General features: G+C 51.3%; 3 protein-coding genes across 3 annotated transcripts; 2 read left to right on the top strand and 1 right to left on the bottom strand.

Annotated features, from left to right (window-relative positions):
• The first annotated feature begins 12,533 nt into the window (after positions 1-12,533).
• On the top strand, positions 12,534-14,133 carry LOC122372804 (NADH-cytochrome b5 reductase-like protein alnC). The gene is made up of 2 exons (XM_043350396.1): positions 12,534-12,562; positions 12,942-14,133. Exons 1-2 carry the CDS (start codon positions 12,534-12,536, stop codon positions 13,456-13,458), a joined length of 546 nt encoding a protein of 181 aa, XP_043206331.1. The 3' UTR covers positions 13,459-14,133.
• Positions 14,134-16,033: 1,900 nt separating this feature from the next.
• Positions 16,034-42,681, top strand: LOC122372803 (collagen alpha-1(I) chain-like). Its single transcript, XM_043350395.1, has 8 exons — positions 16,034-16,298; positions 34,454-34,589; positions 35,106-35,248; positions 35,536-35,656; positions 35,902-36,042; positions 37,523-39,279; positions 39,562-39,889; positions 42,663-42,681. The coding sequence occupies exons 1-8, from the start codon at positions 16,238-16,240 to the stop codon at positions 42,679-42,681; spliced, it is 2,706 nt and encodes a 901-aa protein (XP_043206330.1). The 5' UTR covers positions 16,034-16,237.
• A 13,012-nt stretch (positions 42,682-55,693) lies between these two features.
• LOC122372802 (serine-aspartate repeat-containing protein F-like) lies at positions 55,694-57,526 on the bottom strand. Its single transcript, XM_043350394.1, has 2 exons — positions 57,458-57,526; positions 55,694-57,134 (listed from the first exon to the last, which is right to left on the bottom strand). Exons 1-2 carry the CDS (start codon positions 57,467-57,469, stop codon positions 55,767-55,769), a joined length of 1,380 nt encoding a protein of 459 aa, XP_043206329.1. The 5' UTR covers positions 57,470-57,526; the 3' UTR covers positions 55,694-55,766.
• Positions 57,527-59,849: the final 2,323 nt, after the last annotated feature.

Here is a 59,849-nt window from a genome sequence, read left to right as displayed (position 1 = left end):
AGGGGGGTAAAACGGGCAAATTGCAGATACATTTTAGACTGTTTCACGGCCAGTTTCGTGACCAATCTTAACGCAACTTTTGCCGATCGATAGAGAATGAACCAGGAATTCACATGGATCCTAAAAATATGCATTTTCAAAATCATAGGCGGATACAGATCATTGAGATTGGGGGTACACAAAAAGTATAGTAAATAAGGTTTTTGTTGGTACTGTTTCTAAAAAGCGTGGCAATGGTCTTGTTATGTTACAATTTTCTTATGAGAGAACGACTAAAATTGTATTGGTCATGCATAGGCGGTGTCAGGGCACCTATGTTGGGAGGTAAAAATAACCCCCCTTTTTGGACGCCTGGATCCGCCTATTATAGCAAAAACATGTCAAAAGAGGATGCACAATAACTTTGTATATGTTATCACATGATACCTTTCATTCACTGTTCGTAAAACTGGTGCAGCATCGTGATCTCGCCCAAATGACTCGCTTCACGAATAGGACCCCCCAATTCCCAGTGCTCTGGAGCCGCCCCTGGTAAAGTTATGAACTTGAAATTTTCAGGGAATGTGCCCAATTTAGTTTTAGGAAAAGTCAGAAAATTTCAGCATCGTAGCTTCAGCGGTTTCGGCGATATTCCTAAAAAACCTGAGGGGTGGATAAAAACAACCCCCCCCCCTGCCACTAATAGGGTTAACCCGCGCCCCAGTGGCGGTCTCAGCCAACTTCGCCCTAGTGGGGGGGGGCATATGTTACCACCCACCTCTAACTCAAAAACTAAGAGGGCTAGAAAGACGCGGTAAAAAGCAGTCGATAGCTCTCAATGCGTACGTTTGAAAGTATTTCGGTCATTTTTCACCTTAGAGCAATATTGGGGTCACCAGAGGTCATCAAAGGTCAAAATTTGCCAATTGTCATAATATTTTTCAGAAAACATGCCGCTATCTCAGGAACTATGGTAGCTAGAAAAACGCATGGAAGAGCAAACGATAGCTTTTGAACTCTTCTTTTGAAAAGGCCAAAAACTGTTTTTACGAAAAGTGTTTTTCGACAATAACTTTCGACTACAAAACGCCACGACATTTCTATGGCCAGAATCGTGTTCCCCTCGCCGAGACGCGTCGAATGAACTATAATTTGACCTTGAAAGGTCAACTTGAAAATTTGACCTCAGGTCAAGGTCATGACCTTACCGGAAAAGGTCAGGTTGCATATCAGTCGATGCGTCTCAACAAGACAAACACAATGAGACCATCCCCAGCGCTCTAGCTCTTTCCAATCGCGAGTTATTGGCAAAAAACTGTTTGTAGCCTCAAGTGACCTCGGATGACCTGTCTAGAGGCTATCAGCAAAAATGACACCTTGGTCATCACGAGTGGACTAAATCATTGTGATTCTGAAATATTTGGACTGTTCCGATGCGTACACACGGATCTAGAGGCATTTTCATTTTTCTCCATTGACTTGTAATGGAAAGGTCACGCCACTGACCTGACCTTAGGTCACAGATATAAAAAATCCGAGATATACAAATTGTAGGCGCCCATAACAGCATGCAATCCACCAAGTTTAAAACCTTTCAGACAAACACTGCAGGCTGGACATGATTGCAAACTTTTTTAGGCTTGGTCAGTTAACTTGACCTGGTGACCTGACCTGACATGACCTGGGGTAAAAAATTTCACACATTGTCCAAAATTGATGTACCAAAAGCTACCCCAAGCGGCGCGCCGCGGTTTTTTATTCACACGCAAAACGCGACAGGGTGGTATCATATGCCCCCCCCCCCCCCCACTGGGGCGAAGGTTAAGCGGTAGGTTTTGCACTTTTACATTTCCGGCTATATCTCAGAAACTAATCAATCTACGATGAAGCCATTTTACACGGTCATGGCCGGCTTGTGAACCAGCAAGTCGATCGCATCTTCAACACTTAAAAGCTTAAGACGACGAAGATATAGCCTGAAGTACACTAAATTTTCTAGGTGGCACCTAGAAATCAAAATGCAAAATCTACCGCTAAAACCCGCGAGACCAAAATCTTTTAGACAGTGAGGCAGACAATCGTGCATTGACGTCGCTACGGCGGGTGGGGGCAAGCGGGTCAGCTTGCCCTCCCCCAACCTCCGACTGGACATCCCTTGAGATCGATGCAGATCCGATGATGTTTTAGGGTCGGCAAAAATGGCGGGAGGGGGGGGGGTAGTTTTTTAGAATAGCTGTGAAGGCAAAATGAGGTTGGAGTGGAGAGTCTCAGCCAGGCCGGAGTCAGAGGCGCCAAAATATTCAGGGCTTCGGTCTTCGACTCCAGACTCGGCATGCCAATACTTTGATTCGATTCATTTCCTAGTTGGTTTTAGCTGAAGGTTACACTCGATTTTACCGGTCTAGTAAGCTGATACGAAAGAAGTTTAGTGTCAAGACCTAGCTGGAAAATTTCGGGGTTGGGTCGGGGTCTTTTCGAATTGTGGCCAAATATCAGTGACATGTTCAAGTCCCGTTAACCCGCGCCCCACAAGGGGGGCTATTTATAGCCCCCCTCCCGTTTTTCTGCAATAACTTCCAAACCGCTTAACGGATCGACACCAAACTTTCAGTACCTTCGGCTGCATCAATTTGACACCTTGTGTCAAAATTTGAACTTCGTAGATACCATAGATCGGCCGGAAATGACGTCAGAGTGACGTCATGTTCGCCCGATTTCGACGCAAAACATTGAACCACGGCAATCGCTCCCAAGAGCTCAGTTTTTAAGCTAGATCCAATTTCTTTGCATGAAAGGACTCAGAATTGACTGCGCTATCAAACTGATATCTCGGATTTTCAAAATTTTGAAAATTTCATAAAATTAATTCAAAATTTTTGTTTTTATATTTTTTTCAAAACGTTTTTGACTTTTCGAAAAAACCCGAATACATGTGATAGAACGCATAATTATGACTAACTCTAGCAAGTTTTAGCTGAATATCTTCAAAAATGGCCAAGTTATACGCATTATTGCAAAAAATTCACAATTATTAATTTTTCAAATCAATTTTTCAGCACGTATTTGACATCGTACACCAATATAAATGGCACCATCGTGTTCCTGAGCTCAAACTGCATCCAATTGACACCTTTTTTGTTGAAAAATTTTAACTTCAAAATTTGACCTTTTTGACCTGAAAGTGACCTGACCTAAGCTAAATTCGACTCAAAATGACCTCGAATGATACAGACGACATCAAATTCGAAATCTATGGCCTAAATGGACCATAAAACATGTGTCACGTGACCGACGCATGATATAATATTTTCGTGACCTGTGATGACCTGACCCGGACCTGAAAATCAAAGTACAAGTTTGGTACCCTCAAGGTATCTAGAGCATCTGTTCACGAGTGCGGAAACCAAAAATGAGCCTGATCTGACTTGTAAGACGGCGGCCAGAGCCCAAAATGTGAACAAGCCAAAATGCTAATAGTTTTTACTTTGACCTGACCTGTGACGTCATCGGTGACCTTGAGGTCAATGAAATTAGGTTCCGCTCGACAGTTTTTCCGGGGCTATCAGACGCCGTTTGAATTTTGACGATCGGCCCAGTAGTTTTGGAGTTAGGAGCGGGGGCTATGAATAGCCCCCCCCCCCCCCCAGTAGGGCGTGTTATACACAGACCCCAGTGGGGCGCCGGTTAAAGTGTCCTGGGCTGTCAAGGGCCGCGCGTAGGCTCCTAAAAAGTCCCATTGATATAACTTAAGAAGCCTCTGAAGCTAGCTTCCGACCTGCGAGAGATCCTCCAAGCCGACCTCTGGGGCCATCAGGCCGGCAATATAATGAAATTCCGGTCTCCTGCTGCTGATTCTGAACGCTCAGGCGCAGATCTTTGGGGGCCACTTGGGCGGTCCTTCTGAAGGCCTCCGCCGGTCTCAACGACCCAACACTGGCCTCTGAGGGTCCCATCGGTGTCCAATACCTGAAACAGACTCTTTCCGCAGTCAGGAAATCGCATGCAAGAGCCTATTCAAATGCATGGAAGCACGCCCGCATCAATCGCGAGCACCTCCCTGGAATTGATGCGGGAAAGATTACAATGCATTTGAATAGGTTCTCGCATGCAATTTACTGAATGCGGAAAGTCTCTTTCAGCTTTAAGGGCCCATGGCCGTCTCTGAGGGCCCAAGATGACTTTGAAGATCATCCATACGGCAGGTCTGTGAAGGCATACACGGATTTTTAACCCTCGCCCGTAAACGGCGATCTGCCACCTTCGCCCATGCAGGGGGGGGTTGGTGCGACCCCCCCTTGGCGTTTGAAAACGGAGCGTCGTAGAGCTTAGCGGAAAAGACCAACGGATTGCTCTCGCCGAGATCTCGCGATTGGTGGTATATTTTTTGGTCCTAGGTCAACATTTGACCTACTTTTGACCGGTCAAAGGTCAAATTTTCGGAAAAATAGACTTTTTTCAACTTTCCGCGGCAATTGCGGCAAAACGGTGGGAGATATCGACTTGAAACCTTCACTATCGTGTTCCTTGATCAATTCTCTATCGTTTGGTATGTATTTCGTTTCCCTAGCTCTAAAAATGGCGCGTTGGGAGCGCCGGAAGTCGGCAAGGTCACAGTCGGCGGCAGAAATTCGAAAAATCAAAATTTAAATTTTTGAAATCTGATGGTATTTTTGGATTTGGAAGGTCCATTTGCTCCCTATAGAAGCTAATATTGCTGCATATTCCCATTGAGGTGACAAGAATTAGCAAAATAGTGGTTCGGGCGCTTTTCAAAAATAGTACCGGACGCTGTTCCTCTTGTGACGTCATAGCTCCGTGACCTGACCTGACCCGGTCAAGTTTCTTATACCATATGATAGCCAATACTTGCCCCAACATGCATGGGAAGTTTCATCACGATCCATCAACCGATGTCCGTACCACCGGCAGGAAACCTCGGGCGTTGGCACTCAGTTTGTGAAAATCCGGCCGGAGGCTGTTCCCTTTGTGACGTCATAACTCCGTGACCTGACATGACCCGGTCAAATTTTTTTTTATCAAAAGATGCGCAAGGTTTGCCCCATAAGGTACCCAAAATTTGGCGGCGCTGCGCGCCGCCGTTTTTGCACTATTTCCGAAAAACCTCAGGGGGGGGGTTGCACCAACCCCCCCCCCACATGGGCGAGGGTTTTAACACGAATCTTCGGAGATTTCTGAAAACCTTTGCTAACTTCTAATAGCGCAGCCGAGCTCTTGAGGCAACAGAGGTTCTTGCTGACCCAAAACCGGCAGATTCGATGGCTCTGACCGGAGTCGGAGTTGATTTTGGAAATCAGGGTCGGAGTTAAAACGAAGACCCCTGAAAATACATCACAGACACTGTGCATGAAATAATATATATTTTTAGAGAGGCGAACCGATTGCCTGTATCATTTTGAACTTCTTCTAGTTGAGAATCGGAAGAAGTTGCGCAGGTCTGAGGAGAGAGGAATCTTACAGACCCACTCTGCCCTCCGCATTAAAAGGCTCTGCCCTGCTTAACCCGACATAATATGTAATGGGTTTAGTATTGATTTTACCGAAGTCGTCCTCACTCTTCTCTAAAGAACATACTTTTTACATTTAATGGCTATAGAAAAACCTTTGTCACCGTTGCCTTCCTCGCGCCAATGGCGCGTCGAATGACATATAACGTGTGATTAATGATAAAGGCATGAGTTATTACCAAATTGGATTTTTGCCCCCAACCGAACATTTTTAGCGACGCCTATGCAGCCGTGGGCAAGAAATGGCCAAGGAATAAACCATTTATTGAACAGCGAGAAAAGGTAACACTTCCGCGCTCATTGCTCTAAAAAGAAAAACAAAGCGATAACATACTTGTATATTTGGGCGGCATGTGACATTTTACACCATTATTATTTTGTCTCGAGGCATGCAAACTTGACTGGCTACCGATTGATCAATTAAAAGTCAATGGGCTTGAGGCTAAACAGTTAAAGTACATATTAAACCTATTCACGTGATTGCAATAAGAGTATGAAATTAAAACGTCTGGCAGCTTAACAAAACAAAAAACATTATGTTAAATTATCAATATAAACATGATCAATTTATTCTAATAACACAGTTTTTCTTTTCCCTTCTATGGGAACCTTTTCCGACAAATTTCAAACAAAACTAACTTTACTATTTATGATGACTGACGGTATGTTGTTTTTCACTAGTTAAAACCGTGTGCATTTCAAAGGGCAGCATTAAATGCATGAGACGGAGGCCTATGCAATCACCTGTCCATCTACCTTTCTTTTTTATTACCGATTAAGTGTAACAAAATATCAGACAAACTTTTTCATTCATGATCGTTTCGCATTTGGAAACCATCCCAGCCTGCAGTGAGCCTGAACCAGTGAACCGTCCGAGGCCGGGTCACACCTCCTGCGTCAGCCGGGCGGCCGGATGTCGCCCCCCACTCGCGGTAAGTCATGTCGGGTGGTATGTAGTTTACAGCTTGTCTGCTTTGGTGGGAGTAAGCTGTTGCGGCCTAAAAAAGCCATTGCAGAGCTATGGAATAATAAGTTAGGTTGGAACCACTTGACTGTGCGGACCACCGACGGTGCATCGCAGCGGCAGAGACAGTTCCGGCCGCAGTTCGTATAGCCTTCCTGAATACTGAATCGAAGCGTCTGCCATATTGGAAAGAAACAAGCTCGTTCTCGCAATATCTACGACGAATGATTCCTCTAAATGGGCCGTTTTGGGCACTAGCGAGTAGCGGGCGCGGGTTCCACCGCCGAAGAGGCCCCACGACAGGCCCTGGCCCCTGCAGTAGGCCCTACAAACCCTACAGCCGTGGGAGGCCTCACAGCAGGTCCCATAATAGGCCTTACAGGCGAGGGAGGTCCTACAGCAGGCCCTACAGCAGGACCCGCTGCCCTGGGTGGCCCTCCAGCAGGTGGGCCCACTGCCGCGGCAGGTCCCACACTAGCACCGCCACAGAGGACGACGGTGGCGCCCTCACAGCGGACGCGAGTCGACACTGCGACACGAGTCGACACCGCGGCCCCGGGAGACGAGGAGCTGGTGCTTACACGCGTCCTGCTCCTGAGGGAGGAGCCGACCCGGCGCCGTCAGGAGCTGAGTCAGTGTCGTCAGGAGCTGGGTGTGTTGTCAGGAGCTGAGTCAGTGTCGTCAGGAGCTGAGTCAGTGCCGTCAGGAGCTGAGTCAGTGTCGTCAGGATCTGAGTCAGTGTCGTCAGGAGCTGAGTCAGTGTCGTCAGGAACTGAGTCAGTGGTGTCAGGAGCTGAGTCAGTGCCGTCAGGAGCTGAGTCAGTGTTGTCAGGAGCCGGCCCGGCGCCGTCAGGAGCAAGTCAGTGTCGTCAGGAGCTGAGTCAGTGTTGTCAGGAGCTGAGTCAGTGTCGTCAGGAGCTGAGTCAGTGTTGTCAGGAGCTGAGTCAGTGTCGTCAGGAGCTGAGTCAGTGGTGTCAGGAGCTGAGTCAGTGTCGTCAGGAGCTGAGTCAGTGTCGTCAGGAACTGAGTCAGTGGTGTCAGGAGCTGAGTCAGTGCGCCGTCAGGAGGTGAACAAGTGTCGTCAGGAGCCGAGCCGGCCGCTAGTAGGTAGTAGTAGTAGCTGCTGAGCCTGGGTGTCAAGAGCTGAGCCCCCTCTCTCTCTCTCTCTCTCTCTCTCTCTCTCTCTCTCTCTCTCTCTCTCTCTCTCTCGCCGAGAGGACACTACTAGTGTCTCGGCCGCCAGGGGCGCTGGTGTAGCGCCACGGCCACCCCCGGACCCGGACTGAAATCGCTTCGAGTCTGACGAAGAGTAAACGGGTAGAGCCAGGAAGACTGGAATCAGCCGCGGCCTATCTCTGAAGGACTGGGCGGGCCGGCAGGGGCGCCGGTGGCCGCTTGGACGGTTGCCTAGTCGAAGCCCTGGGCGAGAGCCAAAGCCTGAGAGTCCTGCCGCTGTGAGAGAGCGTGTTCTGTGTGAGACGTCATGACGGCTGCAGTTAGGGCTTACGCCTTACTTATGTGGTATCAAAGTTCACATGCATGAAGCTGCCGCTAAAGAAATCACTATAACACGCACCTGAAATTATGCTGCACCGCACATCTCCAAGCCTATGTTATACCGCTGCCGCTAGATGTCACGACTGTTTGCGCCTGAAGTTATGCTGTACCGCACATCTCCAAGCCTATGTTATACCGCTGCCGCTAGATGTCAGCACTGTTTGCGCCTGAAGACGGGTTAGTTCACAGGTGAGCTGCAGCAGCTGATGGGCGGTGGCTTTAGCAAGATCACTTACTGATTTCTGAGTTCTTATGAATTGCGATCCGTCAACAAAAATCAAAGAAAGCTAGTTATTCCGTCCAGCTGATGTCCAACACCCGCCATCCCACGACGCGGTGCGGCCTTCCGGTTTCGCGGTTTCGCGTGCCGCCGTCGCCGCGTCCCGTCCGTATTCCTCTGTATCCAGGTGGTCAGAGCGACATGGCGTGCCTCAGTGGGACAGCCGGCACACCCCGGCAGCAGCCGGAGGGAGCCGTGTGTATCCGACAGTCCGCCGCAGACTGCAGCCGCCGACCGGCCCGGCAGTCCACGTCCTGATCATATAACGGAGTCAAGACCGTGCAGGAAAGTCGCCTTCCAACACCGGGGTGCCTATCTCTGACCGTTATAAGCAGCTCATAGACATACTTAGGCCTTAGCTCTGCACGTCAAATTGCAAAAGTGGACATTCTTGCTTGCATTTTGCATATGCCATAGCCAAATACCCAGCAGTCGGTCTATCAGACACTTGCCCTTCAGTCAAAGTCCATACAATTTGGCAAAGGTCGTTGACTAAAATTACCCCCCCCCCCCCCACACACCCCCAGCAGAAAATTGATGACACCAACATTCAACAAGTGTCACAGCGTCATGACATGCTGGGCAAATGAAGCCTATCGCACCTTTTGTGGCACTTAGCATAGCCGGCCGTCTATCTGTGTTATACAAACCGTTCTTGGGATAAAGGTACTGCGCCGGCGGCTAAAAGATAGCCAACACGAGTCCAGACACAAAGTCAAAGACAGGCAGGCTTTACATCAGCCTTGCGCCGGCACTGCCTCGCATGACTTATACCTACGGCTTTTGTCTGGAGCTTTAGGTTATGAATTCAGAGACATAACCTGCCTGACTTGTTCTTCCGATTGCAATCTCTCCGTATCCGCATTTAGCCGGCAGCAACAAACAGAAGCGACCGTCACGGCGCACGTCACGGTGGGTATATCGCTGTGTCATGTGTGACGTCAAGGGCGTCACGGTAGCGGTAGAAAACCGGGTGAAAACGGTCTGGAGCGGATCGTCTGCCTGAAGTTATGCTGTACCGCACGTCTCCAAGCCTATGTTATACCGCTGCCGCTAGATGTCAGGACTGTTTGCGCCTGAAGTTATGCCACGGATCACATAGGTGGGATCATTATTACGGATCATTAGGTGATCCGTGGTTATGCTGTACCGCACATCTCCAAGTCTATGTTATATCGCTGCCGCTAGATGCCACCACTGTTGCGCCTGAAGTTATGCTGTACCGCACATCTCCAAGCCTATGTTATACCGCTGCCGCTAGATGTCACGACTGTTTGCGCCTGAAGTTATGCTGTACCGCACATCTTCAAGCCTATGTTATACCGCTGCCGCTAGATGTCATGACTGTTTGCGCCTGAAGTTATGCTGTACCGCAAATCTCCTGTTACACCATTGCCGTTCGATGTCACTACGTCTTGCGCCTGAAGTTATACTGTACCGCAGATTTCTGAACCATGTTGTAGGTACTGTTACCGCTAGGCGTTACTACAGTTTTATAGCATGGAGGTATATTTTACCGCATGCCATGAAAACGATGTAAACAAGCTAACCATATGTTGAAAAGAAATAATTGTCTTAAATTGCCTTATACCAAGCGCTTTTCCATAGCTCTTGCATCCCACTTTGCAAAATGTTTTGAGACAAAATTAATTCCTATAAAGACAATGAAATTTGATTTGCAATGGTGTATGAATATCGACCATGCAGTGGCGTATCCAGGATCTTGAAAAGGGGGAGGCCAAACCTGCTCAAGGGGGCCCCACCCTTACCTTAGGGGCCCAGTGGTAGCATACTTAACCCACGCACAGGTGCGGTTCTTTGCCACTGAAGAAACGAAGCGAGCGAGCCGCTCAGAGTCACCGGTGTTGGTCCCTCAGACGTGTCTATGAAAGGCCGTCAGATGCGCTGGTGCGGGGTCCACACAGGCGCCGTTGTGGGGGCCTTAGGGCTTAGAGACGTTGGTAGGGGCTGTCATAGGCATGTATGGGACCCTGAAAGTTACTAGTGGCCCTTCATAGGCCGGCAAGGGAACCTCAGAGATGCCGGTAAGAGGCCCTCAGAGTCGCTGGTAAGTGGCCGTTAGATGCGCTGGTATAGGGCCCTCGGAGGCGCCGGTGAGCGGGCCTTCAGAGCCGCCGATGTAGGCCGTTAAGAGGCGCTGGTGTGGGACCCTTAGAGGTGGCGGTGGCCGGTGAGGGCCCTCCCAGTCGCCATTGTAAGGGCCCTCAGAAATACTGGTGTGGGCCGTGGGGGAATAACAAACAGGTGTGGGGCCCTTACAGCTGATCCCTCATTGGTCGGTAAGGGCCCTCAGTCAGAGGCCGGCAAGGTCCTTCAGAACCTGGGTTGGGGCCCTTCTGGAGATAAGTGTGGCTACATAAGAGCCCATGACGTGTTCTCAAAAGCCCCGTGGTGTCCTTTCACTCCTTTCCAGTTGAAGCGTGGCCAGCGCGGACCCTCTGATGTCAATTGGCACCGTAGGGCCCCTCGGGCCCGAGGGGACCCTAAACCACATAACGGACACGTGTCCCTCGCCCCCTGGCTATGCCATTGAATCCAAGTGATCAGGGGCCGTTAAGGCAATCAGGGGCCTCTCAGGTGACTGCAGAGGCTTTTCAATTGATCAGGGGCCCACCAGGTTACCGTGACCAGGAGACCCTCTGATAATCAAAGGCCGGTTATACCAGGGACTCCACGGACAACTAAGGGCCTTCATGTGACAGCAGAATCCCTTCAGATAACCAGGTACTCCCCGGGTAAACATGGGCCCTTCAGGTGACCTTCTTCAGATGACTGGCCAGGGGCCATCCAGGGGATCAGGGGCCCCTTGGGTAACTAGGGGACACTCAGATAACCAGAGGTCCCTCAGGTAACCGGAGGCCCCTCGGGTAACCAGGGGCCCCTCAGGTAACCAGGGGCCATCGTAACCAGGGGTCCTTTACCAGGAGTCCTTCAGATAACCAGGGGTCCCTCAGGTAACCAGGGGCCCCTCAGGTAAACAGGGGTCCCGTGACCAGGGGCCCTCAGGTAACCAGGGCCCTTCAGATAACCAGGGACCCCTCAGGTGACCAGGGGCTCCTTGGGTAGCCAGGGGTCCCTTAGACAACCAGGAACCTCTCGGGCAACCAGGGGCCCCTCAGATAATCAGGGGGCCCTCAGGTAACTAGGGGCTCGTCAGATAACCAGGGCTCCTCAGGTAACCAGGGGGCCCCTCAGGTACCCAGGGCTCTCAGGTAGTTAGGGGCCCTCTGTGTTTGTGACTGTGATAGATATCGCTCTTTGATATTGTTTTTTTCGAGTAAAAGACATTCTGTAGTACTGGTGCAGGGAGACCCATAACGCCTTCGTCACGCTGGTTCCCCTGAGTTACCCTTGGACCTCAGGGGCTCCCGTGGCCCCCTTGGGTACGTCACTGCACTCAAGTGACCCAAAGGGCCCACTTGCATGTCTGATCCCAAAGGGGGAGGCCATGGCCTCTTGGCCTCCCCCCTGGATACGCCATTGCGACCATGTGGCGTTTTTAGCGGGCAGGTACATGATTTTTGCTCCTGAATACGTCACAAAAGTGCTCAGAGCTATCGAAAACATTTGTCAAGGAGAACGTCACCCCCCTTCCCCTGCCAGCGCGGTTCGAGTCGAATTGTTACATTTAGCTGACTCACGTGTTGCCGTATTGGGCTGACGCCGCTGTTCGGAGTGACGGAGTTGGTCTGACAGCTGCTCCCGTTATTCAGCAGATGGGTGTGTGCACGGCCCGAGCTGCTCGTCTGACGGCACCCGGTAGCCGTCGGCCCGCTGAGCGCAATGACAGCTCGCCGGGCCCCGCCGCCGCCCACTCTGACGCTGCTAGTCGTGGCCGGTCTGACCGCGCTGACCGTGACGTCATCGGGGTGCTCGGGAGTGGCTGAGGCGCCTGTCGGAGCCTCAGGTCAGTGGGGAGACACTCTGGTGTCTCAGGTCAGTGGGGAGACACTCCGGAGTCTCAGGTCAGTGGGGAGACACTCCGGAGTCTCAGGTCAGTGGGGAGACACTCCGGTGTCTCAGGTCAGTGGGGAAATCACTCCGGAGTCTCAGGTCAGTGGGGAAGACACTCCGGAGGAATCATTCATTTTATGACATTCAATTATCACCACTGACCGTGTAAAAAGTAAAAAGTATGTCAAGATCATTGAACAATGAACAGCAACACAGCCGATCACCATAACATCGTTGTTAGATTCTCTAAGCGATGACTGGCCGTGCTACTTTCTGTCGCAGGTGAGGCGTTCGCTGACGATCCGGAGTCCGTTTTCCAGTGGCTCGGCTGGCGGCTGGTGCCGGCGGGGTCCGGCCGCCCTCTGCGCCGCCCAGCCCTGGGGGGAGTCCGCCGCCGCCGCCGGGCCCGGAACGGCTCCGGGCCCGGCGGCGGCAGCGCACACCGCGCTGCTGCCCCACTGTTTCACGGCGCTGCCGCTGGTGGCCTGTGACGGCCGTGTCCGACTCGGCGGCCGTCTATCGGTTCAAGCTGCCGGCCGGCGCCGCGCTGAGACACCCGCTCGGCTCCCACCTGCTGCTGAGGGCCGCCGACGCCGACGGACGCGCCGTCACGCGCGCCTACGGACCCGTCTCGGACCCGCGGGCCGTCGGCTACTTCGAGGTGTACATCCGTCTGTACCCGTCCGGCGCCATGTCGAGCGTGTGTGCGCCGCTGGCGGGTGGGCCAGACGGCGCTCTGGAGCGGTCCTTTCGGCGGCTACCGGCCGCGGCCGACCGACCGGCGACTGGTGCTGCTCGCCGCCGGCACCGGTGTGGCGCCGCTGGTCGGCCTGATGGCGGAGGCGGTGGCGCGGCCGGCCGCGCCGCGGCTGACGCTGCTGCTGTCCGTCCGCCGGCTGCAGGAGGTGTTCCCGCGCCGCCGGCTGGCCCGCTGGGCGCGCTCCGGCCGCATCACCTACGAGCTGTTCGTGACCGGGCCGGAGGAGGACGGCGAGCGGCCGTGGCCCGGCGAGACGGTCACCCGCCGGCGGATCCAGCGGCGTGACGTGCTGGCCGCCGCCCGGCAGCCCGGCACCGGCACCAGATACCTGGTCTGCGGCCCTCAGGGCCTGGTGGAGGCCGTCCGCAGCTACCTCCGGCAGGCCGGAGTCAGCCACCGCGACATCGTCATATTTTGATTTTTGATATGCTTCTTTTGTTGCACTTTTGTGCTGGAGTTAAACACTTTTTATTTCGGGTTTATGTACTTACTTGAACCTTTAGTAGAACAGCTGAGCGACCTTTGCTGCAATAATACCTTGCACATTAGGGAATGTGTAAAGACTGTTTCTTGGCGTCATGAGAGTGTCATGTCAGACAATATTCTAGCAGTCTAGCATGTTTTGTTTCAGTCAATATCGGTGCAGCATCTTTTGACTATAAAACAGCCTCGGTATTTGACTTTTATCAGCATTTTCGTAATGTCCTTTTTGTTTATGATGCCGCTGTTGCATAGGGCAACAATTTAGGTAACATAGTTATCGGCTTGTGCCGGTGCCCGTGACCCGTAATTTATTCTGAAGTAGATATTCCGATGTCACTAATATCAGTCTTTCAGTACCTAACTTTCCCATATGGGTACTTACAATGATGGGTAGATGGGTACTTACAACACATGCTGAGTAAAACAGATATCATATTTTTGAGACTGTGGTAGGTCGACTGTTAGCCCTGTTTTCGCCCTCATTTACCGCTTCGCTCGTGCGTACTCGTTCTCGATCAATCAGTTCGTCACACGGAGGACCAAATAAAGATATAGTTCATCTACGCATCAAAGTCTGTTTTGATTTCTAGATTGATGCGCAAACGGTTAAAATGAGCAAAATACAGCTGACACAAATGCAGCGCACTTTGTCGCTCTCGTCAGGCTGCGTCGGTCACGTCGTCACCGGCGAGGTCTCGCACCGGATGGGTCGCGTCCAAGACTTCCCCCGTCCCGTCTCAGCCCCTATGACACACAACACGTGGACATGAGAACCAGGACAGGGGCCAGTTGACACTTGTGGGCCGGCCGTCTTCGCTCGCTAATATCGACCGTAAATTTGCAAAAAAAAAAGACGTTGCATTCTGCCGTTTAAACATGTGCCAGGTTGTGGTTCATTTGGATCATATCGATCCGAAAAGTGGCAAGTTTTCACGCCCCCTCTAACTCACCTTCTTGGCCACGTAACGACACGCAGAAAGGAGAGCTCGAAAGAGCATTGAAAAATACGAAGAAAGTATCCTGTATTTTACCTTTCTGGTCAGTTCCAAGCATGGGGTTCCCGAATGTCACCATTGGCCAAATTTTCTTGATTTTGACATTCTTTAACCATCGCATTTGTGCGGCGTTTGCCAGCTTCTAATGTGTAGGGGGGGGGGTCGGTTGGACCCCCCCTTGCCGTTTGGTCCCTGATCGAGGCTTCGCGGAAAAAACGAGCGTGTTGCCCGTGACGAGAGCAAGCCGATGTCACCCAATTTTAAGGTCCTAGGTCATTGGTTGACCTTGCAGGTCAGGTCAATGACCCAAAGTCGGGAAAATCGGGACCTGTTAGAGAGTCGTAAAGTGTGGCTGCTAAGGGGTTTTTCAGGGTGCTGTTCACGAATATCGTGTTAGTCTTGATCACAGATGAAATCTATAAGCATTTAGACCAGGTCGGGTCAGGTCAGGTCAGGTCAACCAGTAAGGGTTTTGCCGGGTATTCGTAGTAGGTATCAACCGTCTCTGACAGCTTCGTAACATGTTATGAAGTCACCAAAACTACTTCGTAAATGTTCAAATGGTTGCTAAATTCGAATTCAGCTCCAAAAACTAGCCTAGAAACATGTAAAACTCGAAAATGTGAGTCGAGGTCACCAAAGGTCATCAAAGGTCAATGACCTGACCTGACCTTCAAGTGACCTTGACACCTACCCTTATGCATGGGAGCAACAGCAAATCACATGTTTGAACGTTTGAAACCATGAAAAGCTTGCAAACGCGCGGCTAATGCAAGCCGACATACGCGGAATCGCGATTCCGGCCAAACATGGTTTCGGAACAGAGGTCACAGGTCAAAGGTCATTTGGGTCAGGGTCATAAAATTTTCAGGGTAGGTGTAAAATTGATCAATACGAAGGTACTGAAAGTTTCGTTGCGATTGGCCGCTTTTTACGCGAGGTATTCGCGAAAAACCATGGGGGGTCCATCCGACCCCCCTACACATGCGAGGGTTAACAAATCGGCTCATGGCCTGTGAGAAAAAAAAGAGCGAGAACATTCAATAGTACGTTTAAGCTCTTTCGCTTAGGTCTGAGACCAAATGTGTGCTCAGATGCAATCTGAGTTCAACTGCCAAGCCTCGAGAGTTTAGCTGAGTGTGGCAGAGATCACGGGTGTTTCGGAAGACCTTAGGCCTGTTGGACCGTGCGCGTGCCATCAAAGTCTTTCAGGCTTTCAGCACCTGCCGTCTCTCCACATGTGATGTCTGGTAAAGTCGAACATCAAGGCCACGATATGTAATCCATCGCCACGGCCCGCTGAGCCGCCATGACCCCTGTATGCGGACGACGACAGACCGGTGCATCCAAACAAAGCCATTCGCGGACGCCGCGCTGGCCGGGGCTGCCGGACACGACCTACCCCTTCCGGCGCTGGCCGGCCGGCGCAGAGGGGCACGGCTGGTGGCCGCCGCCGGCCGGCGCGCGCCCTTGTTGCACGCGGCGCGCCGGGCGCGGCGGGGTCAGCCGGGCGTAGCCGCGGGCTGCGGCCGGTCGGATGACGTCCGCCGCCGCCGGTGACGCCGGCACAGTCACCCGCGGCGCTCCGCTGAACGACGACCCGAGGTGAGCGGGGTTGGAGCGGCGCGCTGCCCAGCGGACACCCAGCGGACACGGTGCGGACATCCTGCGGACACTGGACGCTCGGCCTGTCCGCCGGTGGGAGAGGACAGTTCGGAGATGGCGCCGCTTAGAACAGCCGTCGGCGCCCTGTGGACGTCACTGCTGCTCCTGGTCATTGGTGAGTGCCTGCCAACAACGTCGCCCATGGGGTCACATGCCTGTTCTGTTGTCGTTAAAGGGCGCGGCGTGGAGCCCTTTCGAAAGTGATGTTCTGATAATTTGTGTTCATTATCGTTCAGGAGTCGACTCATCTCACGGAAATTTCTTGCCCCTGCAACTACCGACTTTAACATCAAACCATATCTCGCGAGAGAAATGAATGCCTATATGTAGCTTACACTTACAGGACCCTAAACAGGACTGTAAAAAGGTCAATTGAAATATTTTACACAAATATATGTATGTGCAATGTACATAGCTATTGGTATCTTGAATGACCATGTATGAAGTTTTAAGATCGGTCAATAATAGGTACCCAGCCTGCTCTTACATACATTCTCCGCCCGTATTTTAGGGGTGGACCGGTAGTGAATAACTAGGTGATTTCCGTGACACGTTCAGCGCCTGGTGAATAGCGTCTCGTCTCGCTGCGCGCTCCAGATTGCGTATGTTGCCAGTTCCACTTCCGGCACCCTTCGGCCGCGACCAAATACCGTAAGATGGGTTTTAGCGGCTGTGCCAGCGGGTGTTCGGGAAACTACATATAGGTACCGCGTCGGATGGCCGGGTGACTGGCTCTGTATGCGGCTCCGTTAGTGAGACGACACGCTGCGGAAACCATGCGGCGGAGCCGTGGCGTGAGGGGAGACCATCCGACCTCGCGGGCCGCACGGTCTCCGGACCGCACGGTCTCCAGACCGTATGGTCCCCAGACCGTATGCACGCTGCGCACAGATCGTATCAAACGCAGATCGTACGAGCCCAGTCTGTATGCATGGACCGAGTCTGTATGGAGTAATGGACGGTCTGCATGGGCCGAGACTATGTATGGACTGGACTGTATGGATCAGACTCTATCGACCAGATTGTATGGGTCGAGTTTATATGCAGCAAGCCTGTATGAACCGAGTCTGTATGGAGACAGACTGCATGGATTCAGACTGTATTGGACTCGAACCGTATGGACTCTGGCCGTGTGAGCCCAGACGGTTTGAACCAGACTTTATGGACTCTAACTGTAAAAACCAAACGAGCCATCGAGCCATCTCTTGTCGTTACATTTTGCAAAATAACATTTGTTTTGACGTGTATGTGGCATGCATTTGGCGTACAGCATTTCAATGAAAGCCATAAATTCACGATTGAAAGCTCATTTGAAAATTTGGGCCGCCTTCAGCGAAGTCATCATGCAGTGATTACCGGCGTCGTCGTCTATTTAACCTGTCCTGATAATCAGGTGACCTACAGTGAGCCCACGTGGCGCATATCGGCCCACCAGGGCGACACTGGGGCAGTCGAGTCGACACTGGTCGGGGCGGCGGTGGGGCGGTGATGGGACGGTGATGGGACGGCGGTGAGCTGTCCCAGCTGGTCGGGGCGGTGGATGGGACGGTGGTGGGACGACTCGGATGGGACAGTGATGGGACGGCGGTGAGCTGTCCCAGCTGGTCGGGTCGGCGATGGGACGGTGGTGGGGCGACTCGGGGGGATAGTGATGGGACGGCGGTGGGACGGTGGTGAGCTGTCCCAGCTGGCCTGGAGGGGCGGCACGTCACTGTGACAGCCGTCACGGCCGTGTCATTGTAGCCCGCCGCGGCCTGCCCCTAACAGCGGGCGGGTCGGGACTGGCGCGGCCTGCAGTCGAGTTAAAGGGACTATCCCACTTTTAACATGGGGTTTGAGTTGAGATAGCCAAGTTTGCGGCGAGGTTCAGAAACCACTATCTATCTAGGTTGCAACCCCCGCGGCCTCTTGGTGTTGAAGAAATTCGTTCCCTTCATTTGAAAATGGGCCTTGTACAGTCACCAGCAGTTGCTACCCATCACCCCCGGACGGCGGGGGAGCAAGCTACCTCCGCCCCTGCGAGACTAGCGCCGCCATGCGCCAAGAAGTGGAAATACCACGTGACTGAGGCCACGTGAGGGCAGGGTCACGTGATGGAGGGGCGGAGCATAGTAGCTTTTGCGCCCGACACTAACTGAAATGCGGCGCTGTGATTGGGCGCCTTAGCATGAATGAAGCCCCGCCGCCAGAATCAGCCGTTCGCCTTATATGGAAAGTGAGCCTGTGCGTCTCACTGCTCTGTGTTGGTTTGAGAGCCACGGCACCATACGAATTGTGAGCCCCTTTGAACGGGTCACCGCCCGAGGCACTGAGGCGACGGCTGTGCCGAGCAGTCTAGCCTGGCTGGAGAGGTGGGCCAGGGCCCAGGAAAATTGCGATCGAGCAGCCACTGGGACTTGGATTGGTATTTGGTATTATTATCTAATCGCGACAAACGATGTCAGCAGCCTCTACTCGTGTCATAGACAGACAACGTGGGCAGTGCCCAATCAAAAGCTAATAAACGATTCAGTCAAGAAGTAGGCGAGGTAACCAGACCCAATAAAAAAATTAATTCGATTTTGGTTGACAAATGACATACAAGCCCGCTGTGATGGACCAAAAAAGGAGCTGAACAGTTCATGCAGCTTCTAAAAAGCTCAACGGTTTGAAAATTGTAAAGTTTAATGTTAAAATTCAGCCTGAATGTTTGAACTCTGGTCCGGCGCTGGCAGGAAGCTTATATCGCCACTTGCAATTCCACTGCGTTGTAATATAACCAAGAGTTCTGTGAGAGCAGCAACTGAAAGCCTCGCCCTCGAGCCTCGTTGGGGGGGGGGGGGGACATGTATCACATCACACGACCCTAGCATAGTTGGGTTCATATTTTGACCCCTAGTGACCTGACCTCTGTGACCTGACCTGGCATCAGTGACCACTTTAGGCAACATATGTATTAGGCAACCAACGCTCCATCGATGTTTTTCGATAGCATGCCTTTTATTTGATGTGTTAACTGACTGTAACGCATTCCTTAGACTAAATCGGTGAAAAACGCTACCTTTGACCTGACTTGTGACGTCATGGGTTGCACCTAGGTCAACGAAACCTGGTAACAAGGTAGTTCCCTGGTGGGGCTATCGAACGCTCTTTGAATTTTCAAAATCGATCGGTAACTTTCCGAGATCTCAGGTGGAGGGCGAAACGGCTGCACCACCCCATCAGGTGGTAGAGTCCGCCAATAGCCCAAGGAGGCGCGGATTATTTATTCACTCATACTGTGTCATTTATTTTGAGAACACCTTTCTCAAGCCATGACATGGTCCTCTTGTAATAGATCGAGATGAGGAGAGTGTTTTCACGCCTCCTTATGCACGGCTCTAGTGTCATTGAGCTATCAGCTGTCGGCGGTTTTCGGACAATGAAGGAAGGCTTTGGGTCGTTTTTAGGTTAGATCTTGGGTCAGATCTAACCTAAAGCCGGTCCCGTAGCTCAGTTGGTTAGAGCGTTGGACTCCGCGTGGTGAGAGCACGCGTTCCCGGTTATGACAGTCCGGGTTCGAAGCGCGACGGGCGCTCGACATTTATGGGCCTCCTGACAGGTATGGTTGCGGTTGGTGGCAGGCCGTAGCCAGGCGAAGTCAGCGAGGGGACCGGCCGTGCGCGGCTTTGTGCGCACGTTAAACTTTGGACTCTAAATTCTGCCATAGAAACGGAATTGCGCGATCGGAGGGTAGAGGGCAGGGTCATCGCAAAAAGGTTCGCTTAGCGGTGGCTCTGTCCTTGTGAATCCTTCCCATCAAAAGGTTCGGACTAAATTTATAAAAAAAGATCATTTTGCACCCATCTCAATTCGAATCCTTCAATAAATTTTGGTTAAGTGTGTTATTACAATTTCACGTCTTATTTTTTCACATCCGAGGCGCACTTTTCGTGAAAGAACCATGCTGCTCATCAGCTGATCTGTAATGATGATATGAGCACATTAGATGTCTTTTCATATGCCTTTTTATACATTGGATCTAGAGCTTAGAATATGCTTTGAACACGAATCTAGCGTATGCATTTAAAATTGCAGTATAAACAATCGCTCATGATCTTTCCTGACATTAGATGACCTAGGATGTAAAATAGGTCTCTCCCTCTCTCTCTATCTGTCTACCTCTCGCTCTCTATCTCTTCCTCTCTCTCTCTCTCTCTCTCTCTCTCTCTCTCTCTCTCTCTCTCTCTCTCTCTCTCTCTCTCTCTCTCTCTCTCTCTCTCCCTCCCTCCCTCTCTCTCTCTCTCTCTCCCTCCCTCTCTATCTCTCCCTCTGTCCCTCTCTCTCTCCCTCTCCATCTCTATATCTCTCCCTCTCTCTCTATCTTTCTCCCTCTCTCTCTCTCTATCTCTCTCCCTCTCTCTCTCTCTCCCTCTCTCTATTTCTCCCTCTCTCCCTCTCTCTCCCTCTCTATCTCTATCTCTCTCCCTCTCTCTCTCTATCTCTCTCCCTCTCTCTCTCTCTATCTCTCTCTCCCTCTCTCTCCCCCCTCTCTCTCTCCCTCTCTCCCTCCCTCTCTCTCCCTCTTTCTCTCTCCCTCTCTCTCCCTCTCTCTCCTTTCCTCACAATATTCTCGACTGCCACAGCGTTGTAGAACTTGTTTCCAGACAGGTCCAGGCGCTCCCCACTCCGCAGGCCGAAGCCCACACGGCTCAACCGCCCAAATACCCTCCAGCGGATGACCTCTGACCTCGGCGACCTGACCCCAGCCGACCGATCGCGTCCCTCTCCACGCCTCCGCCCCGCTTCCCCCACTACAGCTGCGTAGTAATTGTAGCGTGTGCAAAAGTCACGTGACATTATTTACTTCTGCGGTTTGTTCGGCTGACAAGAGATGGCACTAGTGGTCTGTGGATCAGAGGCGGGGCTAGGTTCTACGACTTCTTGGGGCACACTTTAGGGCAGAAAAGAGGTTTTTTGGCTCCTCATCCCAAAATGCTTCGAATATACAAAAACAAGTTAGATATTCGAAAATCAGAGGACCAAACCGATCGTTTGACGCATCTTGCTCGACTGAGAATTGATCGGTCTTCAAACTGCTGAACAAAAACGAGGTGATTAGTAGCAAGTGCTGGTGACTGTACACTCACCTACTAAGTGATGTTCGCCCCCCGACGGCCCAGCGTTTGACTGGAGCGGTAGACTGCGCCGCCTCACACCCAGGTTCAGCGGTACAGTATACCCCTCTGGCCTCACGCTCGGCACAGACGCGTTGGGCTGGGTCAGGGACGCGCCGCGCTGCGCTGGCCGCCTTACCACTCATTACGGAGCGAGCGAAGTCTTACGTAGAATAACGGACATTTCTGAGTATGAGCGGCCGGCCGGCCGTGGTCACGCTTTTGCGATGCTTATATCTCAGCAACCACTTGACCGATTTACATGCGGTAATTTTTGTAGGGTAGTTTCATTCCTTCTACCAAGTATTGGACTATTTCCGATGCATGTGGGTGACCCCTTATGCACGTGGCACGTGCAAAACGAAGAGGTGTCAGTTTTGTAACAATTGCAATATCTCGGTAACTACTGGGCCGATTGCGCTGAAACTTGGCATGTAGGTAGGCACCCACAAGGCAATGCCTTTGCATGTGCCACAGTTGGGGTGCTGCTGCACGTGCGCACGTGCAGGGGTCGATTCCAGATCTCGAGAACGGCTGGACCGATTGCGCTCAAATTTGGTACGCGGTTAGGGACCGGTTAGCAGGGTGCCGTGCAAAAGTCAGTTGGGGCCCATTTTGCATGTCCGCACGTGCAGGGTGCCGCTTCCAGATCTCGAGAACGGCTGGGCCGATTGTGCTCAAATTTGGCACATCGCTAGAGACCGGTTAGTAGGGTGCTGTGCACAAGTCAGTTGGAGATACCCTTCGCGATTTCGCACGTGCAAGGCCCACCCTCTCGCTCGCTCCGTTAGTCGCCCCAAAAGGCGTTATGCTGGTTTTATTTTTATAGGTGGAATGCGTTAGCGGTTGAACCAGCACGGCTCGTCGGAAAGTCATTTCATCCACCAAAGAAACGAAATATACCGTTCGAAAGCTGACGGTGAGCTGATTCCAAAACAGTATTTTATATAGAAATCGTTCGATGGCCTTTTTAAGAAATTGCGTTTTTGTAAAATCGTAAAAATTTTTTATTTTATTCAACGAGCTGTCCAGGACAATCTTTAAATCATAGTCATGTTTTTTTCGATTACCAGTGAAAGCTGAATGCCAAAAGAACAATATGTAGCGAAAAAGTATTCTGAAATATTAAGATGTGTCTCTCACAGCCGGCAACAAGGCGCAATCACACAACTCAGTGTCACGACGGATCAAAGTAAGCCACACAAAGGCGTCAAATGACCCTTATCGACGCGCAGACCCGGCGCTCTCAGCTGTCTGACGGGCCACAGAAGAGACGTTCGGCTGTCGCCCTACTAAACAGACGTCATTTTTGCTAGTTTAACAATTCAAGTCGGTACTTAAGCTGTTCAGGATACCTGAGAGGAAGCTTCATTGCTCTGTCATTTTCACATCATGTATGAATTTGCATTTGTTTTTGTCTACTTTGCTCAACTCAGCTATGCCCATACAAGAAGAGTTGGCCGCGCTGAGCTGTCAGAGGCTGTATCGGCTTCAACTGGTCAGAAGTGGGGGTAGCGCCCGGCGGGGCGGGGTAACCTTCGACCGGTCACAGGGCCAAACAGTTGTCACTGGTACAACCTCTGACAGTGAAACCCCGCTAACTTTCCCCGCGCGGGCATTGAGCGCAGCGGGACGGAGCAAAGCCTGTATAAGAAAATGTAAGTTAAAGCATGTTGTAAGTCAATCTAGCAGAAGAATGAACTTTCTTCACCGGTATCCTGAAAAACTTTGATAGTGATATGGATCGTTTAACAAACAAATATGACACTTGTTTAGTAGGACGAGACTCGAACGTATTCCGTGGCCGGTCAGGCGGACCTAGCGCACAGTGATGCAAATGGGGTTGACGAGTGGCTATAAATACCAAAAAAGTCAAGTTTACCAAACCGAGTAAATCACTATATGGCTAACCAAGTAAATATCGCATCTGAATCACATAGTTTTCATGTTTTTGTCAAAACCGGCCTCGTGTATGATTGTCAGAAGTCGTGACATTTTCTATGTCGTAAAATGACTGTCAGATACTTTCAAGTTCAAACGCCGCTAGCGTGCGTTCATTTAATACAAACTGCAAACAATTATGCATTACAATGATTCCTAAGGCCTGCTGCTTCTCACGCGGGGTCACAAAAAGCCGCATCTGTTTTGGTTTGGCGGTCATCGAATCATTTGTCATCATGTTGCAATCGCAGGTTTTACTAAAAAATATTTGCTTTCGTTTCACCTACAGCAGTCTACACAGTGTGTGCCCGTTAGTGCACCATACCATAGCATTCCCTAACCATTTCTAAGTCACACCGTGAAAGAATTAAGGCGCTAGCACAGGGCAGACCGACGCTATTGAAGTTTTTGTCCGTTGCGGTCGGGTGTCGCAGTCGGGGCGGATTGCTTTCACCGCGGATTGCAATTTCGACAGACGTTTAACTTTGACCTGCTATAAGTGGGTCAAATATTGACCTTAACTCAAAAGGAATATGCTCACTCGCGAGATCTTGTCAAGAGCAATCCGTTGGATTTTGTCGCGAGGCCCTAGGACACTTCGTTTAGGAACAGCAGAGGGATGCACCGACGAAACCCCGCTGTGGCCGCCCGCCCGCGCGGCGCGGCCGCCCGGGCCGACCACCGCGCCGCGGCACCCGACCGCAACGGACGAAAACTTTAGTAGCGCCGGTCAGCCCTGTGCTAGCGCCTTCATTCTTTCACAGTACGGCTTAGAAATGATTAGGGAATGCTATGGTATGGTGCACTAACGGGCTCACACTGTGTGAACTGCTGTAGGTGAAACGAAAGCAAATATTTATAAATAAAAAACTGCGATTGCAATATGATGACAAATAGTTAGATAAACGCCAAACCAAAAGAAATACGGCTTTTTGTGACCCTGCATTAAAAGCAGAAGACTTTGTGGATCATTGCCATATATATATTTTTTTTTGCCATTTGTATGAAATGAACGCACGCTAGCGGCGTTTGAAGTTGCGAGTATCTGACAGTCATTTTACGACATAGAAAATTTCACGACTTCTGACAATCATACACGAGGTCGGTTTTGACAAAAACATGAAAATCATGTTTTTCAGACACTCCAAACATTTGCCCGACTGGCCATTTTGCGATTTATTCGATAAGGTGAACTTGAAATTTGGGCCTTTTCGGCATTTATGGCCACTCGTGAGTCGTGAACCCCATTTGCATCATTGTGTAGCGGTGGGTCGGCGAGTCGATAAGGGTCATTTCACGCCGTCTGTGTGGATGACTTTGATCCATCGTGACGTTCAGTTGTGTGATTGCGCCCTGTTGCCGGCTGTGAGAAGCGCATATTAATATTTGAGGATATTTTATTGCTACATATTGTTTCTTTGGCATTCAGCTTTCACTGGAAAACGAAACAAACATGCATATGTTTTTAAGAATGTCCTGGACAGCTGGTTGAATAAAGAATTATTACGTTTTTACAAAAACACAATTTTTGAAAAAGGCCATCAAACGATTTCGATAAAAACACATTTATGGCATCGTCCCACCGTCAGCTATCGAATGGTATATGTCGTTTCTTTTGTGAATGATTTGACTTTCCGACGAACCGTGCCAGAGCGATGCCATGCCGTTCATCTCATCCGGATAGGCTACAAAACTGCCGGTGCAGCTTCAAAACACGGCATCCTTCTGCCTTGCCCTCAGAATCTCTGAACATCTGAACCACTCTCATACTTATTCGAAATATCCTTCCTAATTTTCCTTCTCCCTTTCTTATAGTATGCCTAATACAAGGCTCATTATAACTGTGCTATAACTGTGTTTATTGTAACTATTTTATGAAGAATATGGAATACCTTGACGGCTAGATTGGGCTGTGGTCCATGTCGGCACTTTGCAGCCCATTCATGGCAATATTTCACATCAATATTATCAGAATATTATCTCTATATTCTCAAAAACCCTCCGTGGTGGTTCGTTAGCGAACCCTACCTGTGGCCTTGACACAATGGTCGAAATATCTGGCCGTTGACATTGGTCTAGAGAGAGAGTGAGAGAAACGGTCACGAACAGCTCCTTGGTTCTGTCAGATGCTGGGATTCGCTGACCACCGGCGCCACGCAACCACTGCACTCAGCTGTTTTCTCCGAAGCGCCAGTGAACGACCTCGCGACCTTCGTTCTCCCCTGCCCGTAGCCAAGCTGCGGCTGAACAAATCCGTCAGCGCTTGAAAGGAACTGCGCGGCAATGGAAAACAACCCGGCTATCCCGCTAAAAAAAAAGAGTGAGAAAAGCAACAAACCCAAAGTCTGCTCTCACTTCTGTGTTGGCCCGTCTCTTGTATCCTGATTATTTATTTAATTGCTTATAAAACGCATCAATCATAAATCATCACGAGACCCACCACCGCCAGCAGCCACTCGCCCACAAATAAGTGCAGCTTTGTAGGATAACTATATAAACTTTATAGGTAATATAGACTATAAAAAACTTTAGTTATATTGTCCGCGTATAAACTTCGGCCCTCGGGACCCTGGTGGTGGTTCAAGTCCCTAACTACAGGCACGTGGTTATGCCCCGGGGCTCCGTATCTCACTCACTACTGGATTCTGTGTGGGTTCCCTCACTTCGAACCGGTCACATGACTTACCTCGCCCGAGGCTTGGTCAAGTGACCCAAGCGCAGGCTGGGCGGTGCGGTGCCATAGGGTCGCGACCTATCGACACTGCAGCCGGCCGGGCCGGGTCAGCCCGCGGATCCGTGGCGCTGTGGTATGGCGTCGGGCTGGCCTTTGAATTGTCGTGTGTTCGGATCGCGCGGGAGTCTTTGCTTTTCTACAGAAAGGAGATCTGTGCTATTGTAACTTGACAGCTGGTTGGTTAATAGCTTCGTGTTTATCGTTGCGTGCTGTTTAGTGTTTATGCGTTGCATTTATTTTAATTATCAAGAATAGAAAATCATACCTATTGCAGCGACTTGCATACCTACTTAGATCCCAGATATTTACAACTGCATAGACATGTCATTTCCTAAATGTTACGTAAATGGTGTCAAAGGTGCCGCCAACATCTCTGCTCGTTGCACCAATGCAATAACAAGGACCATTTTCACTTAAGCCTGCATTTGTAAACTGTAGGCCAAGGCCCTACCTGTCACACATAATCTGGCACCCCTGACCCCACGGCCGTTAGTTACATCCTTGGCTCCCGGATCTGGCTCCGCCTGTGTTTACAGTGTGGAGTCCTTCACCACCAGTCGGTCGGTCACGTGACTGACCTAGCCCGAGCCCCGGCTGTCTGACCAGAGTGCGGGCCGCGTGCCGACTGATCGTTTCGCCCACAATTGATACACCTCCGCGGCTTCCGACAAACTTATCTACTTTCAAATTGGGAGTCTGTGCCTTGGTCTGTGCGTATTCCGTGGCGTAGCAGCAGGGTGCTGGACTATAGATTGGAGGGTTGTGTGTTCGGGCCACGCTGGGGTGATTGCTTTTGTTGGGAACTTGTTTTTCCTAGCGCGGCATTAAATTAATTCTTGTCCTCCTCGGGACGAAGTCATCATGCTCCTCATGTTTCCCTTTCCAGACGGCGGTCACCCCACCACACGACCGGTGCAGGTGACGGAAACTCCTCATTCGATTACATCATTTCCGGGGTGACCGTTTGAGCGGCAGGACGGGCTGTCCTATCGGGACGTTCCCATCCCACTATCGGTACGATCTCTGCCGCTGCGGCACACCCTCGTAGGCCCGCGCAGCCCAGCGTTTTACGCCCGTGGAGGTGCATCGAACTCAGCGAAACGACCAGTCAGCACGCGGCCCGCATTTCTGTCACCCGGCCAAGCCTCGGGCTAGGTCAGTCACGTGACCGGCCGACCGGTGGTAAATGACTTGACACTGTAAACACAAGGCGGAGCCAGGTCCGGGGCCCACGACCTATAACTAACGGCTGTGGGATGACAGCGTAGGTATCAATTACAGTTTGCAATTGCAGGCCAAAGCCTGTGTAAATGGTGGAACGTGCGGAGGTGTTGGCGGCATGCCTTGACACCACTCAGCATCCTTGATGACATCTCTCTGCAGACATAAGTAACTGGGCTTTATCTAATGAAGTCGCTGCAATATGCTTCCTTTCTATACACACTAGTAGATAATTTCAAGTAATGCTACGCGTTAACAGGTAAGTCATGCAACGACATACAGGAAACTATGAGTTCATACAGCCAGCTATGAGTTCAATGGCACGGATCTCCTTTCTGCAGAAAAGTTACGACGTCCGCAGGATCCGAACGCACCGCCTCTCAATTACAAGCCCACCTTCTAACCACAGCGTCACGGACCTGTGGTGGTTTTCGAGTGTTATCGCAGTGAAACTGTTGTTCTGATAGGTGGCGACCCCATGGCACCGCGGCGCCCAGTCTGCGCTTTGGTCACTTGGCGAGCCTCGGGCGAGGTCAGTCATGTGACCAGTTCGAGGTGAGGGCTCAGCCACAGCTTGTCTGCGAGGCAGGGGAGAACGTGGGTCGCGAGGTTGTTCACTGGCGCTTCGGAGAAAACGGTCGAGTGGTTGCGTGGCGCCGGTGGTCGGTGAATCCCGAGCAATTGACAGGTGGGCCTCTCAGCCAACGTTACCATGGTGGGGGGTGAGGGAGGGGGCAACACAAGTATTTGACCACGCATGGTTATCTCGGAAGGTAAGAAAGCAAAAAAGAAAAAGACGCAGTAAAAAGCAATCTATAGCCCACTGTTGGATTTTTCATGGGTTATTATTCCATCAGATTATCGCTAAGGTCACTGCAGGTCACCAGCATTAAAATTATCACGAATTCTGGTTCCCCATTTTGACAACTTCTCACAAGCGGCGCATAAGTCAAGTCTGGAGCTGTTAGAGCACAGCGCCGTAGAAGAGCGCATTGAATAGCTCTTTGAGTTTTTTTGTGTGTATTTTCTCAGATTGGACCTAGAGTAAATGGTTTATACTCCAGAGGGCAAAAACTTTCAAAATTTGACGTTTTGCGGATAGTTTTTCTGTAATAACCTATGGCGTCATGCTTTTATTACGTTGATTTAACCGGGATCGCGTTTCTTTCGTGAAGACGCGTCAAATGAACCATACATTGAAATTTAATTTACAAAAATGATCTCAGGTCAAGCTCATAGAAAAGGTCATGTTGTGCCTATCATTCGATTCCTATCATTGAGCTGAACGCATCGGTGTTTTTCAGCGTTCTATCATGTGTTATCTAAAGACATTGTCAAAAACTGTTAACCATCGCCGGCACAGGCCATTTTGCGTCCTTCGACGGCACAAGGGGAGGGGGGGGGGGGTACAACCCCACTCGCGTTTCGCCCCTGATCAAGCTAGAGCTTTATGGAAAAAACAAACGTGTTGCCCCTCACGAGAGGAAACCGATTATATCCCATTTTAACCCTCGCATGTGTCCGGCGTTTGCCAGCTTCTAAAGTGTAGGGGGGGGGGTCGGTTGGACCCCCCTTGCCGTTTGGCCCCTGATCGAGCTAGAGCGTCGCTTAAAAAACGAGCGTGTTGCCCGTGACGAGAGAAAGCCGATGATGCCCAATTTTAAGGCTCTAGGTCATTGGTTGAGTGTCGCTGCTATGGTTTTTTTTGGGGGGGGATGCTGATCACGAATATCGTGTTATACTTTTGATCACAGATGATGTCTGTAAGCATTTAGACCAGGTCAGGTCAGGTCAGGTCAGGTCAACCAGTAGGGGTCGTGACGGATATTCGTAGTACCTGTCAACCGCCTCTGACAACTTCGTAACATGTTACGAAGGCACCAAAACTACTTAGTAAATGTTCAAATGCTTTCTAAATTCGAATTCATCTCCAAAAACCAGCATAGAAACATGTAAAACTCGAAAAAGTGAACCGAGGTCACCAAAGATCAATGACCTGACCTGGCCTGACCTTCAGGTGACATTGCCATCCACCCTATTGCATGGGAGCAGCACCAAATCACATGTATGAACGTTTGAAACCACGAAAAGCTTGCAAACGCGCGGCTAATGCGAGCCGACATACGCCGAATCGCGCTTCCGGCCAAACATGGCCTCGGAAAGTAGTCACATGTCAACGGTCATTTTGGTCAGGGTCATGAAATTTTCAGGGTAGATGTGAAATTGATCAATGCGAGGGTACTGAAAGCTTTGTCGCAATCGGCTGCTTTTTACGCGAGTTATTCGCTTGAAGCCTTGGGTGGGGGGGGGGGGGGTGGCGGGTGCATTCAGTTCCCCCCGTGCCGGCGAGGGTTACGGAGACGTATCATGATGTGAGATGACTTCAGGGGCATAAAATGGGTCAAGAGTGGAATTTTGTGATTCGGTGTGCCATTATTCACCTGTATCCGGGTGCCATCGCTAAAAAGAGGAACATTTTGACCTGACTTTATGATGTGACCAGGTGTCAACAATTCCAGACACGATACGAAATTCATAACTTGTGCCAAGTTTTGCGTCGCTGTGCGCCGCAGTTTCCGTTACAGACACACACAAACATTGGCAAGTGTGGGCAAACACCCCCCCCCCCCACCCCACCCGGGAGAAAATAAACGATATAAATTGCTATAACTAATCTTACTGAGCTAAATGCGATCGTGACCACTTACAAGCATCATATTCGAGTCGACACAGAAAGACCAGCGATTCGCAGCAGGCCCCCTAGCCACAGATATGTGACTGTGAGCGATAAGGCAACCAGCGCGGCGCGTCCCTGACCCGGTCAAACGCGTCTGTAGCGAGTGTGAGGCCAGAGAGATATACTGTGCCGCTGAGCGTGGGTGTGAGGCGGCACAGTCTACCGTTGAGGCCAGAGGGATGTGCTGTGCCGCTGAGCCTGGGTGTGAGACGGCGCAGTCTACCGCTCCAGTCAAACGCTGGGCCGTCGGGGGGCGAACATCACTTAGTAGGGGAGTGTACAAGGCCCTATCTTCAACATGGAGCGACCGTTAGTGTGACGTCACCTCGTTTAGTCATTCTGATTTAAATGGGTTTGTTCGTTGAAAAATCGCTTAAAACTTGGTCTGAACTTTGTTGTGGTGCCTACAGAGTAAAAAGAATCAGCTTTATGACAGTAATGTGGCCTGGGGAGGGAGGTAATTTTGGGCTGTGACGTCACATATTTGAAAGTTTGTGTTTGGAATATGGGAAGCCTAAGATATTTAATGAAAAATAGATGCCAGAACCGTGTTCCTGGTCATCCAATCTATAAATTCGGGCACAATTTAACTGGTTTTAACAACATTTTAGAAGGTGGGATAGTCCCTTTAATACAATAGGTCGTTAGATATATGAACGGATGACGCAATTTCCCCTACGCTTAGTAGTTGTCAGCAGACATGTGCATGGATCCGACAAAATGGATCTGGGATCTGATCCCACGGATCCTGATCTCGGATCCGTCGGGATCATAGATCCAGCTCTTTAATTTATCGAGAGGTCCGCAGGGATCATAGATCCGAGTCTAGTATTTTGCTTGAGATCCAGTGGGATCATAGATCCTAATTTATTTTTGGTCAACACAGAAATCCCAAAATATAACTCGCTGCAACTCAAAAACGTTCTTATTTAGTGATTTTATGTGATAACACGGATTTTATGGCACTTATTGACATTGAAACACTTGGAAACCTGGTTTCAAATGTTGTGCATGGTGGGATCCACTCAGATCATAGATCCATGTTCTTGTTTTATCGTCAGATCCTGTGAGATCATAGGTCCAGGATAAATTTTCCACGCCGGATGCGGTGGGATCATAGATCAGAACCTGCAATGTGCCTCGAGATCCACTGAGATCATAGATCCATCACTCGGATCCATGCACATGTCTGGTTGTCAGTGGATGTAGTTAGTAAACACTGAAATACAGTCCAAAGCAAACGGAAACATAGAACCCTCGCATGTGTAGGGGGGTCGGATGGACCCCCCCATGGTTTTTCGCGAATAACTCGCGTAAAAAGCGGCCGATCGCAACGAAACTTTCAGTACCCTCACATTGATCAATTTTACACCTACCCTGAAAATTTCATGACCCTGACCCAAATGACCTTTGACCTGTGACCTCTTTTCCGAGACCATGTTTGGCCGGAATCGCGATTCTGCGTATGTCGGCTCGCATTAGCCGCGCGTTTGCAAGCTTTTCGTGGTTTCAAACGTTCAAACATGTGATTTGATGTTGCTTCCATGCATTAGGGTGGGTGTCAAGGTCACCTGAAGGTCAGGTCAGGTCATTGACCTTTGGTGACCTCGGGTGACCTCGGTTCACTTTTTCGAGCTGTACATGTTTGTAGGCTAGTTTTTGGAGCTGAATTCGAATTTAGCAACCATTTGAACATTAACGAAGTAGTTTTGGTGCCTTCGTAACATGTTACGAAGCTGTCAGAGGCGGTTGACACGTACTACGAATACCCGTCACGACGCCTACTGGTTGACCTGACCTGACCTGACCCGACCTGGTCTAAATGCTTAAAGACATCATCTGCGATCAAAACTAACACGATATTCGTGATCAGCACCCCGAAAACCCCCTTAGCAGCCACACTTTACGATTTTCTAACAGGTCCCGATTTTCCCGACTTTGGGTCATTGACCTGACCTGGAAGGTCAACCAATGACCTAGGACCTTAAAATTGGGTATCATCGGCTTCCTCTCGTGACGGGCAACACACTCGTTTTTTCCGCGAAGCTCTAGCTCGATCAGGGGCCAAACGGCAAGGGGGGGGGTCCAACCGACCCCCCCCCCTACACATTAGAAGCTGGCAAACGCCGCACACATGCGAGGGTTAACGCATATGCCCATATTCGAAGCCGTCTTTTGTTTGTTTGGACAGGTTGGTGTTTAAGGATGTTCGACCGCAGCAATGTACATACATACATTGTGTATGCGTCTAAGCGACATTGGAATAAGATCAATATTACACTATTCGATATACAGGTACTTACCTGGGAAATGATTACCAATTTGAACTTCTCTTCTGAGCCACTTCACTATGTCCGTTCCGCATTGTTCTACATCAAAAACCAATCATTTTTCACGGTTCCGGCAATGCCAATGCCGCTTTGGTAATTCCTTGTTGATAAGTGAATTGCTGAATAATAATCATCAAATGTAGGTATACAGCTCACTAATATGTCATATGTGGCTGATCCTTCAGCGTTTGCGTCAACAGACGCCTTAGCACAATAGCACAGCACACTAATACACGAACCCCGGAAGCAACTGGCTACCTCGACACCCTGTGGCCTAGCGGTCATTTTTGGCATCATCCTGTATTGTGTAGGGCTGACCTGTGACCTCCACTGAGGGGTGGATCCGGCTTCTGACCACGCTCTGTCGAGCTGCATGGTCACCCACCTCCCTTCGCTCATACCATCCGGTGGGACGGGATCCGGGGACAGGGACGGGACGGGACGGGACGGGACCGGCGGGGTGGGACGGGACGGGGACGGGACGGGGTGGGACGAGACGGGACGGAGTAGGACGGGACGGGACGGGGACGGGAAGGGACGGAACGACCGAACACATACTATTACAGAGCCAAACGGTGAGTAGGTTGAAGTGTTAGAGCCGCTTACGGCTGGAACTGAAATGGCATGCATGTATGTATAGGCGATAGGCAAAGACTATGCACATACTTCACTTTTTAGCAGCTATAGCTTCACAAAGCAACTGCGGTGTGAAGCATTCCGCAAGGTCACCAAAATCCAGCTTGACGGAAAGTGAGTAGCCAAAATACTCATACCTATTACGTATGCCGGACCGGGCCGGGCCGGGCGCGCGGGGCGGGCCCGGCCGACCCCACTGAATCGAGGCGGGCCGGTGCCACTGATTCGGGGCGGGCCGGTGCCACTGATTCGGGGCGGGGCCGGGGTGGCTGCGGGCGCGGCCGCTGACACCGGAAGCGGTCGCCGAATTAGGGGGTGGCGCGCGGCTGTGCGCCGCAGCACGCCGCTCTGCGCTGCGGTGCGCCATGTTCGCCCCTGTGCCACCGCGGCCGCGGCGCGCCGACCCGCTAACGGGACACTCCCAGCGCACCTACCAGCGCCCCTCCCCCTCCCCCCCAGCGCCCCTCCCCCTTCCCCCCAGCGACCCTACGGGACGGCGTGGGGTGGGACAGCACCCCGGGCAGTAGGGACGGGGCAGCAGGACACACATTCCCCTCATACGGGACGTATATCGGACTCATAGGAGTCCCTGTGACGCGCTGTGACGCAGGGAGAGAACGACCGGTGGGAAAAAATATTGATGGGGACGTGGTCTACAGCAGATTAACCCCGCGTTCGATGTCTCTCGGACGACGAAGATTCTACGTCCCGTTCAAGGTTAGCGGGGGCTCGGCTGCAGTTACGAAACGTGATTGGCCGGACGACGTAGAATCTTCGTCGTCCGAGAGACATCGAACGCGGGGAAAGATATGGTATACAGTACTGCACATACTGAAACATATAAACAACACGCAATTGCCTACTGCGTAGATAAAGTGAGACCGGGCACCAAATGCCAGCAACGGACAAACGGATATTACGGTGAAGCTCCGCGAGCTATTCCATGCGGCTCAGGCCGTCCATCATCACAAGCAGCCTTCCACGAGCCCTTGTGACCTCACATGACCCATGGCGAGCTCATGTGAATCGCCGCAGAACCATCCACTATGTCTTGTGGATGCTTCTCAGTAGGCTATTTCACGCCGCATGGTCCCGCGCATCCATTGTCCAGCGTCCATATGAGCTTAGGCTGATAAGACCTTCATGAACCCGTATGACCTTGCAGCTTCGTATGACCTCGTATGACCGGACGTAGGTTGTGTGTTGCTTGGGTCGCGCCCCGACCAGCAAACGCCCCCGTGACGTTTGCTGACCTCGAGTGACCCTGTTGTGACCCTGTTGCGAGCCGTTGTGGCCCGTATGACCGGTGTTGTGACCCGGTGTGACCAGTGTGACCTGTGTGACATGTGTTGTGACCAGTGTGACTGGTGATGTGACCCGTGTGACCCGGTGTGACCAGTGTGACCCGTGTGACCCGGTGTGACCCGGTGTGATCCGGTGTGATCCGGTGTGACTGACGCCTGTGATCCTGTTGCCACCCGGTGTGCCCTGGTGCGCCCCGGTTTGACCGGTGCTGTGACCCGCTGTGACCGGCAGGCGGGCCTGTGACGGCGGCGGCGGCGTCCGGCGGAGCCGCTCACCTGGAGCACTGCCAGCAGCTGGCGCAGCCACTGGTGACGGAGACCCGGATGGTGGTGCCGGCCACCCACGAGGAGCTGGCCACCGTCTGTCGGTGAGTGGGGGAGGGCGGCGCGGACGGCGCGGCCACCGACAGCCGACAGCGCGGACGGCGCGGCCACCGACAGCCTCTGGGTGCTCCACAGACACACAAAGGGACGCTAATTGGGTGCACAGCTCACTGTTATCCATTATCTATATAGGTATATTATCCACGGACCAGAAAGATACTGATGGCTGCATATGTTCACCGGGCAGATAAGATAACTTACTGTTGGCGCCATACCCCTTGAGACCCTAATTTTTCGCGATTGTTTGTGAATGCGTGGAAGAATTTCAACCATATTTGGGAAATAGCCGTTTCAAGACCTGATTGTCACTCAAATATTTGTGACACTTGTCATTGACTCGTAATATTTTTCCATCCCGGATAGAGGCTTTCATACATCAGGACACTATGCTCCGCCCACGACTGTTTTTTTTTATCTCTCCCTGTGTATAGGTACCTTCGTCGGCTCGTGTCGTGTCCTGTTCTTACCCTCTCTTCTTACCCGGCCCGCTCGTGTCGCAGCAACTGGCGCCTGTTCGTGGACTGCATCAACAAGTTCGTCATGTCCGGCTACTCGCGGCAGCAGAAGCTGGCCTTCAACGGCGCCGTCCAGACGGCCGTCAAGAGCGTCCACAAGATGTGCAGCGACCCCGACTACAGCAAAGGTCAGCCCCCAGCGGACGCAGGTCGCAGAGTCTGACACAGTCTGATTCGTAAAACGCGCTAACGACTTACGTCAATTGTTAATGGATAAGTAACCATTTTCCGAGGTGCGATCGTCAAGCGACATGCCCTATCGGTGCGGAAGGTTTATGTGTTTATACCGCGTCTAAATTATCATCGCTTCCTACTCACTGACGCATTATGCCGTCGCACCCCAGAGTTGAAAGTAAGTAACTGTTACCTCGTATCTTTGAATAGATGTATTATTTGCACCTGTCAACTTCCGCAGAGTATCTGGAGCACGCACCGTGCATCCAGAAGATGACGATGGACAAGAGCCGCTGCGGCGAGGACTATACAAAGATGGCGGACGCTGTCATCAACGCAGCACCCGACTCGGACGTTTGCTGGTGAGGGAACCGGATGACGCCAGCCGGAGCGGCGGTCTGCGCGTCTGGACCCGGTTACCAGTTACAGTTAGCACCTTATATAGGGGCGCTCCCATCTGCCCGTCTGTCAAATAACGTGGCCGAACGCCTGTATGCTTAACTTTCCCAAACCTTTTATAAGGAGCAGGCGTATATGGTTATAAGGTAAACGGTCAGGGCAGAAGCACGGTCCTGACCCCCCCCCCCCCTCGTTCCGCCCCCTGCAGCCGGTACCTGCGGTTCCGCTCCTGCGTGGCGGCCGACCCGGGCTGCGCCGACAAGCCCTCCGGCAACCGGCTCACCATGTTCGTCAACACCTTCCTCGACAACGGCCTGCAGGTCTTCGTGCACAAGTGCCACAGCAGCCTGTGAGTCCCTCCGGCCCGTACTGTGCCACAGCAGCCTGTGAGTCGCTACGGCCCGTACTGCGCCACAGCACTCAGCAGTCTGTGAGATGGTACGGCCCGTACTGCGCCACAGCAGCCTGTGAGTCTCTACGGCCCGTACTGTGCCACAGCGGTCTGTGAGTCGCCACGGCCCGCTGCGCTGGCACCGCGCAGTATCGTGGTCTGTAATCTTAAAGGAAATAGTTCACTTTCACGAAATTATTTTTTTTTTGCAACGATTTATTATTTTTTATGTTCAAAATAATCAGCAAAGAAAATAAAACCTTTTTATAACAAAATATTTTTTTTCTATATTTTGATATAGGAAGAACTTTTCAGTTTCTGTAAGGCACACGCGATCCAGTATGAAAAGAGCATGGGTCCCGAAAATTCTTCAGAAACAGAGAAATTATCGCAGCCACCGGCATTTGGGCGATCTGCTCGATCTGATAATGTTCCCCTGAATGTCCTAATTGATCAGTACGAGAATTTCTCTAGAGTTCTCGTAGATAATTTCTCTAGTTTCTGAAGAATTTTCGGGACCCATGCTCTTTTCATACTGGATGGAAATATATGCAAGGCACACATCCTCAACGCAAGACACCTTTTTCGGGACGAGAAATAGAATATCTTTGCCTAGGGTGATCGTTGGGCTGTAAAAGCTCCTGATTTATGCTCGTCTCAGCCCAAGCTACGGAACTGCTATTCCAGTTCAAAACCCATGTTAAAAAGTGAACTATTTCCTTTAATTAGCCTGTCATTAAAGCGCCGGCCCTTCCGCTCGTGTACCGCCCGACGGCGACGGCTGCTGCAGATATTTGTTGTATCCGTCGGACTGTTACTACACCGCCGACTAGAGGGACGCTATTATTCGGAAGCGTTATCTCATCTGGGCAAAAACAAATGCGCCAGTTCCGGGGACGCCAGAGCTCCGTTGCAAAATCGCACGGCCGCTCGTTACGTGTTGTTGGTCCTATTTCGCAAACGCAGCGCGTCGGCCGTATCTCCTATCGGGCGACCTTTGACGCGCCGCGCCGGTCCAGGCTCCGGCCGGACGGGTCAGAGGGCCACTCGGTAAAAACACACACTCGCGGGTAACAATACTGCATGCGGTGGACACCGGACAAAGAGCATAGTATGGCAGGCACTGGACACATGCCGGGTGTTCCCAAACCGCCTATTAACGACCTGAATTGTACTCAATAGAAAATAGGTGAGAAGTGAGAAGTAACATACTTTCTACAGAGACCTGCCATGACGTGCAGTAAGGAGGCACATAAAGAAGGTCCACTTTAGACGTCTGTACATCTAAGACGATTACGTAGAGCTGTATATAAATAGAGCGAAGGCAAATGCATATTTTTAGTGTAAGTAGGCTCTTCCTATAGCTTACAATTCACCTAGTTTAGTAATAACGTCAACTGCCTTTGACCAATGGATTGACCTCGCCCTGTTTCTGCAGGTTCACCCTGGACTCCTGTGACGAGGCCGGCAGCCAGGGAGGGTGGCAGTCGATTCGCGGCGATAATGGCGCAGACTGGCGTCACGCAGACTCGGACGGTCCTCGGTACGGTCTGAGATGGCCCGACTTGGTCCGGGACCATCCTGAGCACCATAGCAAACAGCGCGACTTCCCTACAGAAGAACGCCATCCCAACTACAGTCAGGAACGCACAAGTTATGACCAGGAACGCTCCGGCTTCAGTACAGAGTACGCCATCTATGGCCCCGAGCGCTCAGACTATTTTCAAGAGCGTTCCGACTACGAGCAAGGACCTTCGGACTTTGGCAGCGAGCACTCGGCTGACTACCACTGGGAGCGTGTGGACTCGGAGCTCGGTCTGGAGCGGACTGACGACCGCCAGCGGCCCGCACCCGGCCGGCGCCAGATAACCCCAGTGGCCGTGGACGAGATGGAGCGCCACGGCGGCCGGCCCTCGGCCGACGCTCCCCGGCTGGCCCGCGGGGAGCCGGCGCGGGCTCCGACCGGAGCCGAGCACCAGGAGCACGGCCAGCTGCTGCGCATCCAGGAGAGGACCGGGGCCGCCGCCGGACCGGGGGACCGGACCGCGGCGGGACCGCGCGCGCCGCTCTCCGCCGGACAGTGGACCGAGTTCGCTCCCCGCCAGGAGCACGAGGAGCTGATGCAGGCCGGCGTGGGCCAGCGGCCGGAGGGACCCGACCGGCGGCTGGGCGGTCCCGAGAGGCCGTACATCATTCCCGACCGGCCTGACCAGCCGGCCGGGCCCGTCCGGGAGGCCCTGCGCGCTGAGGTCGGCGGTCGGCGCCTGTCCAACCCGGTCGAGGTCGGCGGTCGGCGCCTGCCGGACCCGGTCGGGGTCGGCGGTCGGCGCCTGTCCGACCCGGTCGGGGTCGGCGGTCGGCGCCTGCCGGACCCGGTCGGGGTCGCCGGCGCGCCGGCAGTGTCCGTGTCCTCGCCAGACGGCTGGAGTCGGCTGCTGCCGGCCGGTACGCTGGCGGCCCGTGGCCGGCCCGCCTTCACGGACCGCATAGACCGGCCGGCCCGGCGGGACGGCCCTGCCTGGCGCAGGGACGGGACGGACCCCCAGCAGGGTGGGACGGACCCCCAGCGGGGTGGGACGGACTCGCAGTGGGACGGGACGGACCCCCGGCGGGACGGCCCTGCCTGGCGCAGGGACGGGACGGACCCCCAGCAGGGTGGGACGGACTCGCAGTGGGACAGGACGGACCCCCGGCGGGGTGGGACGGACCCGGAGCCGGCGCGCGGCCCGCAGTCGTGGCCGGGACAGCCGTTGGCGGCACCGGACTCCCCGGTCAGTCAGGCCGCCGGGCCGGCCCGGTCGCAGACGGGCTCCGAGCGCAGTCCCGGCAGTGACCGCCAGTTCCCGCTGCAGGTGGGCCGCACCAGTCGGGTGGAGTACCACACCACAGCCGAGCGGACCGAGACTGTCAACCTCGCCGGCGGGGCCGCACCCCCTCCTGCAGACACCGCGGGAGGCCTGTCGGTGGCAGCGGCCCGCGCTCGGGACCGCGCCGCCCGGATGGGGGACGGCGGGCGGCGGCTCCCCGGTCCCGGCAGCAGTGAGGGCGTGCCATCGGGCACTCCCGCGGCCGGGCAGCCCAGAGATCCGGCGGCGCCGGGGTCTGCCGGCACGGCCCGGCAGGCCCGGCCGCCGGGGATCGGCGAGGCACCCGGCCCGGAGCGCCCGCTCCAGCCCTCCTCTGCAGACCGATCCAGTGCGGCTGCGGCTGCCGCAAAGGACAGAGCTCAAAGCAGCAATCACCCAGTCGACCTCGAAAATGGCTTCACTCCGATTGTGAATACCGCTGCCAAGGACTTCTCTGGCATTGATTCATCGATGGGTTCTCCTCCGGATCCAGTTCGTAATCCTAGCCCATCCCGCGGTCCCGCCGGCGACTCCTCCCGTGACCCTGTCATTGATCTGGCCCGTGACAACTTCCACAACACAATTCAAAACACACTCCGTGACCAGACCCGCGACTCGGTCCCTGAGCCAGCTCATGACTCAGTCCGCGACCCGACTCAAACTGAGTCTCGTGACCCATTCCGCGAGTCCTCCAATGACCAGTCCGGTGGCCCATTCCGCGAGTCTTCCAATGACCAGTCCGGTGACCCATTCCGCAGCCCGGCCAATGACCAGTCCGGTGACCCGGCCCGTAGCCCGGCTCGTGACGGCTCCCAGGGCCCGTCGCGCGGCTCCCCGATCGGCCCGCGGCCGTCGCCGTCGCCGCCTCCTCCGGCGGCCAGCACCACGGCGTACCGGGGCTGGTTCCAGCCGCAGTCCTCCACGCCCGTCTGGGTGGTCTCCAACTCGCTGGAGGACAGGTACGCCAGGGCCGAGCGGCGCCGCTCCGACAGCGCCGGCGGCGCGCCGCTGCCCGGCCGCGGCCTGCTGCTGCTCCTGGCGGCGGCCAGCCTGCTCCGCTGGGCCTGCTGAGCCGGGGAGGGGCCCGCTGGCGGCGGCCAGCCTGCTCCGCTGGGTCTGCTGAGGGGGGCCCGCTGCCCGGCCGCGGCCTGCTGCTGCTCCTGGCGGCGGCCAGCCTGCTCCGCTGGGCCTGCTGAGCCGGGGAGCCTGCTCCGCTGGGGGGCCTACTGAGGGGCAGGGGCTCGCTGCCCGGCCGCGGCCTGCTGCTGCTCCTGGCGGCGGCCAGCCTGCTCCGCTGGGCCTGCTGAGGGGGCTCGGGTGGTTAAGGGGGGGGGGGGCTGGATGGGCCCACTGCTGGTATGTAGAGGCAGCAGCGGTGAAGGCAGCTGGAACAGGACGATAGCTGCAGGGGAGTACGTGGATGGCCGGACAGCTGACATAACGCTCCTCTACAGATGAGTAGAGTAAGACATGCTCCTGCTGCCGGTCGGAAGGTGACAGTTGGCGCCGTGGCTGCTCCCTCGGGAGCACATTTCGCACAAGCAGCACACAAATACCACACTGCCCTTGGTAAGGCGAGCATCCTGTTCACGTGACATTTTCAACATTCCTTAGGTACGAATCAAGGCGCATGAATTTGTCAAATGACGTAACCGTACTGTCGAAACAATGATGTCGAAAAGGAAAAAGAAAAAACTGGTTATCTTGGCATTACACTGGTGGAATATCATTTCAAACGCTCTAAATATGATGATGCGATCTGGTGTTCCAAGTGCTTGATGTCGCTGAACTCAAAGCTTCTGAACTTTCGCTGAACATTTTGTTTTATTTGCGGCAGCAGTGTCGAGCTGGTGGCGCCCGCTGTCCGGCCCGTCTTTTTGTCCCGTTCTGCTGCACTCTGTGCAGTTCTGGGCTTTGAACCCAAACTGACGAGAGGCGCGCGACTTTGCCACTGATTTTTCCGGGCCGCGTACCATGACGCCGCTGCCGCATTCGCTCTGACTGGCGGCCTTTGTACGCGGACAGGCGGTATGTGCCGTTATCGCGCTCAGTTTCTCCAGGGCGGCCCGTCCTCCACTGGCCCCTGGCCTTCGGACTCCACATCGTCAGTCCGTGGGATGGTCGGGCATTGGTCTCTGAGCCAGGGCCGCCCGGCGTTTGGATCTGAACCAGCAGCGGCTGGCTCTGCCTGACCGGCACTGGTCTCAGTAACACTGCAGTCCCGAGCGGCTGCCTCCACTGGACACTGGTACTCAGTAACTGCAGTCCCGAGCGGCTGCCTCCACTGACACCGGTACTCAGTAACCAGTCCTGAGCGGCTGCCTCCACTGGACACCGGTACTCAGTAACCAATCCGTCCCGAGCGGCTGCCTCCACTGGACACCGGTACTCAGTAACCAATCCGTCCCGAGCGGCTGCCTCCACTGGACACCGGTACTCAGTAACCAATCCGTCCCGAGCGGCTGCCTCCACTGGACACCGGTACTCAGTAACCAGTCCCGAACGGCTGCCTCCACTGACACCGGTACTCAGTAACCAATCCGTCCCGAGCGGCTGCCTCCACTGGACACCGGTACTCAGTAACCAGTGCCGAACGGCTGCCTCCACTGATACTGGTTCCCCGGATGCGATGATCAAACGTTTGCCGTTGTGGCGTACTGCTTTAACGTTTAGCTTAGGGAATAATGATTGATGATTATGGGCATTAATGACGTATTGTAAATCAAGGAGTATAATAAGCTGACATTTGTGTTTGTCATTATAGGTAATGATTTGATGATGTCACTTATTGACGCGACGTGCATTACGGCGAACATAAGCAATTTTGTATGTAACGGTACCTACAACCTACCTTGCACGTAACCCATTTGTCATTAATACATGCTTATGAGACAATGTTGTTTGACTTTTTCTAACAATCTTACGCTTATGCATTTGAGTTTCAAAGTAACCACCTACCTAAAAACGGTTAGACTATAAAGACAAACGATAAGGTGCTGTCGAGTCCTATACCTATATAGGACTGTCGGTATATGGCTGTAGAAACTATCTGCAATTTGAGGTCCTTCATTGATGTTCTTCACATAAAAATTCCCAGTCGAGTGCGGGTTAAAATATATAACAATTATGCGAAGGTGTATTGAATATTCCGTCGAAGACATACCCACAGTTTCGACCGACGGATGGAACAAATGTATGAACGACAGCTGCGATTATATCTATGAACGCATTTACAGCGCAAATGGTCAATGCCAGGTCATTCACATGATAAAACCACTCGCTTTAAACAGTCAACACTTCACTACCCGCATACCTACCATTTGTACATAAGTCCCCTGTTTCAAGAGGTAAAATGACATCAATCAAACCCACTCTTGAAAGTCAATAGTGTTCAAATTAGCTAACAAAACTCCCCAGCTAACACACTCTGACCTGGCGTACGGCTACAACTAAACCGATTGCTGATCAGTCCGAGCTGCCACAGCTCTCAGCGGCTCTCCAGCTCTCAGCTCCTCTCCACAGCTCAGCTGCCGCAGCCCACAGCCGAGGTCGAGCTGTTACACAGTAAATCCTATCCCTGTTTGTGTCGAATGTGAAAACCCCAAGGCGAAAAATCCGTCTCCGGACCCTCTTCCATTCACTCTCACTTATCGCCTATACTTCGGCCGCTGGAAAAGACTAGCTCTCTGCAGTGCCTCGCCTACTCACGGCCAATGTCTCTCTTCTCTGCAGCCCTCTCCTCACTGCCTGACGGCCCGTGACCGTGCCTCTATTCCTCACAGCCCTTGTGGCACCTGCTCACGTCCATGTCTCACCGCCTCACGGTCCATGACCACGCCTCTCTTCCTTCCTCCCAGCCCTTGCCTCACTTTCTCACAGTTCGTGTCTCGGTGTGTTCAGGGCCGTGCCTTGGTAGTCGTGACCCTGGCCTGTCGTTGGAGTGCGAGCTGTTCCGCCTGGGGTCAGCGGTGCTGGGTTGCTGTGCTGGGTCGGCGGCACTGACCGGTCGCCGGCAGGTGCCGGGGTCGGCGGTACTGGCCGGTCGCCGGAAGGTGCCGGGGTCGGCGGTACTGACCCGTCGCCGGCAGGTGCCGGGGTCGCTCGGCCGGCCGCCGGTCGCGCTCAGACCTCGCCGGCCGCCCGCCGGTCGCGCTCAGACCTCGCCGGCCGCCCGCCGGTGGCGCTCAGACCTCGCCGGCCGCCCAGACGGTCAGCGCTCAGACCTCTCCGGCCGCCCAGACGGTCAGCACGGTCTGCCGCAGGGCGCCGTAGCGGCTGAGCTGGGCGGCGCCGCCGCGGATCAGCCTCTCGGCCTCCGCCATGTCGGCGGCCTCCACGGCCTGGATGACGTCGGTGAGCGGCAGCGGCGGGCAGCCGGCGCTGTCGGCGCGCAGCAGGCGGCGCGCCACCTCCAGCTGTCGGCGCAGCCGCGGCACCGCGCGCACCGCCACCACCATCGCCACGGCCGCGGCCAGCACCAGCAGCACGTAGGCCAGCAGCAGCGCCGAGCCCCGCGAGCGCAGACACTCGCCCCACAGCGCGGTGCCGTTGGCGGCGAGCGGCGCGTCCGGCGGGCCGGGTCCGGGTACCTCCTCCTGCGGCCAGATGAGACAGCGGCCCCAGAGCCAGCCGCCGAGGCCGACCAGCAGCAGCAGCGCCGCGGCCAGCGAGGGCACCAGGCCGGCGCGCTCCCGCAGCGAGCTGTCCAACCGGTGTGCCGCCTGCTGCAGGTACCGGGTGGACGCCAGAGAGCGGTAGTCATCACACCGCCGGCCGGCCGGCATGGCGCAGGGCAGGGATGGCGCACACACGGTCAGAGTCGCCGCACCCGCACACAGCGGCGGCCGGCGACTGGCGGGGGCAGGGGCGGCGCGCACGGAGCACAGAGAGACAGAGACTACCTCACACGGCGTTTGAGCGACGACTGGCGCCGGTCCATACCCTGGTGCGTCCGGCACCCGCGGGCTGGGGCGCCCCCTGCCTGAGGCGGGGTTTCGTCCCACCCGGGACAGGGGACGGCGGGCCCCTCACCCCACGTGGACCTCACCATCAGAGGGTATGCGTAGCTATCGGTCAGCGGACTGTCTTTAGGGCCGGGAAGTGATTTCTCGGCGCCGGGTCGGCAGGCGGTCGGCTCAAAGTGCCAGATTAATGGGAGGGTTAGGCGTGGGTTTCGGCTTACTCGAGATTTGATGCCTTCGTTTGATTTGAGGTCTAATGAATGCCTTCAAGCACCTTATTATGCTTTGGTTGCTTGAACTTTCAAAACAATTAATTCTGTGCTTAACCCATTTGGGGGAGGGGGTTACGCTCCCCCTACATGTTGTTCGCAAATATCTCAAAAACGGCAGCACGCAGCGCCACCGTGTTTTGTACACCTGTTCACACATCTTTTCCGCACATGTGAAAATTTCAGACCCCGATCGCTTTCAGGTCACCAGATCACGTCATGTGACCTTACCGCAGAAAAAGTTCAAAGGCTCGCTGTAGCTACACCGACTGAATGGCCACTTTCAAACTTTCAGCAATTGATAAGCGTAGCAGTATGCATAAAACGTTTATCTCGGAATTTCGATATCTGTAACCTAAGGTCGGGTCAATTCTGCTACCTGTCCATTAGGTATAAGCCAACGGGAGAAATTTGAAATGCGCTCCTTTTGGACGAATGTCGTTCTAAACACTCTCAAACATCGGTTTATAGGTAAACATGACACCAATTGCATCTGTGACCCTTCTGTGTGCCCCTGAGCTCATCTCAGGACATGAAAGGTCACAAGCAGTTTTTTTGTTACAACTTTTTATAGAGACACGCTAGAGTGGCAAGAACACGTCAGATGTGTTCAGTTCGACGATACGGATCGACTGCTGTGCAGCATGCCCCTTTCCGGTCAGGTCATGACCTAGACCTGAGGCCATTTTTTTCTAATGACCTGATAAGGTCAACTTAGGTATAGCCCTCGCCGGCCGAGGGGGGGGGCGGGTGCCGCCCCCCTCCATAGGGTTTTTTCGCGATAGCTCCAAACACGCTGGCGATAGAGAACTGAAACTTGGCATACCTGACCTTTGATTCAAGCCAAATCTTTTGACACCAACCGCATTTTTAGGTCAGGTCAAGTCACTGACCTATGACGTCATAAGTGAACCTCTGCACGGTCTTCAGATGTCGCAACTTCGCAACGCCCTCACTGCCACAGGAGATGTCACAGGGAAATGAAACTTGCAGGATCTAGTACCCATTATGAGTCTCACAACTTGTATATCTCGGATTTTTCCTAAAGGTCATATGAGGTCAGGTCATTTTCGTGACCTCACCATTATAAGTCAATGGGGAAAAATGAAAACTGCTATTCTGGCGCCGGGAACGATCTCCAACTATCTCAAGCACACAGAATCGTGATTTTATGCACTCCTTGCAAGGTTAGATGCGTCACTTTTGCAATGTTGACCTTGCGTGACGTCATTTATGACGTCATCAAGGTCATATTATTTTTTCTTCAATAACTCTTGATCAAATTGAGCTGGCGAGTCGGGAAAGCCACCAATGGACTCAGGAAGAACTGCCGAATCGAATGATATGCGACATGACCCCTTTCGACCAACTTCGTGACCTGGGGGTGCTGACCTGACCTTGACCTGAGGTCAACACCCCAAGTTGACCTGACCCGGACAAAAAGTATATCATTCGACTCGCCTGATCGAGACGAACACGATGCTGCCAAAATCGGCGCTCTGTGGCCGTTTTTTGCGAAGTTATTCACCAAAAACTGAACCGTACCTTGGGGCACTTGACCTGACCTCAGAGGTCACCGGTTGACCTAGGACCTTAAAATCGGGTACCAATCTCTGCGTCTCGTAACGGCGCACACGCACGTTTTTTCTGCGACGCGCTAGCTCCACCAGGGGCGAAACGGCGAGGGGGGTCGTACCCGCCCCCCCCCCCCCTCGGCCGGCGCGTCTATGTAGAAAACCAATAGGTCCGGCGAGGGATAGTTTATTCAACGCGTTTTGACGAGAGGAACACGATACTGGCAAAAGTAAGGTCGTGGCCTGATTAAGTAAAAAGCTATCTATACCGAAAATCATTTTTCGCAAGAACGGCTATTTTTACAGTTTTTGCCCTCTGAAGCCTAAACCGTTAAAATCTGAAAACAGGAATCAGAAAGGCCGGTGAAAAAAACTATCGAACGCGCTTTTCTTATGTGCTGTAGCTCTATTGGTTTCCGAGTTATGCGTTGTGTGTTTCGAAAGCTGTTGAAATAGACAAAATTTGGCCTTTGATGACCTCTGGGGACCTGACCTTTGATCTGAACTAAAAAAATACTGTAGCATATTCGTCATTATTTTTTACGCTCTTTCGAATGCCGCTTATCGCGTGTCGCTACGTGGGCCATGAGCTGAGTAAGACGGGGGGACGTGACCCCCCCCCCTCTCCGACACAACACGGAAAATTCAGACCACCAGCACGGCGTGGGTGAAAAAATAAACAACTATTGCGAGAAGGCTTGGTTTTTATGGGCGCAAAATGATCATCACAATTTTATACGCGCTCTAAAAAGCGCACCTTGTATGGAGCTGCAGAATGTTTGGACGTACGGTTTGACGGAGCCTGAGTCGGTGCTAATCAGAGTTTGCGCAGGCCCCGACACTGACCGTCTGATTGCGCTATTCTGGGCCCAGTTTCACCAAGTGTGGGTGAAACCCACCAAGGGTGGGTTTCAATCCAAGAGTTGAGTGTGCCCATCAAAACTGGGCACTTGTGCCACATTGTCCAACGCGTATGTGTATCAAATAAACTCGCCTCACGGTGCTCATTAACTTGTCCTCCATATTGCGTAGGTGCTCAGCCTTCGCCTTGTTGGAAAGGGATGGGGGAGGGGGAGGTTGGCCTCACTCGTCAATTTTAGCTGTGGAGCAAATTGCGGTTGGCTTAGCATAGCTTACCCATTATATTTCAAGTTGCGCAAAAATGCAAAAAAAATGTTGCCGTGTGCAAACATGTTGACCCCAAAACATCTAAATTCTAAGGTCAGGTCACCAGGCCACTTAGTAACTATGCGTCTAAAATACTTTGCAACCCATTTATTCCTATAGGTAGCTTATCATCCAGAGGTTAAAAACTCAGAAAATTGAATATGGATGACTAGCTCTATCGATTTTAGTCTTTTTTCAAACCATTGCATGTGACGTGAGATCAAATTCGAAGGCATGTTTACAAACGAGTTTTGAAAAAGCTGTCGAAAGCGCTGTTCTGCGATGCTGTAGCTGACTCACCACTATGCTCCGGTCTACGAAAATGTCAAAACGGGGAAAATTGACCTGAAAATTCCGCTTTTGATGAACTCTACTGACCTCAGTCCTCAGCATTGACCTGATCAAAACATGATCTTTCACATATTTGCACGAACTTATAGAGGTTGCTTTGTTCGTCGTCAACTTGGCTGATACCCACACCGGGCGAGGGTTCAGCTATCCGCGTGTTTGTCATCTGCTCGTTGCGGGTGTGCCTATCTATGCACTGCGCAGGCATACCATGCACGCAGCGCCACCTGCCCGCTGCGTCCGGAGATGCCGCCGACAGAGGCCGCTAGCGCGCATGTTGACGTATGACGCTAAAGTAAGCACGGCGCCATACACCGGGGTGCGTGCGAGGTGCAAACGGTGCTAACATCTTCATTTTTAAAAGAATCAAGACGTAACAAAAAATTTATACGTGAATCTACTTTGTCTATCAAATGACTATCTCAGTTTTTTGAAAATTTTGGATTTTAGCCCATTTTTTCTCAAGAAACTGACTTTTTGGGAAAATAATTATAAAATACAAAATTTTGAGTGTATCGTAAAAACCGGAATATATGTCAGAGAACTTGTCTATGTGCACCTACATACCAATTTTTTAAAAGAATCGGTTCAAAAATGTGGGAGTTATTCAACATTTTATAACGTCACGACACACAAAATTTTCGAAAAATGATTTTTTGAAAGTTTTAGACCTCGTACGGAAACAAAAATAGCACCATTCGATTCGCCGTGATAAACTGCATGAGACAGACACCTTTTTAGGCCTTAACAACCAACTTCAAAATTTGACCTCACTTGACCTGAACTTGACCTGACCTCGACCTGAAATTCATCCAGATGTGGTCCATATCATTTATTGAGTGTGCCTATTGAATTCTATGAATAAAATGACCCTTAAAACATGTGCTGCACATGCCCTTTTCTATATTTCGTTTTTGGTGACCAGACCTGACATTGACCTTGACCTTTGCACGATATTGTATGCAACGAATATTTTCTTGGTAGCCTACACGTTTTGGGCAATCAGTCTCAGTCCATTCTTCGGCAACTACGGCAACTATGGCCGATACTGTAGAAACTTGCATTTTGTACCCTTGACCTGACCTTGACCTGACCTCTGACCTACTTAAGCAAAAAAAATTTGGGCTCTTAAGATCCGCCTTTTTTTAGAGCTTTCGATTGCCGTTTCCCCGTCTTTCTACGACCATCGGTTCGGAAGGGGGGGGGCAGAATCTGCCCCCCCCCCTCAGCAGGGCGCGTATGGCTGAATAGCCCAGCGGGGCGCGGGTTAACCCGCGCCCCATTGGGGGGGACTATTCATAGCCCCCCTCCCGTTTTTCTGCAATAACTTCCAAACCGCTTGACATATCGACGCCCAACTTTTAGTACTTTCGGCTGCATCAATTTGACACCTAGTGTCAAAATATGAACTTCGTAGCTACCATAGGTCGGCCGGAAATGACGTCAGAGTGACGTCATGTTCGGCCGATTTCGACGCAAAACATTGAACCACGGCAATCGCTCCCAAGAGCTCAGTTTTTGATCTAGATTCAATTTCTTTGCATGATAGGACTCAAAATAGACTGCGGTATCAAACTGCCATCTCGTATTTTCAAAATTTTGAAAATTTTGAAATTATATATAATAAAATTCAAAATTCATATTTCTATATTTTTTTCAATAACTTTTTGACCTTTCGAAAAAAAACGGGATAAATATGATAGAACACATGCTTATGACTTACTCTAGCAAGTTTTAGCTAAATATCTTCAAAAATGGCCAAGTTATACGCATTATTGCAAAAAATTCGCAATTATAAATTTTTGAAATCAATTTTCAGTACGTATTTGACATCGTACACCAATATAAGTAGTAGTGGTGTCAATTTCAGAAAACGTATGTCCAAAGTCCGTCCAATGTCCAATGCTTACGTCGATTGTCCGTCCAAAAATGTCCAAGCCAGTCATTTGTCCAAAGATGTCCAACACCTACGCAATAGTTTACACTCAACACTGTTATTTAATTTGCTTTTCATGTACCGTTACAAGCTCAAAAGTGTTAATCATATCGAAAGCTGAGCTTTCTTATAGCAAATCAATGTTAAACACGACTACTTTTTAAAAAATGTTGAGGTGTAGCAAGCAATTGTCCAAAGTTGTCCAATGCCTGCTGCCATTGTCCAACCAAATTCCGAATTGGACATTGGACGAAATCGGAATTCCGAAGATTCAAGTTCCGATTGACACCACTAATAAGTAGCACCATCGTGTTCCTGAGCTCAAACTGCATCCAATACAAACCTTTTTGATGAAAAACTTCAACTTCAAAATTTGACTTTTTTGACCTGAAAGTGACCTGACCTAAGCTAAATTCAACTCAAAATGACCTCGAAAGACACAAGCAGCATCAAAGTCGAAATATATGGCCTAAATGGACCATAAAACATGTGTCACGTGACCGACGCATGATATAATATTTCCGTGACCTGTGATGACCGGACACTGACCTGATAATCAAAGTACAAGTTTGGTACCCTTAGGGTATCTAAAGCATCTGTTCACAAGTGTGTAAACAAAAAATGAGCCTGACTGGACTTGTAAGACGGCGGCCAGAGACCAAAATGTGAACAAGCGAAAATGCTAATAATTTTTACTTTGACCTGACCTTTGATGTCATCGGTGACCTTGAGGTCATTTAAATTAGGTTTCGCTCGACAGTTTTTCCGGGGCTATCAGACACCGTTTAAATTTTGACGATCGGCCCAGTAATTTCGGAGTTAGGAGGGGGGCTATGAAGAGCCCCCCCCCCCCTCCCAGTAGGGCGCGTTATTCGCAGGCCCCAGTGGGGAGCGGGTTAATACATGCATACATACATACATACATACATGCAATGTGATCCTGTAAACCATCCATTCAAATGTTCAAACTAAAAAAAGGAAAATCGGTATACCTAACTGAGGCCGTTTTCACGACAGCTATCTGGTACATATTTGGCTCACATTTGTTGCAGATTTGGTGCATATTTTGGTCAAATTAGGTCCATTGTGTTTCTTAGTTATTTGCCGTTTTCACGACGGCCATCTGGTACACATTTGGTGCATATTTGGTGCAGATTAGGTGCAGATTTGGTCAAATTAGGTTCAGTGTATCTCTTAGTAGAGCTATCAGCTAGGGTTGCACTAATTGCTTATATGCCTGCTTTGTCATATTATCAGAGAGTATCATCGATTAAAACACTGAAATAAATTTATTAAATAAAGATATTTGCAGAAAAAAGGTATTAGGTGCAGATTTGGTCAAATTAGGTGCACTCGCCGGATAGCCCGTCGTGAAAACGGCTATTATCAGCTAGGTTGCACTAGTTGCTTATAAACGTGATTTTTCATATTATCAGACTCAGAAAATTAAAATTTTGATTAAAACGCTGAAATAAATTCATGATATGGCAATATTTGCTGTAAATGAGATTTGGTGCAGATTTGGTCAAGTTTAGTTCATTCGCCAGATAACTCGTCGTGAAAACGGCCTATAGGTATATGTAGGTAAGCATTTAATGCTTCACTTAACTTCACTTCACTTCAGTATATTTTGGAAACCAAGAACAAGAAACATCGGAGAAAATAATCACGGATCGGCGCAAAAGCAAAATGCTTAAATCAAAGCGCCTTTCCTACAAAACATAAACACAAATACACGCACAAAAATGAAATATTAACACGAAAATTAAGTGCAAAATAAAACCACCTGGCAACAGGTCACGACGGCCCCGCCAGCAGCCCGCCGAGCAGCCCTCCGGACATAGTCACAGGTGTCCGGGCCCCGGACAGCAACAATCGGGTACGATGTAGTGTGTGTGTGTGTGTGTGTGTTATTGCTGTGTGTGCGTGTTGAAGCGTTGAGTATGTACAATGTATGCATGGAGATGATGTGTTATGCTGATTCCCTGGTTCTCAGTAAGATCATTGCCGAATAGGAGTGCACTAAGCTTGCATTTGTAGGAAATGTTTTCGAAGTTTGGTATGATTGTTCGCGCCGCGTTGAGGAGAAGTGATCTTTGGTGTGTGTATAGGGGGCACCGGAGTATGTAGTGTGCAGTGTCATCTTGGTGATGACTGATGTCCACATGTGCATGCTGGGCTTTGTGCAAGTTGGTGTTGATATAGATGTGCATGTAGATGCATGTAGATGTGATAGACCGACTCGTAGTCTGGTGTGGTATGTGCTAGCCCTTTTGGTCCCTACACTGTAAAAAATATTGACGAGCTATGTGTCAAAACAAGGGTCTCGAAACAGTCACCAGGTTGTCAATGCTTCCGGTACCTACCACTTGACTAGTTACCGCTTAGTTAGCTTACAGGCTGAGAACTATCCAGATCGTTATGATCCGGTATTGTAATGATACCCTAGGTGTACCTTTGTTTTGAAGTGCTGGATTAACTATCAAGGTTGTTTGACGTTTGTTTTCGCCTCAATCCGAAACGAGGAAGACCCTCATCAAATTATTAGGTGAAAGCCAGCCTCAGGATGATCAAAATACTAGGGGTAGTTTTGTCATAGTAATCTGTGAAGGTTGAGGAACAAGCCGTAGCAATGCACTCGCCACTAAACCAGCCTGAGATTATTCGCCAGGTAGCGGCTGCGTTTCCCTACTTGCCGAATCATGTTAGCAACTTTCCATTTCCAGACACTTTTTACGGCAAATAAATTGTTGGGTTATTTGGAAGGTGAATGACAATTTTATTTCTATAAGTCAATACATTTGTATTTCCGATTGCCCTAAAACTTTTTTTTTTTTAATCGTTTGCGGTAGGTTTTTATTGTTCGCAATAAAGTTGCGCACCTGTGAATCCTTCACTTAATACGTTCCCGGCTTCCCGGCGCCAGCTGTTGCGCTGTGCCGTGCCGCGTTCGGTCGGGGGTGCGCGAGTCTGTGCAGTGCGAGTGTTTATCAATGGGCAAACCTGTATCGTTTCCATTTGTGCAGTGTCTAGTTATGAAGAATTGCTTGCCGATATATGACCTGCAGTGATCGACGTTCTGATTCAATAACTTGCCATAAGCCATTATTCTCAACCAAATCGCGCAGAGACGTTTGCAAAGTTGTCGAGGGGGGGGGGGGCGAAACAAGAGCGATTTTAAATGAATTGCTCTCCATGCAGTGCAATAGGACTTAGGTTTAATTTTTCGAAAGTTGTGGAGCCGCCCCCGGTGTCCGGCCTGGCCAACTCTCTCAAGAACCGACAGCTAACGGAACACTGAAGTTTCACTACGACGATTTCCGCCAAAGTTATGAAGAAAGGGCAAGTGCAAGAAGTACAAAACTTCTCTTGGTAATCAAAACTTAGGTTTGGCAAATTCCAAACCCTAAGTCACTACAACTGTGGATATGAATAAGCTGGTTATTGACGGCCAAGCTCTGGCCAATCTGAGGTTCAGACCTATCATCAAGTTCATGAGGCAGCTGCGGTTGGGCGGCTCACGGGCTCCACTGCATAGGCTCAGACAGGTACTCTACAAAATGTCGTCTGTGTTCTTAGGTTCAGATCTATCGATAGGTATGTGCATGCTTCTGATTCGATTGATAACTGTAAACGGGCGCTGGAAGTGAAAGATTCGCTTGATATACGAAAGGTGCATTGCAAGAAAGCATATTATTTCAGAAATACACTTTCATTTTATCTTGAGCGTTTTTGGAATGGGCCGGATGAATTCGTCATCAAACTGGTAAGGGATTTCGTTTGAAGACCACCGATATTTAATAATATGATGGTCTTCAAACGAATTCGCTGGCAAATTCGATGACTGGATTGGGCGGCGTAGAATCTGCTGGTCATCTGACTATGGGTTGAGCAATACGTTAGTTTTGACCTAGTTTGAGCTTCATTCGTTAAGTAGGAACAAGACGATGCTTCTTTTGAGCATCGTCACTAAACAAGCCGCCCTCGTTTTGACATTGTTTTTCGTTATTATTGTTACTAGGTACTTTGTTATCATACACAGCATTAACGAGGACCTGCTTCCAAAACAAGGCAGAAACGCTCCAGCTATTTTTGGGACGTGGTAAAAACTAACCGACACCTGGTAACTGTCATCTGACGAACACAAAACAAGCCAGGGGCTCGCAGCGTGTGTCAAAAGTAGGATGCAAAACTAGTCTGTACCCCCGACATTTAGCGTTGAGAATCATTTGACGAGGGGCTAGTCAATATTTTTTACAGTGTACTGAATGCAGTGTTGGTGGCTCCGGTGCCCCAAATCGCTGCCAGACTTGACGAGTGAATTCACGGCGGGATGGGGTATTGCGAAGGGTTTCAGGAAGAAGATTCCATTGCCGAATGGTGGTAGGGATAAAGGACTTGCGGAGAATGCTGCATAAGAATAAAACAATTTGATCAGGTAATCAGTATCTGTTTTAGCTGCAAAAGCCTCTGTGATTGGCGGAAAGCTTATTGGTGTCGTGAGAAGAAGACGAAGCCTTGGATAACTGTGTTATAATACATGTGGGGCATTCCACGATAGATCGTACCACTTTTTTCCAATTTGACACCCTCATCTCTCGGAATTTGACGAGAATTGGTCTCAGGGGTAATCAGGGGCTCTGAATCCACCTGTAACAATTTCAGGCTTATCAGATAAGTATTTTTTGAGTTATGGTGCATAACATTTTTTGGATCTTGCTTTGCAGCGCTAAGTTTGGCGGGCTGTAACTCTAAGACGGATTATTCAAATGCCAAATGTTATATAACATTGAACTTGCAATGAAACAGAGATTAATATGTATTTTTGAAATTTCGAAAAATACGCTATTTTTGATATATGACATATCGAGTTTTCTTTCATTTGTATTTTTTGGACTTTGGGACCAAATTTTTTTGAATTTTTATTTCTTTGAAAAAATATTTGGCTCATTGTTAAGAAGTATGCAAAAAATTAGGAAGGTGTTCTTTCTATAAATGTATTTATTTTACGTCACGATAACGGTTTCGATTAGTGATTTCGGGAGGGGAGCTTACAAATGGCGTGGTAAAGCTGCCTAGTGACATCACGGGTTACTGAAATTTCAATTCAAGTCTGAGTCATCTGAAAAAAAGTGAAAAGAGGGTTCATTCAACCCTCTTTCCTATAAGCGCGAGGGTGAAAAAGGCTGTTTGGTTCTGACATTGTTTTGGACGCCAATGACCATAGCTGTCCGAGATGAAAGCTACAGGACGCATACATGGTGTCCTCCTCTGGATCTCACAACTTGTATATCTGGGAATTTTTCAAGGTTACATGAGGTCAGGTCGGTCACGTGACATCACTGTTATAAATCAATGGGGAAATATAAAAACTGTTATTTTGGCGCCGAGAATGATCTAAAACTATCCCACGTACATGGTATCGTGATTTCATGCACTCCTTGCAAAGTCCAATGCTTTACTTTTGCATTGTTAACCTTGCTTGACGTCATTTATGACGTCACTAGGGTCGTACGAGTTTTTCGTCAATAACTCCCGATCAAATGGAGCTAGAGAGTCGGAAAAGCCACCAATGGACTCGGGAAGACCTTCCGAATCGAATGATATGTCATATGATACCCTTTGCCCAGCTTCGTGACCTGAGGGGCTCTGACCTGACCTTGACCCGAGGTCAACTACTTGAGTTGACCTCACCCTGGCAAAAAGTATACCATTCGATGCACCTGAGCTAGGCGAACACAATGATGCCAAAATCGCGGCTCTGCGGCCATTTTTTTGCGAAGTTATTTACTAAAAACCGAACCCGTAACTTCAGTCGCGTGACCTGACCTCAGACGCTACCGGTTAACCTGAGACCTTAAAATCGGGTATCAATCGCTGCGACTTGTAACGGCACACACGCTCGTTTTTTCCGCGAGGCTCTAGCTCTATTAGAAGCGAAACGGCGTGCTGGGGTCGTATCAACCCCTCCGAAACCCATTTTGTTTGCGGGAAAATGAGGAACTTATAGAAAGAACACCTTTCTAATTTTTTGCATGTCGATTTGCAATGACATGAAGATTATTTTGAAAAAATAAAAATGTGAAAAATTTTGGTCCCAAAAGTCATTAGAGGCAAATGAAAAAAGATTAAGGTTTTTGCTCAACAATGAAATTTTTTCTTTGGAATTTTTAAATAGTAATATTAATTTGTGATTCATCGCAAGCTTAGTGTTGTTTATTTTTTGTTGGTTGCTTAACCCGTTCTTGAGTTATAGGCCATCAAACTCACCGTTACATACCGAAGTTTAAAAAATGTAATGCAATATAACTCAAAAAGTTTTGATCTGAGAAGTCTGATATTTTGCCAGGCGTCTTTGGGGCCTATGATTACCCCTAGGACCGATTTTCATTAAAATCTGAGAGATGAGGGTGACGGGCCTGGTACGATCTATCGTGGAATGCCCCATGTATTAAATAGAGCAAACAAAACATACATTAGAACACATCAAAATAGCCTATAGTATAGCCAGCCTTCAGAAGAGTCCTTATTCAAAAATAGAAAGAAAAACAGACGATAGAGCAGCATGGTACTGGTAAAATTCATCGCGAGTCACTGTTGGTGTCCTGATCACTATCACTGGCGTCACTGGCGACACCGCTCTCGTCGTCTGTCACCTCAGCAGCAGCAGCATCAGAGGGCGGCTGAGGCGGCGCGGATCCGCTCTCCGGGGCCGCCGGCTGCGCCGCTCCCTCGGTGGCTTCAGCAGAGGCGGCTCCCTCCGCACTTGACGTCAGCCCGTCCTGGTCGTCCCCGTGTCCACCCTCCTCGACTTCACCGCTCAACTGATCGCCATCGACGGTCTCTTGTCCATTGTCCTTCTGATCACCCTCGATTTTGTTGTCGTCGTTGACGGAGTCTTTATCATCTTCAGTTTTTGCAATGGCATCACCGTTATCGTCATCATTATCTTCCTCATCATCCTCATCATCCTCATCCTCATCTTCATCCTCATCTTCATCCTCATTGTCATCGTCCTCATTCTTCTCATCCTCATCCTCACTATCATCGCCATCTTCCTCCTCCTCGTTATCATCATCTTCATCATCCTCATCATCCTCATCCTCATAATCCTCCTCACCGTCATCTTCTTCCTCCTCGTCATCCTCATCCTCATCATCCTCATCCTCATCCTCCTCATCATCCTCATCCTTATCCTCATAATCGTCCTCATCCTCCTCCTGCTCTTCATCCTCATCATCTTCATCATCACCCTCATCCTCCTTTTCCTCCTCTTCATCATAATCCTCAGAATCATCATCTTCATCAAACTCATCATCGTCGTCTTGATCATCATCGGCAGCATCATTGCCATCGTCGTCGTCATCGTCATCACCATCATCAGTATCGTTTTCACTGCCGGCCTTGTGGTCTTCGTCACCACCAGCGTCATAGTCGTCACCTCCGTCAGCACCGTCACCTTCGCTATCGTCCATTTGCTCACCCTCCACTCCGCCGTCCTCCTGTCGGCCCATGTCGTCCACCAAGTCACCCTGGCTCCCTGCGGCCGCCGCTCCCCCGCTCAGCGGGTCCACACCGCCGTCCTCACCGCTGTCAGCGCCGGACGCGTCAGCGCCGAGCTCGCCCGAGTCCTGACCCTGCCGCGGGGCAGCCGAGCCTCGGTCGTCGTCTGCCTCACCCGCCGGAGACTCTGAAGCCGCTGCCGGCCGACCTCCATCCGGTGTCAGACCGGTGTCGGTGTGTGCCCCGCGCGCGGCGGAGGAGCCCGCCGTGTCTGCCGTCTGCTCCAGAGAGGGGGCAGCTCCCACGGGGCCGGAGGGGCCCGCGGTGTCTGCCGCCTGCTCCAGAGAGGGGGCAGCTGCCGCGGGGCCGGAGGTGGCGGCATACAGCAGTCGTCCGTCCGGACGGGCCGTCCCCGAGCCCAGGGTCAGGAGGAGACAGAGGAGGGCCTGGAACAGGGCAACACAGGGCGTCAAAGGTGGTCGAGAGTTACAGGACAGACCACCGCTATACATGTAACTGTGCCTGATATCACACGGATTCTGGCTACAGTTCGCCGGAAAATATGCACAATGAATCATCACTTTGACCGGAAACTTGTATTATTTTTTACTATCTCTAATTGCTCTCTTACATAATCACCTTGATAATGATGCTAGAGAGCAGCTTTCCCGTCGAAATATGAGTAACATGTAGAAGCGATGGCGATTTCATTTGTCCTGAATTACGTCACGATTGGTTGACGGCAGACACTGGCCGCGGCCGTACTCACCAGAGGAGTCATTCTGGCGCCGGTGTCGGCTCGGAGAGGGTCCCACTCTGCGTCCCGTCACACCGCGTCACACTGTCTCGCTGAGTTCGGGGCCCGCTCCCTTAAATACCGGCTCCAGTTCACCAAGGTCTCTCCGTCACGCACCACGAGGAAGCGGACGCACTGGCCGCGCACAGCGCAGATACAAACGTGCCAACAATGTGCATTGTACGTGACACGGACACAGGCAGGCGTAGATTTCAAAGCTGATCAGATATTTCAATGCTTCCTTACAACGGTACACGGAAACTCACTTTTGCCGCATTTAACACCGAACCGGTCATTTTGCTGCTGATGTCTCAGACCATCTCACCTTATCACCCTACATCGTCACACTATAAATGGTAAAACATTGATACGCTAGTTCATTCCTGCAATCGGTTCCCATAAAGCCACCATTCAAATACCCATACCTAATTAAATTTACGTAATTTACCTAACTCAGTATTTTGCTCCGATGGTGTGTGCCTTTAAGTCTGTTTTTATGTTCTGTGTGTGCACTAGGTATCATTTCTTTTATCCTGCACCCCGCTGGGGGGGGGGGCTGCCCCCTTTCAGTACCTTATCATGCATCCATTTAACACATTCCCTGAAAATTTAAGCGACTAATCTGTATCCTTGACCTGACCTTACATGACCTTTGACCTACTCGAGCAAAAAAAAAATTGTCTCTTAAGATCTACCTTGTTGAGAGCTTTCGATTGCCGTTTTCCCCGTCTTTCTACGACCATCGGTTCGGAAGTTAGACAGGGGGGGCAGAATCTGCCCCCCCAGCAGGGCGCGTATGGCTGAATAGCTCAGCGCCCAGCGGGGCGCTGGTTAAAGAGATATGCATATAATATTATCAAGACAATGATCTAAATGCTAGCTGCCCAGTATTGCTTGAGGGCCACTCACGAATCACTTTTAAAACGCACCTTGCTTCACGATTGGCGGTTAGCGTTAGTGATGTGTAGTGATAGGTAGCAGGACAGCTGCGGCGAGCTTGGGTGCTTCTCAGAAACCACCGACAAGTGTGCATAGGCACGCCAACGGATGCTACAGCTATGCACATTGCACGGCCAGTCCGGCGAAATTAGAAACCATTGTATCCTTACAATTGTACCTAGCTGTGCTCTGTTCATGTTATGAGCTGTCTTTTCAACAGTAGAGAATCAGTCCATGAAACAGAAGAGCTTGTTCGGATATCCTGGTGTGTTTCTCATAAAACTGCTCAATGGTCTAAGTTGGTGTGGATTGTTAATACGGTATTTTCACGTGTTCTATTATGTCCTCAATTTTTAGTTTACGCGGCAATCGTCAGCTCCAGGGACAGTCACGGGCAGGAGCAGGGGACAGTCACGGGCGGGAGCAGGGGATATAGTCACGGGCAGGAGCAGGGGACAGTCACGGGCGGGAGCAGGGGAGCTGTCGGTGTGCCCTGTGTGCCGGCTGCGGGCTGCTGGGCTGCTGAGGGCCGAGGGCTGAGGACTGAGAGCTGAAGGCTGAGGGCTGAGGGCTTTGGCGTCAGGCAGTGGCTCGGTGGCCATGGTAGGATAGGGGTGGCTAGGAGTGGATAGGGGTCTTATATCTGTCTGATATCCATCTGATATCCGTCTGATATCCGTCTGATATCCGTCTGATTTCTGTATGATATCCGTCCGATATCTGTCCATAACTCATATCCATCTGATATCCGTCTGATATCCATCTGATATCCATCTGATATCTGTCTGATATCCGGCTGATATCCGTTTGATATCCGTCCGATATCTGTCTGATATCCGGCTGCCGGTGCACGGACACGGCCCCGCTCTGGCGGACGTGGACACGGAGCGGGACACGCGGTGTCCACCAGGTGGAACGGGGGGGGGGGCGGCCCCTCGCCGGCAGCCGTCTGGTGTCCGGGTGACGCCAGGTCGTGCTCTGGTGAACCCTCGTGTACACACGGATATAACGGATACAATCGGCGTCCAATGCTCCACCGTCCAACAACGCCGCCGGACGCTGATTGTCTCACTGCCGCCGTACTTATTCTGAAATTAAACTGAGCTAAATCTCGCGTCCTCCCAGGTGTCTTCTGGGTTCGCTGTCGGCCACTTCTTGCCTTGTCAACCTGCAGTTGTACTGGTTTGCTACCCTCCCCGTTTTTTGCAAATGTCTACGTCAGCACAAAAATACACTTATTGGTGGTGCTTTCTATGAGTTTAAAAGCTTTTCAACCCTCACCGGTTGAGGGGAGGGTGGCGGGTGCCGCCTCCCCCCCCCCCCCCATAGCTTTTTTCGCCGATAGCTTGGAATACGCTGGAGATAGAAAGCTGAACTTTGATATAGGTACCTGACCTTTGATTTAAGCCAAATCTTGTTACACCAA

The sequence above is a fragment of the Amphibalanus amphitrite genome, unplaced genomic scaffold (assembly GCF_019059575.1).
Source record: "Amphibalanus amphitrite isolate SeventyFive unplaced genomic scaffold, NRLGWU_Aamphi_draft 001402F_arrow, whole genome shotgun sequence".
NCBI lineage: Eukaryota > Metazoa > Arthropoda > Thecostraca > Balanomorpha > Balanidae > Amphibalanus > Amphibalanus amphitrite.
This window is presented reverse-complemented; position numbering and strand designations above follow the sequence as displayed.

What these genes read in the sequence shown, in the direction of transcription:
- LOC122372804 (XM_043350396.1), top strand. Translation starts at nt 12,534, where the DNA reads ATGACTGGCCGTGCTACTTTCTGTCGCAG. An exon ending in CGTGCTACTTTCTGTCGCAG is followed by an intron (nt 12,563 to 12,941) that starts GTGAGGCGTTCG and finishes GGCTACTTCGAG; the next exon opens with GTGTACATCCGTCTGTACCC.
- LOC122372803 (XM_043350395.1), top strand. Translation starts at nt 16,238, where the DNA reads ATGGCGCCGCTTAGAACAGCCGTCGGCGCCCTGTGGACGTCACTGCTG. An exon ending in GAGCTGGCCACCGTCTGTCG is followed by an intron (nt 34,590 to 35,105) that starts GTGAGTGGGGGA and finishes CTCGTGTCGCAG; the next exon opens with CAACTGGCGCCTGTTCGTGG. An exon ending in CCCGACTCGGACGTTTGCTG is followed by an intron (nt 35,657 to 35,901) that starts GTGAGGGAACCG and finishes CGCCCCCTGCAG; the next exon opens with CCGGTACCTGCGGTTCCGCT.